General features: G+C 40.7%; 1 protein-coding gene and 1 long non-coding RNA gene across 4 annotated transcripts; one reads left to right on the top strand and one right to left on the bottom strand.

The window, feature by feature from the left end:
* The first annotated feature begins 19,790 nt into the window (after nt 1-19,790).
* LOC104227215 (uncharacterized) lies at nt 19,791-36,098 on the top strand. Of its 3 annotated transcripts, none has more exons than XR_711060.2 (3): nt 19,791-21,887; nt 25,303-25,399; nt 35,835-36,098. It is a non-coding gene; the product is annotated as an uncharacterized lncRNA (long non-coding RNA). The 3 variants fall into 3 exon arrangements; XR_011400268.1 differs by lacking the exon at nt 35,835-36,098 and adding an exon at nt 33,426-33,565; XR_011400269.1 differs by lacking the exon at nt 35,835-36,098 and adding an exon at nt 32,071-32,550.
* Nucleotides 36,099-53,902: 17,804 nt separating this feature from the next.
* On the bottom strand, nt 53,903-54,628 carry LOC138871429 (uncharacterized). Its single transcript, XM_070149308.1, has one exon. It carries the CDS (start codon nt 54,626-54,628, stop codon nt 53,903-53,905), a length of 726 nt encoding a protein of 241 aa, XP_070005409.1.
* Nucleotides 54,629-60,948: the final 6,320 nt, after the last annotated feature.

The following is a 60,948-nucleotide window of genomic DNA, read 5'->3' as shown; positions in this document are numbered from 1 at the left end:
TAGGGTCGCAATAGCTTTTACCCGATTTGTGGGTCGAGATCGATTTCCACAGAGAGCTAGGAATGAAGTCGAGTATCTATTTAGGTTGGAATTGCGTATTTGTTCCAAATATCACTTCTAATCATTTTTGGGTTTTCTTTATATTCTACTATTATCAAACTACAAATTACAATTACTACTAAATTAAGTACGAGTAAATTGCTACAAGTTGTATCTAATAGTTTAAAAGGCACTAGGGTAGTGGCATCCTCCTAGGTGGCCAATTGACGGATAATTGAACCTAAGGCACGATTGACATGATTGGGGAATATGCTATAACCGTTGCACAATTTTACCCACTCTCACACCTCTCGGTAGAGAGAGTAATTTTGCCCAATTGACTTTCTCAAGACCAATAGGGTAGGCAAATTTGCTCATGCAACTGGGGTTCAAGTCGGGTATTACTCTCTCGAGGTTTAACCCTTTAATTGGGACTATAAATTCTCTTGAGTCCATCCCAATTCCTTGTTGGGTCAATTTCGGAGACTTAGGTTCTCTTTCTGAAGAAGAACCCAAGTCAACTTAGCAAAACTAGTATTTGCAACCACTAATTCATAGATTAAACCATGAAATTGACCCAAATAACAAACACCCATAGTTAATCTAACCTTAAATCACAATACCCATCAATTACCCACACTAGGGTTGAGCTACAACCCTAGCTAATGGGTCTAGCTACTCATTCTTGAAGAGAAAAATAGGGAAATAGATGAAGATAAAGACATATTAATTAATTGCTAAGGTAAATACAAAGATTCAATGATAAAAACTTAGTAAAAATGCCCAAAATGGCTAAGAAAAGTCTTCTCACGAGCGCAACTAACGTTTGATAATATTTGATGCCCTAAAAATAGAAAAAGGTTCTATTTATACTAAGACGGAAAAATTGGACAAAGATGCCCCTGCGGGGTCAGTGCGGACCGCACAAAATGGTGTGCGGCCGCACTAGTCTCTTGACTCTGCAAATTCAACTCTCTGAACCTAGGCTCCACGGACCGCACAGAATGGACCGCGGCCTCGGAGGCATCTAGTGCGGTCCGCACAAACATGACCGCGGACCGCACAGGCTTGATCTTTAGAACTTGGCATCTCTCTGAACTTTGGTTCTGCGGACCGCATAGAATGGTAGTGCGGTCAAGGTGCCTTCAGTGCGGGCCGCACACTATCTACTGCGGCCGCATTGCTTTAATGCATGAAAATCCAACTCTCTGAATCTCCGTAGTGCGGACCGCACAAAGTGTAGTGCGGCCGCACTAGGCCTGTTTCTCCTGAGTTTTGTCTTGTCTTGGGTACTTATGCCGGTTTCACTCCTTTTGAGCTAATCTTTGACAACTCGTCACTTTGTTGATCAAACCTGCAATCAACCACAACTTATGAGCCTTTTGGGACTATTTTGTATGAATTTATAATCAAAGCATAAGCAAGAAGGAGCATGAAATGCGTCAAAATCCCTAGTTATCAACTCCCCCAAACTTAAGCTTTTGCTTGTCCTCAAGCAAACAAAATAAGACTCACCCCTTAAGGGAAAATCCAAGAATTTTCAGCTATCCTAAAGTAACCTCAACTAGCATCAATTGGGACTAACAATTGCCCTCAATACAAATGAATCATTAACAACATTTAACTTTTGAAAAACCATAGATCAAGTGTGACACAAGAGCATCAAGAGTTGACTCAACACATCAAAGAACTCTCTCAATTTTTTTGATCATTGTGGAACCAAAACTCACACATCCTCAACTCTTCCTAAGCAAACCTCACCTCTTTGAATATTGGCACACAAACCAAGGTTAATGGAAATTCACTCATCTCTCTCAAGGAAAAGTCACAAGTCCAGCTCTAAGTACCATATGCTTGCCCCTTATTTAAGTATCCACTAATGTAAGCTTCATTCAACTCAAGATCATATAGGGCTTTTGTGGAGTCATTATGAAGGCTTTTGGTTCAGGGTAGGAAATGTTTTGATCTAAGTGGGTTCCATCTTCCTTTAAGCACTTCTTTTGATTCATTTGGCACACATTTTCTTGACTCTTTGAGTCATCTCACTTCTTTCTAAGAGGTTAAAGAGACACGTTGTCACTCTTTCTTATGCAATTCAAATCGTTTCTCCTTTTTCACCTTCCACACCTTTCATTCTTTGCTTTTCTTGAATCCCTTTTTATTCTTTTTCACATTGAGCATTCCTTTTGTCTTTTGCTTTTCTTTCTTTTTCATTGCCTTTCCTTATCTTCATTTTTGTGCCTTTTACCACTTTGTTGTCATCCTCGTTTCTCCCCCCCCCCCCCAAACTTATACTTTTGCCAAGTGCTCTAGGAAAGATTGGGTGCCAAGAGAGGGTATCTTTTAGAACGGGTATAGGCTTGTATCATGGTTCTTGAAAGAAAAAGGTCTAAGGTTCAAAAGGGTTAACTAGGTATCATATCATTGGTAGGCTATGGAATTTGTTCAAACTATCATTTGGATCAAGGAGAGACTATAATCACGTCCCGAGTCAAAATTCACTTAGGATTTTGCCTCAACAAACATTCGGGACAAGTTCTAGACCAATGGCTCGGGACTTGGATTTGCAATTTAATTTCTCACCACACAAGCTAAAGGATTGCTAAAGACATAGAGTTGGGGGCCACAACAACCTTATATATGATTTGAGCACACAATGGTCCTGAAAAATAACTTGATGATTATCGGTCAACACAAGAGTCTCAAGGTCACGACTTTTACCATCCTAAACAACATTTTGTCTTTGACCATGGGATCAAAGGCAAATGTGTTAGGCCCAAGTGAAGCTTTGTTTGAGGTACCCTTAGCTATAAACTACTAAAAACAAAAACAAAAACGGACTCAAACCTTTAAGAAGATTGTCACACCATCCACCATTGGGAAGAGCCACCCGGTTCACACAACACTCCACCTTTGGAAAGAACTGTGGCATTAAGAAAATCAAAGGCTTATTAAAAACGTCCAAAACAAAATAAAAAGCTATGAACATAAATAAGAAGCTAAAAATGAAAAACATTTACGAAAAATAAAATGAATATATATAATAGGGAGGTTGAATATACAACGGGGGATGAATATAGACAATATGATGTAACTTTATATACAGACCCAAGGAAAGATAAAAAAAATACGATAAAAGTAACTAAATATCAAATTATATACAGACCAAATGAAAAATCAAGAAAGCATAAAGATATCAATATATACGGTCATCCATAAATGTGTAGGGCTAACCCCCTCAAATAAGAGCTAGCATTGTCCCCAATACCAACTAGTCTAAATAAGCACCAAAAACAATAGAAAAAGGATATAGAAGGCTCCCTAAGCCGTGTCTTTCTGCATAGGATCATGGGTGGTCCCTGGGTCCTCTGTGTGCTCGGGAACCTTAGACTGGTTGGTCTGCTCTGCTGCTACTGGGACCTGGGCCTGGACCTCGACAGGCTGTGGAACTGGTACATCCTGTGGCTGACTGGAGGAAGCCTCCGGTGGGTCCGCCAACTGGATGATGACATCATCTGCTCTAGGGATCTTCCTCCTCTTCGGAGGCCTCTAGGTCTGCTCCAGCTGTGGATGAGCTGCTGGGACTGGATCATCAAGTAACAGGTCCAAAGGCAGCTAGTTTGCCTTCAGTCTATCTACATCTGCCCGTAGCTCCTTCACGGACTCCTTAGAGGCCCGTGTCTTTCTAAGTTTCTTGTGCTCCCGAGCAAGCTCCTTGAGATCTTTGCTGTGTGAATCAACTGCCTTGGTCAGTGTCGCCTTTTCTTCTAGTTCTCAAGTATCTCTTTCAAAGCATCCTCTATCGACTAGGGCACCTGAGGGGCTGGAGGAGCCGACTGAGCCTCTACCATGGTAGTCAATGTGGACAACTTGGATGAGGCAGTCTGCATCTAGTTGTTTATACTCAGCAGGGCCTGGCTCAGTCGGTGGGCAGTGATGGGATGGGTCCGGGTAGATGGGATCTCCGGGCCTGCTGATGTGGAAGGGCCAGGAGGAATGGCTGAAGATGTGGAGGGTCCGGGAGGCATGTCAGCAGAAATGGAGGTAGGCTCAGTAAGGACCTCTACCACAACTGGCTCTTCAGACTTCCCAGTTGGGGAAGAAGCAGGGGCTTTGTAGTTCTTGTCCTTGGGGTTGTCATTCCCCTTCAAGCTATACCAGGAGAACGGGGTTGTCGCCTTGACCTTGATGTCATATGGCCTCGGCTCCACCTCTAGATCTGTGAAGTACTTAGTGAGGAATCTAGGGAAAGGGTAGTTCCGGTCATGCTCTACTCCCACAATGGTGATAACTTTGGACATCACATTCCCCACATTGATGGGGTACCCCGCCATAATGGAAGCAACTAAAACAGCCCGGTGGAGAGGAAGGGTCTGGTCATGAATGGTCGGGTCCAGCCGGCTGCAAACAAATGTCTCCCAACCCCTCGCCTCAAAGTTTAGGGTCATCCGCAATATTCTGACCCCAACTGTTAACCAATCAGAAATGGTACCTGGGATTTCCAGGTACTGAGCTAACCATGGATGGACCTCCTCGCCCATCTCCATTTTCGCCATATATAGAGTCTCATCTTCCTCATCGAAGCCCAGATATTCATTAATTGACTTCCCATCGAACAAAACTTTCAGATTACGAACTTTGGTCACTTTGGAGCCCTTTTTGATGTGGGCTACATTACAATAAAACTCTTTGACCAAATGCTTGTTGGCGTCCATACAGTTATCTAAGAAGTGCTCCCAACCCACTCTAGTTCTGAACTGTCTCTGCACATTGGGGTTGTGGGGTAGTAGATCTGTGTCAATGAAACTCCGCTACGGTATCAACTTCCTCACCGGCCACCACTCCCTAAACTTATGGTATGCCACCTGGCTCACAAACCTATCCTCTCAAACATCGGGCTTTCTAGTTCAGGAAATGCCTCCAACATGAGGCTCACCACCCTCAGCTACCTCCTCATCCCCCTGTACCTTCTCATCACCTCTGCCTGCACCCTCCCTAGATAATGAAGTTGTGGGCGGAGGTGGAGTATTCACCACTGCCGGCTGCTGAGCCCTCAGACGACTCAGTAGAAACATGCCCTGGTGCTTGGGCAGTGGGTGATGAGGGAGGGGTGTCTCTATGTCTGGCCCTGTCCAAATACGGGATGTATTTTTGGATTGAGTCCGAAGAGATCTCCCGAGAGGGCTCGTACTCACTCTCCGACATGTCAATGTCTCTGTCAGCCGCTTTTATGGCCTTTCTCATGTTCTTGATGTTTTGCCTAGCTTGGGGAGTGAGTTTGACTATTTTTTATTTTCCACCCCGGGAAGATTCACCTCTTCCAGGTTGTTTTGAGCCTTTTCTTCTTTGTTTAGCCATGGTCTGCACACACAATCATATAACATTGTTAGTATCAACAGAAGCAGTGAGAAACTTGGTTCAGAAAGAATTTCAGAACAGACTTCCATTGTTGTAGACAGGTTGCAGAAATTGCCCAGTGCGGACTGCACAAAATGGAGTGCGACCACACAGGGGCCAGTGCGGTCCGCACAAAAACTACTGTTGTCCGCAGTGGGATGGGGTTCAGACTACCTATCCTCTGAATCTGAGTAGTGCATCCCGCATAAAATGGTACCGCGGCTACACTAGGCCAGTGCGGACTGCACAAAGTGTAGTATGACCGCACTGCCTAAGAGTTATCTTTCAGAAGTTCATCAGTGCGGTCCGCACAAAATGGCACTGCGGACCGCACTAGGACTCCGTAGACCGCACAGAAACGTCCATGGTCTGCACTACGTGCCCAGACTTGGCACTGAGTTAGGGTTCATCATATTTTGCTGTTAAGTCCAAATTTGTCCCTAATTTATGCCCTTGCATGTCTACCCAGTCTAGTACATTAACTAAGTAGATAAGAATCAAAAATCTAACTACCCTAACCTAACAAATTAAGACATTACGGGAGAAGGAAGAAATAAAAACTAAGAAAAAATGAAAATTAAATGCAAGTGACAAAATTAAACAAGTAAAGAGGAAGATTAAAGTACCAGATTGTGAGGTGAATTAAATCAAATGAGTTTCAACAAGTAATTACGTGCAAGTGAGAAGATGATCAGTGTATAATTTCTCAGAGGTTTCAAATTTGCAAAAAGGGTAACGGGGGGGTCCTCAGGGTCTACTTATAGAAAATCCCCTGGGGCCTAGCCTCACCTACCAGTGCGGACTGCACAAAATGGACCGCGGTCCGCACTGCCTTGTTTAGCACAAGTTTGAGAAGGCAACCTTCTGCAGTCCGCACAAAATGGACTGCGGCAGCAGAGGTCCACCGCGGACCGCAAAAATGTAGTGCTGCAGCGGTGGCAAACTTTAGAGAAGCTTCATCATACCCACGCCAGTGCGGTCAACATAGAATGTACTACGGCCATACTGGAAACTTGAGAGACCTGCACATTTGTCCATCATGCCTTACACTGCATCAACATAACCCTGCAACATCTCACAACCAATTAGCCGAAAAATCAATCCTATACTACAAAGAAAATCAAAGACAACGACAAGAAGAAAAACACATGGGTTGCCTCCCAAGAAGCGCCTGATTTAACGTCGCGGCACGACGCATGTTACCACCACATCACTTGAGATGAAGGAGCGCCACCACGTGGCTATCATCAAACTTTCCAAGATAATGCTTGACCCGGTGCCCATTAACTCTAAAGACTTCACCATTTTTATTTTTCAAATCAAGAGCACCAAAAGGGGTCACAAACACAACTTCAAACGGTCCACTCCATTTGGATTTGAGCTTCCCGGAAACAGACGTAACCGGGAGTTGAACAAGAGAACCAAATCACCTATGTTGAACTCCTTTCCACGAGCATATTTGTCATGAAGGTACTTCATTTTGTCCTTATACAAGGATGAACTGGAGTAGGCATGAAATCTAAATTCATTGAGTTCATTGAGCTGTTGTACACGAAGATTGACTGCAACATCCCATTCAAGATTCAACTTCCTCAAAGCCCACATGGCCTTGTGCTCTAACTCAACCGGAAGATGGCATGCTTTCCCAAACACCAACCGATACGGAGACATCCCAATCGGAGTTTTGTAAGCCGTCCGATAAGCCTATAGAGCGTCATCCAACTTCTTCGACCAATCGGTCCTATGTGCATTGATCGTCTTTGACAAGATACTCTTGATTTCCCTGTTGGAGACTTTCACTTGACCACTAGCTTGAGGATGATAAGGGGTCAAAACCTTATGATTGACACCGTACTTGGAAAGCAACGTGTCAAAAGCTTTATTGCAAAAGTGAGACCCCCATCACTAATAATTGCACGAGGAGTGCCAAACCTTGTGAAAATGCTCTTTTTAAGAAATGCAACAACACTCCGGGCTTCATTATTAGGCAAAGCCACGACTTCAACCCACTTTGAGACATAATCAACTGCCACAAGAATGTAAGTGTTCCCACAAAAGCTAACAAATGGACCCATGAAATCGATGTCCCAAACATCAAAGATATCCACTTCAAGAATGGTATTGAGGGGCATCTCATCCCTTTTTAAAATTCCACCCGCTCTTTGTCAATCATCACACCTCTTCACAAAATCACCCGCATCTTTGAACAAAGTTGGCCAATAGAATCCACAACTAAGAACTTTCGAGGCGGTTCTCACCCACCGTGATGGCCACCATAGGGTGAAGAATGGCAAGCCTTTAATATACTCAATTGTTCTTCCTCCGGGACACATCTCCGAATCACACCATCCGTGCAAATCTTGAATAGGTATGTATCATCCCAATAGAAATCCAAACTATCCTGCTTGAGCTTCTTCCTTTGGTTAGAAGAGAGCTCACATGGGATTACTCCAGTCACAAGGTAATTGGCAACATCAGCAAACCATGGCATATCATTCATTGACACCGCAAGGAGTTGTTCATCGGAAAATGAATCATTGATCTCAAGGCCATCACAAAGCCTCCCCTCCTCCTCCAAACGGGACAAGTGGTCCGCCACTTGGTTCTCACTACCTTTTCGGTCCATAATTTCTAGATCAAACTCTTGAAGTAGTAACACCCATCGCATCAATCTTGCCTTGGAGTATTTCTTTGTCATCAAGTACCTAAGGGCGGCATGATCGGTGTGCACTATAACCTTGGCCCCCATAAGATATGGTCGAAACTTTTCCATAGCAAACACTATAGCCAACAACTCTTTCTCGGTGACTGTATAGTTCCTTTGAGCCTCATTCATGGTCTTGCTTGCGTAATACACCGGATGAAATATCTTATTAACCCTTTGACCCAAAACAGCCCCAACCGCAATGTCACTTGCGTCACACATGAGCTCGAAAGGCAAGCTCCAATTTGGTGCGGTAATGATAGGGGTAGTGGTCAACTTAAGCTTGAGAAGCTCGAATGCTTGCATACATCCCTCATCGAACACGAACTTTGCATCCTTTTCTAGCAACTTGCACAAGGGGTGTACCACTTTTGAAAAATCTTTTATAAATCTCTGGTAAAAACCTGCGTGCCCAAGAAAACTCCTCACCCCTTTGACGAAAATGGAGGGAGGAAGCCTTGAAATCACCTCTATCTTGGCTTTGTCAACTTCAATTCCATGCTTTGAAATTTTGTGACCTAACACTATACCCTCTTTAACCATGAAATGGCATTTTTCCTAATTGAGTACGAGGTTTGTGTCTTCACATCGGGCCAATACTCTATCCAAATTTCTCAAACATTCTTCAAAGGAATTACCAACCACACTGAAATCATCCATGAAGACCTCCAATATATCTTCCACCATGTCGGTAAAAATAACCATCATGCATCTTTGGAATGTCGCCAGAGCATTACACAACCCGAACGACATCCTAGAGAAAGCAAATGTGCCATACGGACAAATGAATGTGGTCTTTTCCTGATCTTCCGGATCAATCAAGATTTGATTATACCCCGAGTATCCATCCAAAAAGCAATAAAAAACACGCCCCGCAAGACGATCAAGCATTTAGTCAAGGAATGGCAATTGGAAATGGTCCTTTCGGGTCACCTTGTTTAGCTTCTAGTAGTCCATGCAAACCCTCCAACCTGTGACTGTCCGAGTAGGAATAAGTTCAGTGTTTTCATTGGTCACCACAGTCATACCACCCTTCTTCGGTACACATTGCACCAGAGAAGTCCATGATCTATCAGAAATGGGGTACACAACCCCGACATCCAACCATTTGATCACTTCTTTCTTCACCACTTCTTGCATAGCCTCGTTCAATCTTCTTTGATGCTCCAAGGAAGGCTTTGCATCATCCTCCAAGATAATTTTGTGCATACAAAATGCGGGACTTATTCCCCGAATGTCAGCAAGGGTCCATCCAATTGCCCTTTTTCGCTTTTGAAGCACCGCCAAAGTGGCCTCAACCTGCATGTTAGTAAGGCAAGAAGAAAGAATAACTGGTAAAGTAGAGTTTGAGCCCAAGAATTCATACCTGAGGTGTGGAGGAAGTGGTTTCAACTCCAACACTGGTGGCTCCTCAATTGATGGTTTTGTTGGTAGAGTTTTCCGGTTTTCAAGATCCAAAGACAATTTTCTAGGCTCATAAGAGTAAGAGCCCATTCCATGTAAGGCGTTCACGCACTCCACTCTACTTGCATCCTCATTGACATCAAGATTTAATAGCACAGCCTCAAAAGGATCCTCCACATTGATCATAGCACTGGTATCATCCACAATCACGGCTGTAACAAGGTCTACAAATGAGCACACCTCGGTGCTATTGGGTTGCTTCATTGACTTGCAAACATGGAAAAAGACCTTTTCATCTCCCACTCGGTAAGTGAGTTCACCCGCTTCAACATCAACCAATGCCTTCCCCATTGCAAGGAAAAGCCTTCCTAAGATAATAGGAACCTCATAGTCCAACTCACAATCCAGAATCACAAAGTCGGCCGGCAATATGAAATTGTCCACTCAGACAAGCACGACATCAATAATGCCCAAAGGTCGCTTCATCGATTGATCCGCCATTTGAAGTCTCATTGAGGTTGTCCTAGGTTTCCCGATACCCAAAGTTTTGAAAACCGAGTAGGGCATTAAATTGATACTAGCTCCCAAGTCACATAGAGCCTTGGCAAAATCCGCACTCCCAATGGTGCAAGGAATGGTGAAAGCACCGGGATCTTCAAGATTCGGGGCCATTGAACGCACTATAGTACTAACTTGGTGAGTCATCTTTATAGTTTCACAATCCATAGAATGCTTATTTGTAAACAAGTCTTTTATGAATTTTGCATAACCCGGTATTTGTTCAAGTGCCTCCACCAAAGGCATATTAATAGATAAGCTCTTCATCATGTCAATGAACTTTTAAACTAATTATCATTTTTCTACTTCGCGAGCCTTTGAGGATAAGGTGGAGGTGGCCTTGGCAAAGGAGCCTTGGCTTTTGGCACAACCGGCTCCGGCATGTTAATTATGTGTTCCCTAGACGGGTTCACATCATTTTGGGTTTCCACCTCGCCTTCTTGAATATCAATCCTCACTTCATTGTTCACATTTTCATCAACCACATCTTCAACCACCAAAGGGACTTCGTCATCTTGCAACTCAACATCATCATCCACGACTTGCTTTTGCTTAGAGGCATTCACATTACCGCCTCTCCCACTTCTTGTTGTGACCGCCATAACATGATTGTTCCCACCCTTTGGGTTCACTACCATATCACTTGGTAGAGCACCCTTCGGGTGAGTATTCAATGACTGAGAGATTTGGCTTAATTGCACCTCCAAGTTTCGGATAGAGGTGTTGTGAGAAGCTAACTGTGCATTAGAATCCGCATTCCTCTTCATCATCTGCTTGAACATCATTTCAATTCTACTCATATCATTACCATAAGAACTAGGACCTTGAGAAGTGAAAGGGGTGGATTGTTCGGTTGTTGGTAAATTGAGGGCCTTTGAAAGTCTTGCCCCCGGTTGCCTTGGATTCCATTGTTGTTCCACCTACCTTGATTGTTATTGTTGCCCCAATTGTTGTTATTTCCATTCCAATTGCTTTGGTTGTTGTTTTGATTACCCAATTGTTGTTTTGGTTGTTGTTGTTCCAATTACCACCACCTTGTTGTTGATTGCCCCAATTTCCTTGGGGTCGCCATTGTTGGTTTGAAGAGTTACCTCTATTGCCTTGATAGTTGTTGACATATTGTACCTCTTTACTTTGATCATCATAACCATCACATATATCATCATATTGCTCAGAATTCCCTTGATTTTGTTGCCTCCTTTTCCTTCTCTTGTTGACAAGCATACTAACACCCTCTATGGCATTCACTTGGCGAGGATTCTGAACTTGTTGCAACTGCGCCTTAGCTAACTGGTTCATAGTAGTAGTAAGCTCAGCTATCGCTTGCCCGTGATCGAGTAATTCCTTGTGCAAATGGATAAACGTAGGGTCACCTTAAGGCACATTTGCTCTACTCTGCCATGCTGAAGAAGTGTCCGCCATTTCATCAAGTACATCACATGCCTCATCATAAGAAAGCTTCATAAAATTTCTCCCGGCCAATTGGTTAACAATGCATTGATTTGTAGTATTTATGCCCCGGTAGAAGGTTTGTTGGATCATGGCTTCGGTCATATCATTATTTGGGCACTCCTTTACCATCGTTCTATACCGCTCCCAAATCTCATGCAAAGGTTCTGTTGGCTCTTGCTTGAAAGCTAATATTTCATCTCGAAGTGCCGCCATATGACTAGGAGAGAAGAATTTTGCAATGAACTTATCCGCCAACTCATCCCAAGTTGTGATGGAATGGTTGGGGAGTCTCTCGAGCCAGTCTAATGCCTTCCCCCGAAGTGAGAACGGGAAAAGTCTCAATCTCAGCGCATCCTCGGATATATTCGTCTACTTTCTCCCCCAACATATATCTACGAACCCCTTGAGATGTTTGAAGGCATTTTGATTTGAAGCGCCCGTGAAGTACCCACGCTGCTCAAGTAAGGTCAACATTACATTGGTTATCTGAAAGTTGCCCGCCCGGATTCTAGGTGGGACAATAACACTTGCATAACCCTGGTTCGGAAGTACTCTGGGAGCCACTCTTGGAGGTGGCGGAGGAGGGTCTAGAATATTGTCATTTGGATTCCCATTGGCATTGCGGCATCTACGTTATCCTTGAGGTGCAAGAGGCACCTCATCTTGCTCGAGATCATCTACCTCCTCCCCCGCTATCACGTTTCCAAGAGGGTCATTAGCGTTGTTTAAAGCCATGTTGGTACCTGAGTAGTGACACGAACAAGTAAGTAACAAAGAAGGAAAGAAGAACAATACACAAAACAAACTAAATAGATAACCAAAACTGTTATCTCCCCGACAACGACGCCAAAAAGTTGATCGCAGCCTACTCCACACTACTAAAAAGTAGGAAGAGAGGGTCACAATAGCTTTTACCCGATTTGTGGGTCGGGATCGATTTCCACAGAGAGCTAGGAATGGAGCCGAGTATCTATTTAGGTTGGAATTGCATATTTGTTTCAAATATCACTTCTAATCATTTTTCGGTTTTATTTATATTCTACTATTATCAAACTACAAATTACAATTGCTACTAAATTAAGTACGAGTAAATTGCTACAAGTTGTATCTAATAGTTTAAAAGGCACTAGGGTAGTGGCATCCTCCTAGGTGGCCAATTGACGGATAATTGAACCTAAGGCACGATTGACATGATTGGGGAATATGTTATAACCGTTGCACAATTTTACCCACTCTCACACCTCTCGGTAGAGAGAGTGATTTTGCCCAATTGACTTTTTCAAGACCAATAGGGTAGGCAAATTTGCTCATGCAACTAGGGTTCAAGTCGGGTATTACTCTCTCGAGGTTTAACCCTTTAATTGGGACTATCAATTCTCTTGAGTACATCCCAATTCCTTGTTAGGTCAATTTTGGAGACTTAGTCTCTCTTTCTCAAGAAGAACCCAAGTCAACTTAGCACAAACTAGTGTTTGCAACCACTAATTCATAGATTAAACCATGAAATTGACCCAAATAACAAACACCCATAGTCAATCTAACCTTAAATCACAATACCCATCAATTACCCACACTAGGGTTGAGCCACAACCCTAGCTAATGGGTCTAGCTACTCATGCTTGAAGAGAAAAACAGGGAAATAGATGAAGATAAAGACATATTAATTAACTGCTAAGGTAAATACAAAATTCAATGATAAAAACTAAGTAAAAATGCCCAAAATGGCTATGAAAAGTCTTCTCACGAGCGCAACTAACGTCTAATAATATTTGATGCCCTAAAAATGGAAAAAAGTTCTTTTTATACTAAGCTGGAAAAATTGGACAAAAATGCCCCTGCGGGGTCAGTGCGGACCGCACAAAATGGTGTGCGGCCGCACTAGGCTCTTGACTCTGCAAATTCAACTCTCTGAACCCAGGCTCTGCGGACCGCACAGAATGGACTGCGGCCACGGAGGCATCTAGTGCGGTCCGTACAAACATGACCACGGAGCGCACATGCTTGATCTTCAGAACTTGGCATCTCTCTGAACTTTGGTTCTACGGACCGCACAGAATGGTAGTGCGGCCACGGTGCCTTCAGTGTGGGCCACACACTATCTACTGCGGCCGCATTGCTTTAATGCTTGAAAATCCAACTCTCTGAATCTCCCAAGTGCGGACCGCACAAAGTCTAGTGCGGCCGCACTAGGCCTATTTCTCCTGAGTTTTGTCTTGTCTTTGGTACTTGTGCCAGTTTCACTCCTTTTGAGCCGATCTTTGACAACTCGTCACTTTGTTGATCAAACCTGCAATCAAGCACAACTTATGAGCCTTTTGGGACTATTTTGTATGAATTTATAATCAAAGCATAAGCAAGAAGGAGCATGAAATGCATCAAAATCCCTAGTTATCAGTATGCCCACAAAGCTTCACCAATTCTCTCATGCCAGTCTCTCTTGTTCTTTGCAATAACTTTCTTCAAAAGGTTACCAAGCATCTTATTAAAAGCTTCAGCAAGGCCGTTGGCATGTGCATTATACATTGAAAACTTATGTTGTTTGAAACTGAACTTCTCGCATAGACTCTTCACGAGCTTGTTGTCAAATGGCGTTCCATTATTAGTGATTATGTATCTTGGTATGCCGTACCTAAAAATTATATATGACTTGATAAAATCGATAACAGTTTCCTTTTTCACCTCCTTGAGTGGAACAGCTTCCACCCATTTAGAGGAGTAGTCCGTAGCGGCCAATATGTACATCTATCCCTTTGATGACTTTGGAAGTGGTCCAACAACGTCAAGTCCCCATGCATCAAAAAGCCATGGAGATATAGTTAGGTGAAGAGGCTCTGGAGGTTGGTGGATGTAGCTAGCATGAAATTGACACGCTTAACATCTTTTTGCATGATCCATGCAATCCTTCACCATTGTCGCCCAGTAGTAGCCCATCCTCTTGATGCGAAAATGGAGCTTGGGACCAGATTGGTGTGCTCCACATGAGCCAAAATGTGCTTCCTCCATCGCTTGGCGGGCTTCTTCTTTGTCAAGACATCGCAATAATAGTCCTTCAAAAGAGCGGCGAAACAATGTCCCCATATAAAAGATGAATCGTGGTGCTCTTCGTTTGATGTCTATTCTTTGTCGCGGATCTTCAGGTAACTTTCCATGTTCAAGGTACTCTATTAGTGGTTTCTTCTAATCTACTTCTTCAATCACTCAAACAGACGCATGATGGCTTTAGTTTACTTGAAGATCCAGAAGTCTAGGAATAACCCATCGATGACACACATATACCTTTGTTGACTCATTCTCTCCAAGTGTTATCGTTGTGGCCAAGTTAGCCAAAGCATCAGCCTTGCGATTTTCTTCTCTTGGGACGTGGTTTAAGAACACTCGGTTGAATTTTTCAAGTAAACCAGAAGCGTATTCATGGTATGATAATAGATCTTCCTTCTTTACCTCATAACTCCCCAAAAGTTGGTTGATGATCATCTTAGAGTCACCGTAGATCTCCAACTATAGAATCTTCATTTCTAATGCCTTTTCGAGACCGACGATCAAAGCTTGGTACTCTGTAGCATTGTTGGAGCATGTTTCACCTAAAACAAAGGAGAATGGCAAGACTTGTCTTTCTGGATAGATCAACACAACACCTGCCCCCACACCATTATGACGTGCAGATCCATCAAAGAACATTGTCCATGGTGGAAATTCTTCGATGAACAAAACGTCTTCATCTGGAAACTCATCTGAAAGCTCCCATTCTGTTAGGAGAGGGTGATCAGCTAGAAAATTGGCTAGTGCTTGTCCTTTCACAGCTTTTTGAGGTTTGTATGTGATCTCATATTGGTTAAACAATATGGACCATCTTGCTAGGCGTCCAGAAAGAACAGGTCGATTCATCACAAGCTTCATGGGATCTGCTCGAGAGATGAGTTTGATGGTGTATGCTTCAAAATAATGCCTTAGCTTCTTTATTGCTTAGAGTAACGCTAAGCATATTTTCTCAACAGGCTTATAGTTCAACTCAGCTCGTATCAAAGTTTGACTAAGGTAGTACAAGGCTTGTTGCTTTACTTCCTCATTCTCTTGAGCAAGTAGTGTTCCAAGTGAACGTTCCTGTGCCGCGATGTAGAGTATCAATGGCTTCCTAAGTATTGGCGCCCCTAACATAGGTGGATTCAGCAAGTATGTTTTGATGCTTTCAAAAGCATTTTAACATGACTGATCCCAATAAAAAGGGATATCCTTCCTCAATAGATGATTGAAGGGTTGACACCGTCTGGCTAGATTAGAGATGAACCTTCGGATGAATGCTAAGCTTCCTTGGAGACTTAGAAGCTCCCTCAAGTTCTTTGGCTTGGGCATTTTCTGAATGGCATCAATCTTTGTAGGATCAACTTCAATTCCACGATGAAGCACAATGAAGCCAAGAAACTTTCCTGAGGTAACTCCAAATGCACACTTGAATGGATTCATCTTCAGGTCGAATTTTCTTAACCTTTCAAAAATAATTTGAAGGTCTTCAAGGTGGTAACGCCTACTCTTCGTCTTTACCACTAAGTCATCGACGTAGCATTTAACCCTCTTATGAAGCATGTCATCAAATATGTTTTGCATCGCGCGTTGATAGGTTGCACCAGCATTCTTCAGATCGAAGGGCAACACTTTGTAGCAATATATCCCTTTTGGAGTTCGGAAAGCAGTACACTCTTCATCTTTTGGAGACATTCTGATTTGATTGTATCCAGAGGACCCATCCATGAATGACATAGCTTCATGCCCTGTTGTAGCATCAACCATGAGTTCAATAATTGGTAGCGGGAAGTCATCTTTTGGACATGCCTTGTTTAGGTCTCGAAAGTCAGCACAAATGCGTATTTGACCATTCTTTTTCTTGATAGGTACAATATTTGATATCCATGATGGGTACTTCACCTCTCGAATAACCACCTCGATGAGCTTGTTGACTTCGACTTCAATTTGTGATACAAGCTCGGGTCAAAACATGAGTTGTGACTACTTCACAGGGTGCTCCACTTTTGATCCCTAAATGATGAACAACTACCTTAGGGCTAAGACTAGGCATTTCTCTATACGACCAAGCGAAGACATCTTTGTACTCAGTCAACAACTTGGAGTATTCCTCCTCCTCTTGAGGCGTAAGCAGTGCACTAATGAAGGTGAGGCGTGGATCTTTCGAAGTACCTAAATTGAGTTCCTTAAGCTCATCCATAGTTGATTGCCCGCCATCTTTTAGTTGAGGATGAGCCTCATGTACTTCATCATTGACGTTAAGGCATGGGCTATCTTCCACAGTTATGTGATAGGATGTTTTCACAAAGTCTGACTTTTCTCTTTGACTTCCTTGGATAGTCAACATGGCTTCTTTCTCTTTCTTTGCTTCTTTATGAGGCTGGCAAGTGTAAACAATGGTTCTCCTTTGCACCTTCAGCGGACCATCTATGGATATCGACAAAATAGATTTCCTCTTCATACGTGATGGGAAAGCACTACCGATTTCTTTGTCAGCAACAACTTCAAAATAATCCCGCTCCTCATGGACTTGCTCCTTGTATTTTGACAGTATCTTTCTAGATGGAGACTTCCTTGTGGTCCCTAGGCGACAAAAGACAGAGGTCTTTGAGGTAGTGAAAACTTCTTTTAGATGTTTGGAATATACACTGATGGGCTTAGGGTCTTTTAAGCTATGTTTTGATTATCTAACAAAATTTCTGTATGGAACCAGATAAAAGACCAAGAATGATAGTAAAAAGTCAGGGGGGACATATGGGGAAACATGTGTGAGTAAGGGCATAAAGTCAAGGGGAACCTGTGGTCTCCTATTATTCAATCTGGTTCTCTGAACTCTAACACCTTGTTTTCAATGCTAAGTTTGTCATCATCAAAAAGGGGGAAATTGATAGGATTGATAGGTTTTCAATATCTTTGCCTTGTGTTTTGATGATCTAACAAACTTAATGCCAAGAACTTGATAGGGAACCTGACTCACTTGGATTACACTGCATCTAACGGATTCCAGCCAAATGTGAGCTTGCTACAGCTTCAGGAGGTAAATCCAAACAAGGACCTGATACTCTTATGGGTTCCTCACGGCAGTACAAAGTCAATTGGACATAACTGAAAACGAAGATTCTGTTGCACTGCACTATTTTCAGTGCCCACTCATTCTCTAACCAACTAAAGTGCTCACATCACTTCAAGTGATGTGATAAAGGTGTACCTACAATGAGTCTATACAAAACATCATTCAAGTTACTCAACTCAAGACAATCTGGGCGGTGTGCACAAGAACCAGATTAGGAACCTGATCCCGTGGTACTTCTCTGACAAAAGTCCAAGTCAACTATATAGCTGGAACGCCACTGAGTGACCGATTGCAATTGTACAAAGAGAAACACAATAGGGACCTAGTCCCTTAGATTTCTCTGACATAAGTACAAGTCAACTACAACTAGAAAGTAATTGCAGAAAGTGACTGACTGTAATAGTGCAGTAAACAGTGCATCAGTCACTTCCTATTGAGATTGGACATCACTAAGGATGTCTTGTGTAGTATAAACCTTATGCAAGGCACAAGTTCAGGTTCCAATACTTGCAAATATAGAAAACGAAAATTCTCTCAAGTGCTCAAGAACCTCTCTCAAGAACAAAGCTGTTGCAACCTCAAGGACCTGATCCAAGATTGATGATATCTTAAGTCCTTAGGATTGTTGAGTCTTTATTATGTGTTCTTCATTGTAACTCCTATCCGGCTTTTTTAGAAGCGTTGTCTTAGGAATAAACCAAAATTCGTAAACTCCTTGAGTTTATGTTGTGGCTAGGATTAGTCATAAATAAAAATCTTTGTAACCGTAGTGTGACAAAGTGGCTTGTGGTGGAAACATCACAAGTTAGTCAATGTCTTTGTAACCGTAGTGTGACAAAGTAGCTTTTGGTGGAAATACCACAAGTTAGTCAAATTCTTTGTAACTAGGATAGTTATAGAGTGGCTTGTGATGAGAGCATCACAAGTTAGTTGAAGTCTTTGCAATAGGGTTATTGTAAAGTGGCTTGTAATAGGGAGATTGCAAGTTAGTGAAATTAAAAATCTACAGGTGCAGGTCGTGGTTTTTTGATCCCCTTGTGTCGGATTTTTCCACGTAAAAATCCTTGGCCTTATTTACATACAACTTTACTAGCATTCACAGCAGAACCCCACAAAGGACCAGGTACTCTACTATTTGGGACTCACACAAACTTAGCACTGTACCAAACTGATATAGGACAAGATCCCTATACAGTTTGGTTCATCAGTATTTTCAGAGGAAATACATAGAGAACCCAATTCTCTATACAGTTTGGTGGACGCACTGTTTCTAACAAGTGGTATCAGAGCAGGTTCTTCCTATCAAGCTAACAACTAGGAAGGATCATCATGGCCACTCCACCAATATTTGAAAGGAGAGAACCAAAGAAGGAAAAGTACCTGGTACTTAAAGCTACTAACAATGATTCGAGTGAGGAAGACAGTTACATGGCTTATGTTGACATCCAATTTTTTCCCTTCTTTCTTCCAAACTATTTCTTTAAGCTTATAATATCACTAATAATGTAAGAATAGTTATTTTACCATTTTTAGCACAAACTAGACCTAATTATTATTATTATTATTATTATTATTTACTTAATATCACTATTACTAGTATTATCAATGTTATTACTACTACTGTTAATATTATTATTATTATTAGTAATGCTATTGCTATCGTTTTTATCATTTTTACCTTAATCGTATTTGTTGTTACATTTCATGAAAAGTATTTCTTTAATCTCACTAAGCGAGAACATTTTACAATAACTTTTAAATATTACGAAATTATATTTAATAAATCTCGCAGCATCTTACGATTAGTATTTTATTTAAAAGTTAGTAATTATAATTAGGTATAATAAATAAGTTAGTTACTTGATTGTTTTAATATTAATATTATTATTGTATATTATTAGAAGCTCAAAGAACTTGAAAAGAAGAAAGGAAATTCAGCTTATTAGTGCCCAATAATTCTCTACTAACTCTACCAGCCCAAACAGTAGTCCACAAGACAACCCAAGTAATTCCTTAATTCAGCCCAAAATATTAGCCCTAAGTCTTGATTCTTTTCTAGATTCTTCCACTACTACAAAATATCTCTCTTTTGGATTCCAAACTCTTCACATTTAATCATATTGAATTATAACCTCAATTCCAACGCCAAGTTGACTGGGACCCACGGTACCCCATCCCCTCATTCCTAACATACAGACTCTTGGACAAACTTTTCAGGATTTTCTCCATCTCTTTCTTTACTCTGAAAATCTCCCATTGTTATTTTCTTATTTTTGGTTTCCAAGTACAACCAATTTCGCAAACAGCAGCCAAGTTTTGTTATTTTTGGCATTAGGGATTCTGATTTCACATATCTCTTTTCCTTTTCTCCTTCTGATCGAATCCATCCAAAAGGGTGCAACGTTAAAATTCAAACGGATACATTTGACTTATTTTGAAATCTGAATTTCAAATTCCCGCTCAAAGGAACCAAGAACCCTAGAAATCAGCTTATATATACTGACCTCTGAAGAGATTTTCGGGGAGGAGACGGGGTTGCTGCCTTCACCCTTCGAAACCAAATATTTGACCGCTCTTCTCCTCTCTAAGATTCACCCTTTGACTTCAACACCTCTACTGTTTCTATTTGGTATTTACCATAGTAGAAATTTGGTTATCCTCTATTTATTTAGTAGAGTCTGCTTTTGTTCGAGAGGAAGGAGTAAAGTCAAGATCGAAGTTCGATAGCGCATTAAGACCCGCCTCAGTTCGCTGCCCTGCAAAAGATGTAGAAAACATGACTCTGGGATTAGCGAATGTAGTATCATGCCTATAGGACATTGATGGAAAGGAAGTGATATGTGTATATCTAATATGTTAACCTGGCTGTATTGAAATTGCGTCCCCCCATGGTTTATGGTACGAGAACAAAAAGAAGTAGCAATGAATACATATTCTGTTAATGGTATCAATTTTAAAGAATCAATAGTTCACTGCTCTAATTCTTTATCTTTATTTCTTTCTTTACATGTACATTCTGGAGCAAATGAAGTCTTAATTCGAGGCTCTCGCAATGGAGTCTCACAGAGACTCAACGCTACCACCTCCACATGGAGTCGTTGCATACCGTCTTCCTTAGAGCACCGGATAGCGAGAAAAACAAGCTGAACGTTTGGGGACGCCTATGGCGTCTTTCATTCATGCTATTTGACATTCATTTGTGTGATTTAAGTTTATCTCAATTTATGGGATTATATGTTAAATTCGTGTTAGCATAGTATGTTTACTCTTATTGTCCATTCGATACTATCTTAATCATATAAATGTGGCCTTTAGATATAGGAACTTAGAAACTTTTTTCTTAAAATGACCCTCCCAAAAACTTTTGGACAAAACTTTTCCAATGACGATAATAAACATAAGATGTTTTCTAAAGAACACATGTTAAAACTGTCTTTCTATCCTTTAACAATTTCTAACGTAGTAAATGTTTCTTTCAAAATCTTTCTCTTTTAGGAATGTCTTGAATTGTTGGTTTCATCAAACTAAAACTAGTTTCTTAAACCAATTAGATCCTTAAACAGTTTAAACATTTTTCTAAACTTTAATTAGCTAAGAAGTCAACCGATACCGATTACTGCATTATTTTTTACTTAGTTATAATTTGTCACCTAGTTGGCCAATATTTAGTAGAAGACATAAAATTCAGCCTACTTTTATAATTGTGTTTTAATCTAGATAAACTAACCTAAGTTTGACCGGTGAGTCGCATTAATGGATCATGTAGGATGCTTTAACAACCTTCCCTACATGATTAATTAGAATCCTTACTCATAATCTTAAGATTAAGTAGACCATAAAACAAAGTTAACTTTAAGCACTACTTAGTTAAAATTGGTGTCCTAATTCACCGTTAAAATAATTAGGTGGCAACTCTCTTTAATTAATTAAACCTCAGAATTACCAATATGCTATACTCTTATTTGACCCGTGTTAAAATGGGGTATAACAGCTTACTTAACCAAAATGTTTCAGAAGATGGTCAGAAGAAATGGAGAAGTGCTAGAAAGGGACAGCTCTAAAAGATCGAAGAACAATGATCTGTGTTACAAGTGCGGAAAGGCTGGACACTTCATGAAAAATTGTCCTCTCTTGAAGCAAGAATTCTCCAAGAACTTCAAGAGAAAAAGATCAGCTGAATATGACTCAACTTTTGCTTTAATGGCTCAATCAGATGATAATGAAGACGATGACAACAAAGAGGTAAATTTCAGGGATCTTCAGAGAAATCTGAAATCCTAATCTCCAAGAAAACTTATGTCTTTAGCTAATGTATTAATCAATACATTTCATAGTATTGTGGAGGATAGGGATTCCTTGACCTTAGAATTAGCAGAATCTGAACAAACTAGAGACGACTTAGTGGCTGTAGTTACTGACCATAAGAAAACCATTGAAATTCTCAGAAAAGAAAAGAATAATCTTTTGGCAGAAATTACAGAACTAAGGGAAACAATAGTGAAACCCTGGACTATGTTAAAACCTGAAAATTCTAGAAAAGGAAAGGAGATAGCCAATGAGGAACACATTAGTCTTGAAAAGGAGTTGAAAGCTGCTAGAACTAGGATATGTGGTAAACTCGAGAAAAATAGGCAGTTTCAAGCTTAATTAAAGAGAGTAAAATGAGATCTTGAGAAATCTCTCAAGTGGACCTGGTCCTCAGATACTGTCACTGTCATGTACTTTAGCAATAGTGAAAACAGGCAGGGAATCGGGTTCCAAAAGAAGAAAACTCCTTACAACCCTCACAGCAAGTACGTCACAGTTCCTAATAACTGGCTGTGTACCCACTGTGGGAACAATGGGCACTTCAAAGAAAATTGCCAGGCCAGAGCTCAATCTGTTCAGAAAAACAAAGTGTTTGCTGAAAAAGCGACTACTAACAGGGGACCAGGTACCGCTCGCAAGAAACCAATGTTGCCTGCATGGACTAGAAAAGCCCTTATCCATCCCTTTTATCATAACAAAGGACCCAAACTAGTTTGGGTTCCTAAATCTAACCCATAATTTAGATGTGCAGGGAACAGTGGGAGGAAGCAGACTGCAATGGATCATGGATAGTAGATGCTCAAAGCACATGATTGGAAATACCATAGATTTTCTCTCACTGAAAGCCCTGCAAGGAGGGATGTACCCTTTGGAAAATGGAAAGAAGGGGTACATTCTAGGTATGAGGAAGAAAACAAGGTAGAAGTTCGTGTCTAAGTTGGTGATATGAGCTGCTTGAATGCAGTTGATAATGTTTCGAAGACATGTTATAAAGGATTGGGGGGATACAGGTTTCTCACTTCTAGATATATTGATAAAGAAGGACCTGGTCCATGTTCTGTCAAATTCAAAATTCGAAGAACACGGAGCATGCAATTCCTATGGGAATACTGAGCAGGAGTGAAAAGAGGAGCATGATCAGACCTCTCCTAAACAAAACCCCCTATGAGTTGCTGACTGGAAGGAAATCTTAAGTTAACTAATCTGAGAACCTTTGGATGAAAATGTTGAGCTTTTATGTTCTTAACAACGGGAAGGACCAGCTTGGGAAGTTTGATGCAAAAAAGCGATGAAGGAATCCTCTAGGATACTCCCCTCAAAGCAAAGCCCACAAAGTCTACAACAAAATGACACACTGTGTGGAAAGAAGTGTTCATGTGCTATTCAATAAGACATACTCCTTTATAAAGGAGGAAACAGTGATGATTAAGATAATGAACCACATTTGGTCCCTAGGAAATATCTGGATTTTCAAATATGAGGGCTGATTTGCTGATTAAGATGAAGGAGACAGGTGAGAGACAATGCAACATCCTTTTCTACTTCTAAAAGGAACCTGGTACTTCCATTACTACCCCTGGAGCAGAAGAAAGAGTTGGAGATGTAGTGCAAGACACTCCCCAAGTAACTGAACAAGGAGTGCAAGGAAATCCATTTAACTTACCCAGTTTTTCTACCAATCAATCTTCAGTCCCAAATTGGAAACACAAAAGCTCCCATTCACTTGATAATATAATCACCCCCTTAATTCTGGAGTTCAGACAATATCAAAAACCAGAAATTCCCTAGCCTTCTAAGTAATTCTATCCCAAAAAGAACTCAAAATATCAAGGAAGCCTTGTAGGATGCAGACTGGATTACTGAAATGCAAGAGGAACTGCATCAACTTGAAAGAAACAAGGTATGACACCTGATACCTAGACCCTCAGATAGAACCATCATAGGGACCAGGTGGGTATTCAGGAATGAGCTGGATGGACATGGAAATGCTATAAGGAACAAAGCAAGGCTTGTTGTCCAAGGATTCAATCAAGAGGAAGTGATCGATTATGATGTGACTTTTAGGCCAGTAGCTCACATGGAAGCTATTAGGATCTACATTGCCTTTGCTTCACATATGGAATTCACCTTATTCCAAATGGATGTGAAGAGTGCCTTTCTGAATGGTTTTCTCAAGGAAGAAGTCTATATCAAGCTACCTCCAAGTTTTTTAACGTCATGTACATCCTGAACATGTATTCAAATTGGATAAGACACTGTACGTATTGAAGCAGTCCTCTAGAACCTGGTACGAGAGACTATCCAAGTTTCTCTTAGAAAATGGCTTCACAAGAGGAAATATTGACAATACATTTTCTTTGAAGAAACAGGGAAGGAACCTGCTCATTGATCAGTTTTATGTGGATGATATCATATTTGGAGCTACAACTAACTCATTATGTGAAAAATTTGCTAAACTCATGGGAAGTAAGTTTGAAATGAGTACGATGGGGGAACTAAATGTCTTCCTGGGTCTTCAAGAGAAGCAGTCCATAAAGGGAACGTGTATCAGTCAGAAATACATCGAAGAACTCTAAAAAGGTTTGACATGGAAGCATGGGAATCATTGAATCTCTACTCTACCTTACTGCCAGCAGGCCAGACATTGTATTCAGTGTGAGATTACATGCAATGTTCCAACCAAATCCTGAGGAATCTCATCTAAAGGTTGCTAAGAGAATTTTGAGATATTTTAAGGGTACACAGAACCTGGTTATGTACTATGCTTCATGTGACAATTTCAACCTTATTGGTTATGCTGATACTAATTATGCAGGTTATCTGGTGGACAGGAAAAACACATTAGGAATGGCTCATTTCCTTGAATCATGTTTTATCTTATGGGGTACAAGGAAACAAAACTCAGTAGCTCTCTCAACAGCTGAAGAAGAGTATAATGCAGCTGCCTCGTGATGTGCTCATTCACTATGGATCAAGAAAAAATTGGAAGATTTTGGTGTATACGTTGATTGTGTATCGCTTCTATGTGTCAACACCAGTGTTCTCAACATGGCAAAGAACCCGGTTCTACACAAGAAAACCAAGCACATTGATGTCAGACACCATTTTCTCAGGGACAATGTGGAAAAAGGGTCGTATTTGTATAAGATTTTATTGCATAGAAGATCAAATTGCAGATATCTTCACCAAAGCTTTGAGCAGGGAACACTTTGAGAAACAAGATAGCATTGGGATCACTTGAACCTAATTGAGAACCTGGCTCTACTGACATGACTATGATAATCATACTAAGGTAAAATTGGCTAAAGTGTTTTCTGACTAGACCTAACTCACATCTATACCGTTGCAGGTAAACACGCATGATGATCATAGAAGCTAAAGGAACAGTGTTGAACTTTGGAGGAGAGCTGGAAAAAAAGGTCAGGAACCTGGTTCCTGCACCACAGGTTAGTAGTAATGTGTTTTTTGCATGCTTGCTCAAAGAAAAACATAGCAAATTAATTCAACTGCCACATCATCCGACTTTTCAGACCAGTGTCTCCCTTTGCACCTTTTACCATCTCTCTCACCATGGCCAACGAATAATCGACTTTTTCTATTGCCATCAACATCATTCCCACATCTCCTCCTCCCTTAACATCATCACCAGAAACCCACTTCTTCAATATACCTGATACTATTGTACCCATACCGGTTTCCTCCTCTTCTCCAGTCACCTCACATCTATGTGTTGCAAACCCTACTTCTCCTCTGTTCCTGAATCTCAAGGGGAAAAAACTCCATTCTTAGGAGATAAAAGAACTCTGGTGCTTTTTGAGTCTCCGGTTCTTGACACTGTGAAAGAAGAATCTATTGAAGAACCTGATTCTCTTTTAGCTAAAACAAACCAGGTGGTTATAAAAGAAAGAGGCTTTTGAGTCTGCCTTGCAAAAGAGTAGGCAGAGTATTAAAAAAAGGAAGAAGAGGTTGATGAAATAGGGGGAAGCTGTGGCTGATAAAAACATTCCAGTTGTTGAGGTTGATAAAGATGCTGTGGAGGAACCTAGTTCCACAGTGAAAAGATCTACAAATGGGTGTGGCTGAGAAAGATTTGTTTGAGGGTGACATTGTGGTTGTTGCAAGCAGGAATGAGAAGTTTATTGAAATATCTAGAAAACAAAAATAGGAAACTGTGGGAGGACCTGGTTCAATGAAGACCATTCTAAGTGACAGTGGACTTGGGCAGGAGAGTTAACTCAAAAAAAGTCTTGTGGGATCGCACGCTTGCCCGACAATCTAGGAGATGATAGGTATGAGACAAGTTCTGGACTTAGGCAACTAGTGGTGTACCTGCGGGAGAAACTTCTTGACTAACAATTGTCTACAACTACCCGCATAGACCTAGCTCTCAAAACCATTGCTGCCTCCTCTTCCAAGCCTCCCTCTTTTAGTACCCCCTAGGATCCTCTCAGTGGCATGTTATCTTTTGCTCTAATGATTTTGTGGCTGTTGTTTCTCTTTTTGTTTGTCTTTTTGTGATGGCATGTTGGATTTCACCATTGCTGCTCCTATTGAAACAGTCAAATTTCTTATCAATAAAACAACTCTTCTTTTGCTTGTACAATGCTTGTTTTCCCTTTTGCTTCTCTTTTCTATCATGACTGTGTGCATATATGTGGCATGAGTTAGCTTTGTTGGACTTCTTTATGCCTTTTTCGTCTAACTGTATCTTTTTGTTGATGCCAAAATGGGGAAGAATAGAGTCAGAGGGAATATATGTCAAAAAGGGGAAAAAATAGATTCATGGGGAACATATGCAGTTGTTGGTACCTTATCTGGTTAAGTCAAATAGTTATCAATGTTAAAAGTTTATCATCATCAAAAAGGGGGGAAATTGATGGGCTTAAAGTCTTTTAAGTTATGTTTTGATGATCTAACAAACTTTCTGTATGGAACTAGATAAAAGACCAAGAATGATAGTAAAAAGTTAGGGGGAACATATAGGGAAACATGTGTGAGTAAGGGTATAAAGTCAGGGGGAACCTGTGGTCTCCTGCTATTCAATCTGGTTCTCTAAACTCTAACTCCTTGTTTTCAATGCTAAGTTTGTCATCATCAAAAAGGGGGAAATTGATAGGATTGATAGGTTTTCAATATCTTTGCCTTGTGTTTTGATGATCTAACAAACTTAATGTCAAAAACCAGATAGGGTACCTGACTCACTTGGATTACACTACATCCAAATGATTCCAGCCAAATGTGAGCTTGCTACAGCTTCAGGAGGTAGGAACCCAAACAAGGACCTGATACTCTTGTGGGTTCCTCACGGCAGTACAAAGTCAATTGGACACAGCTGGAAATGAAGATTCTACCGTACTGCACTATTTCCAGCGCCCACTCATTCTCTGACCAACTAAAGTGCTCACATCACTTCAAGTGATGTGATCAAGGTGTACCTACAATGAGTCTATACAAAGCATCATTCAAGTTACTCAACTCAAGACAATCTGGGCGGTGTGCACAAGAACCAGATCAGGAACCTGATCCCTTGGTACTTCTCTGACAGAAGTCCAAGTCAACTATAAAGCTAGAATGAAACTAAGTGACTAATCGAAACTATATAAAGAGGAACACAACAGGGACCTGGTCCCTTAGGCTTCTCTGACAGAAGTACAAGTCAACTACAGCTGGAAAGCAATTGCAAAAAGTGACTGCCTGCAACAGTGCAGTAGACAGTGCAGCAGTCACTTCCCATTGAGATTGGACATCACTAATGATTTCTTGTGTAGTATAAACCCTATGCAAGGCACAAGTTTCAGGTTCCAACACTTACAAATACAGAAAACGAATATTCTCTCAAGTGCTCAAGAACCTCTCTCAAGAACAAAGCTGCTGCAACCTCAAGGACCTAATCCAAGATTGATGATATCTTAAGTCCTTAGGATTGTTGAATCTTTGTTATGTGTTCTTCATTGTAACTCCTATCCGACTTTCTTGGAAGCGTTGTCTTAGGAACAAACCAAAATCCGTAAACTCCCTGAGTTTATGTTGTGGCTAGGATTAGTCATAAGCAAAAACCTTCGTAACCGTAGTGTGACAAAGTGACTTGTGGTGGAAACATCATAAGTTAGCCAAAGCCTTTGTAACCATAGTGTAACAAAGTGGTTTGTGGTGGAAATACCACAAGTTAGTCAAATTCTTTGTAACTAGGATAGTTATAGAGTGGCTTGTGATGAGAGCATCACAAGTTAGTTGAAGTCTTTGCAATAGGGTTATTGTAAAGTGGCTTGTAATAGGGAGATTGCAAGTTAGTGAAGTTAAAAGCCTACAGGTGTAGGTCGTGATTTTTTGATCCCCTTGTGTGGGATTTTTCCCCATAAAAATCGATGCCTTATTTACATACAGCTTTACTAGCATTCACAGCAGAAACCCACAAAGGACCAGGTACTCTGCTATTTGGTGGACTCACACAAACTTAGCACTGTACCAAACTGATATAGGACCAGATCCCTATACAGTTTGGTTCATTAGTATTTTCAGAGGAAACACATAGAGAACCCGATTCTCTATACAGTCTGGTGGATGCAGTTTCTAATATACACGTTTACCTTTGTGACTTAGCCTTTCAAACACCGAGACTGGATGGGTTGAGCCTCCAATGCGATCAAATACTGAAGTCCGTTGTTTTATTTTCTTGCCCTTAACTTCCTTCATCTCCTCTACCGAGCAGTATTGTGTTGAAGATATCTCTTTGCTTCTCTTTGATGAAATTCTTAGAGGCTCTGCCAAACTGAACCCCAACCCAAACTTTGGAATGGCGACGTAGTGCCCTTGCTTTCTCAACTTCATTTGGGACTCATTGAGCCCATGTATCTTTTCACCAGTGACTTCGTCATTGAGTTCTCCTAGTTGTGATGGATTGGAGAAGTCATAACCTGACTTTTCAAGCAGTATGAAGGCCATAGGATCATAGTGCCCTTTTATTTTATTAGCTTGAAGATTGCCTTTAGCAGACTCACCCGTCACGGATGGGATTTGTGCAACCAGGTCATATGGTCCTTCAAATGTTGGATATCTTTGTGACTCATTTTCTTCTTGGGGTACATTCCTGTAGCAAAGGTTGCCCTTTCTTTCGATGCTCACGTGGAACATAGCGAAAAACTAGATGCTCCTCGGTCTTTGTCTGTATGTCACCTTCAGATGATGATATCTTAATGGAGACTTCTTCCATTCCCTTCTTAGGCGGCTTGGTGCTAGTCCATTGAGCCTCATTTTCCTCTTCTGACTTAACACCAACATCTGCAAAGTATGACTCCGTCACAGTGAAAGGTTTGATGTTTGCATCAATTTTAACTATCTCACCATCTCTTCTGTACTTTAGACATTGATGCAAAGTAGATGATACCACCCCATTCTCATGAATCCAAGGACGTCCAAGCAACAAGTTGTATGATGTTTTAGCATCTATGACGTGAATCAGGGTGTTTGAATTCATCTCACCAATGGATAATCCTACGCGGATCATACATATGGCTCGTTGTCCTCCTTGGTTGAAACCTTGGATTGTTAGGTTACTTTTGGATAGCTCATAGATAGAGATCCCAAGCTCTTTTAGCACCATCTTTGGCATGATGTTGACAGGCGAACCATCATCAACAAGTATGCAATTGAGATGTTGTTCCAGAATGGACCCCACAACAAACAAAGGTCTGTTATGTGACAGAGACCCTAACAGCAAGTTATCATCTGTGAATGAAATTGTTGCACAACATGTAACAACTTTTCCGTCATCATAATGTTTATATGTTTTCATTGGAGCAAGCTCATCGTTGCTTTCCTTTGTTTCGTCAGTACTAGAAACTACATGAGTTGCACTAACGTGAGCTCCATGAAGGAATTTTTCCTGTAAATAATTCATGCAATATGATGGGCTTTCAGAACTTCGGTGATAAGGCACTGTTAATCTTCTTGCTAGTAGAAGATTTGATATTTCTTAGTGATTGTAGCCTATCTGCATTGCTCATCATCGCTCTTGAATTAGGAATTCGTAGCCTCAAAACTGCCTGATGTTTTCGCTTCTTGTGAGTGACTAGAATCCAACCCTCATCGTCTTTGTATTTGGAGTGATTGTCTAGCTCTAGTGAGCCTTCAAGAGTTTTCCTTGGAAGATCAATTTCAACAGGCTCGAAACTTCCAAATTGTAAGAAGGCAGTGCTTGACACGCTATGCAACTTTGAACACTTCTTTTCCTTGAGCGCGATACTTGCATGATTTGCTTCCGCTGTTTCATCCATGTCTATGATGATTTTTTCTTCACTTACAAGAGCCATAATTTTCTCCTTTAAGACGAAGCATTTCTCTGTATGGTGGATAATGACGCGATGAAACTTGCAGTATTTCGGATCGCCAACTTTGCCAATTTCCTCTGGCCTTTTTGATTCAGGGAGATCGATGACTTTCTTGTCAAGCAATTCATCAAGGACTGTGGGTACGTCTGAATATGGAAATGGATAAACCTTCGCCTCGAATTCCTTCAAGGTGGGACGATGCTTCTCCTCTTTGGGATATTGACTCGGGGTCTAATCCTCCTTCACTTTTTGCTTAGTAGTGACCTTCACAAAAGTTGATTTCACCGCCATTGATTCTTTGGTTTTGTTCTTTGATGCAACATTTTTCTTGAACTCCTTTTGATCAGCAAATGGAGATGCCTTTCCATGACTTGTGATGCTTAACTCCATGTCGTGCGCTCGTGTTGCAAGTTCTTCAAAAGTTCGCGGTTTGATCACTTGTAGGATGTACAAAAAGGCCCCAGTGCATTCCTTGAATACACATCTCCATAACAGATATTTCTGAAAGGCGATCTTTGCAGTCCAAACTTAATGCTCTCCAACGATTAATGTAATCCACCACAGGCTCATCCTTCCTTTGCTTGGTGTCTATAAACTCTATCATGCTTACAGTTCTTCGGGTACTGTAAAAACGATTTAGGAATTCCTTCTCAAGTTGCTCCAACTATCAATGGACTCGGGCTCCAAGTCAATATACCAATCAATGTGTTCCCTTTCAGAGAACGAATAAATTGTTTTACCAAAAGTTCACCATGTGTTCCAGCATTGCTACAAGTCTCGACAAACTGGGCGATATGTTGCCTTGGGTTCCTTTTGCCATTAAATTGATACAGCTTTGGTGGTTGATAATTGGTTGGCATGGTTAAACAATTAATCCTCTTAGTATAAGGCTTAGAGTAGTACAACGAACTTTGGGATGGTCCGCCATATTGAGCTCTGATGGTGTTTGTTATCATGTCTTGCAATTGTTGGACAGATAACGCCGCAACTGAAATAGATTGCTTTTCCTTTTGAATGTTTAAATGGCAAATGATTCCTCAATAGTTGTTTTCTGGGAGGTGAAGACAGGTGAATGAGGAGGGACATGGCTCGACTCTCCTGGTGCATAGGCCTCCAATTTGTTTATGAGTTGAGCGATTTGAAGGTCTTTGTCTTCAACAGATTTCTTCAAGACCTCTATAGTTTGTTCCGTCATGGCAAACTTTTCGTCCACGTTAGTTGCATCAGTCATCAAGGCATTGAATTTCGTTGAAACTTAAGAATCCACCAAATCCTCAAATTCACCAAGGTTTGAAGCTGTTTGAGAAAGTTCGTCAAAACATCGAGAATGGGGTGTTGCCCCCAGAGATTGCGGTTGCAAACGTCATATGAGATCTGTTTTTCTTTTCCATCTCCAAGGAGGCGAAATATTCGAATCCATCCAAGCCACTAGTCTTGAACTTGCTTCGAGTGATTGGGCCAACATGACTGAGCTCAGCAGATGCGGCAACATTAGCATCTTTGCATGAAACATCACACTTGAGAAAGGCCATTGTAGCAGTAGATATGAAGTTTGTAGTTTTCAACTTGCTAGAAGGAGAGATGAAGGGAATAATTGGTCCCACTGGGCAGGCCAAAATTTGTTTGCAACAAATTTTCGTAAGAAGAAAAATAAACTGCAACAAAAATAATATAAAGAAAAAGAGATTTTATTGATAAAATTTGTGAGTACAATTCTATATATCGCTTGATTCTCCTCTCTAAAATTCTCCGTGATTCGAGGGCTTGAGAAGCGTCTTTCTCGAATGTAGGATGATGCGGACCTCCTTGTGATGTATTTAATCGCCAAGAACGTCGAGGAGCACTTTGTTGTTACGGGTTGATCTCCGGAAGGAACTCCGTTAATCACTCCTTTGTCGAAGAACTAAGCACTTGATGATTGATCTCTCTGTTTGTGGATGCCTTCACCAATTGCGGAGTGTTCTTCTCTAACTCTGAATGTCCCCTGAGAGTTATGTAACCCCTCTATTTATAGTTGTAGAGGATGGACAATCCAGCTACATAAGAACTCTCTTGCTTGATTCTGATTGGCCCATGTCATTTTAGCCACTTGGTGACTTGTGGTTGGTTCTTGCTTTTTTACTTGGATTGCCACATCATTTAGCACGTGGCGTCACCTTATTGGCCTAGAGTTTGACTGGATATGCCATGTCACATGACATAAGTCTGAGCCTTAAGATGAAATGGACTTTGGGCCTAAAAATAAAAAAAATGGACTAATTTAACTTGTAAAACCCAAATTAATTATTTAACCCAATTAAATTTAATCCAAATTTTGTATGGATTAAACCCAATAAATTTTATATGTCTACACTATTGAACACCTAAGCTCCTTCAAAAGTGTACCAATTAGACATATTTAGCTGACATGGCAAAATGTGTATTTTCCACTCTCTTTGACCGCGTCCATTACTAAAAAAATTAATTTTTTTTTCCTGTCATTTTCTCTTGTTTTTTTCCTTTTACTCTGGTTTTCTTTGAAGAGGACTACTTTGCTGGAAACTTTCACGGTCGGTGGCAAGCCCACATCTTCTCCACCATAACATCACCACCAAGAAGTTAACTTCCAAAAAATCTCATTTGGTTTCTCCAATCTCCACCCAGTTCTAACAACATCATAATCAACTGCAATTTTCGTTGTATGATAATAGAAATGCTTATTTAAACCGGTAAATCAAAAAATTTTGAGTGATTTAGTGGAAATCAGGACAACTAAGTTGGAAAGCATCACTAGTGGGTGCAATCGAAGGGCCTTAATTGGTAACAAACAATATATGAGCTTCACCAGATTTTGTTTTTCTCCATTAATGGAGTTTCCTTCTAGGTCAGATTTGATTGTACAAAATCTTTTCTATATCAATTATATTCCTCAATTTCTGCTCAAGAATCCCATTTTAACACCAGAGGCAACTGATTTTTAAGGACTTTAAGAAAAATTTACAGAGAAATTAAAAGAAAATACCGGGAGAGAGAAAAAGAGATTTGGTTGTTGGGGGGGGGGGTGAGGAAGACGACTTTATGTTCTTCTTTTTTCTCGTACTTCTTTTTTCCTTATTATTTGGAATAAAAAATTCACACGCCGTTGTCTCATTGGTTGTTTTGCCAGGTCAGCGGCGTTTAAAATGCACACGTTTCATATTTTGGATGTGTCAGCTAAATGTGTCTAATTGGTACACTTTTGAAGGAGTTTAGGTGTTCAATAGGTATTAACCTGAGTTTAAGTGTCTAAATGAAAAATGGTGTCAACTTTAGGTGTCTCCATATGTATTTCGCCTTATTTTTTTAGGGAAATTACATGTTATGTCAGCCCAAAAGTAAGTACCAAAATTAGCCAATTCATAAAATATTACAAATATTAGTCAATGAACTAGTTGTAGCAAAAAAATAATCAAATTTTCGTTTTATTTCGAGTGGGTGTTGTTGAAATAGATTGGATACATCTTAAGGAGTTTAAATCTCAATTTTGGGATGATTTGGTAGAGTTTTGAGGTGGTTTGAATTGAAAATTCGAAGTAGAAGATGAACATGAAAAATATGATGTGTATCACACACTGTCATTTGTGTATCAGATATGTATCATATTTGTATCAAATGTGTATCATATATATAACATGTATACATGTGTGTGAGATACACGTGTCGCGGAAGAATTTTTTAAACTCGATTTTAACTACGAATTTTGATACGAAATCAGTCCAAATCACCTCCAAACTTCCTCAAATTTTGTATGTTAACTCATCTATATGTTTTCAATGAATTTCAACCATACTCATTGAAAAATATCCTTTTTTGCTTAGATTTTTGAAATATATATATATAGATCATCATCATCTTGCTTGCTACCTTATTCATGAAATTTTCTTTCCGTCTTGTATCTAGTGTTGGTGATCACGCTTAAAAATATGGAAGGAGATCTTTGCGTGTGATTCTTGGAGAGAAAGAATTTTTATTTATTTGGGTTTTAAATTTTATATGTGCTTGACTAGTTTTGGCAAATCTATAATTAATGACTAGAAATTGGTAAGTTAGCATTTATTTGGGACATTAATATAAGATTCCCCTTCTTCTTCTTCTCTTTTTTTTTTTTCTTCTTTTTTTTTTTAATAGAAGACGCAAGAAATTGGGCAAGTAATATTAAAATTGAACTACTAAAAGATTTAAGTTCATTAAGTTATCGCATAAAGTTGCAAGAAATCCATTCAGATGAACATGAAAGAAATGCAAATAGCGCAGGCAATTAAAAGAATTATCATGGAGAAATAAAAACCAGGGGCGGCTCGATATATTTTGTGGCCTAAAGCCAAATATGAATATGAGTCCTTTTTTTCTGTAATTTCTATCTTAATTCAATATATTTTTAAAGAAAAAAAGAAGAACTAATCCAAAAAGCCACCCACTTAATCTCTTAAACTAAAAATAGCTAGTAGATTATATGTGTAATTGTATATTGTCAATGTATAATCTATGTATATTAGCTAAAAAAGATAAACATTGAATCTGACTGACTATTTGTGTAACAATCCCCATACATCAAATTCCTGCGGTAAACCCAACGAAATGATAAACCCTAATAAAAACATAGATAACCAACGAAAACCCAATTAAAACTATATATTGATCACATATTAGTTAAATCCTTGTTGAAACATTGCTATATGTTTGCAACATTTATTGCACCTGAACTTCCCGTATTGATACTAATGTGTCACGGTTTTGTTAGTTTTGGGGAATTATTAGTTCTTTGTTTCTTAATTCTTTTCAATTGAGCTTTTTTGTTTCAAGTTCAATCAAATGATAGTAATTGCATTATAACTTGTGTCATAACGTAATTACAAAGGCCAAAGACTAGTCGCACAGCGCGCGAGATGGCCTCTAACAAGGCCATCGCTGTGCTCTTTGTAGCCATTGTAGCTGTATTTGCAGCTTCAAATGTCGTTGTTGTGCTAAAAGGAGAAAGTGAATATTGGAGGTGTTACATGAACGCCCTCAAAATTTGTAGGAATCCTGCAATGGCAAAAGGGGAATGCCGACATACGGGCAAAGAAGATCCATCACCAATACAAATAACACCCCGTTTATCACCACCAAGTACAAAACTACCTATTTTTATACCCATACCGACACAATATACCTTCAAATTCAAGACACACCACGAATTTGTTCTCATAAAACATAGCCAAAAACAAGTCTAGCTCCCTCAAAACTAAGTTCAATCTCTCACGGAAAAACTATTTTTCCAAGATAATATATAAGTTTTTTTTTTTTTTTCGTATTTCCTGCATCCAATTCATTATGTAATACTTCCATCATTTGGTTAATTATCTACATGTTAGTTGACAAGAAAAAGGAGAAAAAAGAAAAGACAAAAAAAAGTTTTTGTGTAGTCAACTATAATAATGGAGAATAATATTTTTCTTAACACTTCTGTTTTAGAATTGTCTATCTTTCTTTTCCACAAATATTTTTAAATGTGTTTTGCATGTATTTAACGGAAGTTTTGATGGTGTGTGTATAGGTCCAAATTTGATCGACCACGACCTACGGTGAGCACGACAGACGACCGAGTACCCACGAGTCGACACCCAGAGGGATACGACCCTGTGGTAAAAGGAGAGACGCTATGACATCGACAGTAGAATCAGCACGTTAGGAGACCTAGGGAATATTCTTTAGATTTTTCTTAATATGTCGTTCCTGCGATTGGAGGAAACTCCTCGGTATATAAGAGGGATGAAAGCCTTGTAAAGAAAGGGAGGACATTTGGTAAAAATTATTAACCCTGAATGAAAATTGACAACTCTCTTCTCTCTATTGTCACACCCTATTTTTTTTAAAACCACACTAACCCTCTTAAATAAATAAATAAAATTTGTAAAGCTCAAAAGGGTTTTCAATTAGAAAGTGACAAAAATTCGTGTTCAAAAGGATTAACTCAGAGTCGCCACCTGACATTTGATTTCGGTGTGTTAGGTCACCATTTTTTCTAAAAATAATTTATTTTCCTTTTAAAACACTTGAGACTCCAAAACTAAATCTGCACCAGAGGTTTGGGTAAGGGGGTTCATTTGACTCGTGGAGAAGGTGTTAGACACTCCCCAAGTCCCGTAACTAGTACGGTTGCGTATCCAATTTAGTTGGCTTTTAAAATATTCAAGCTGAGGTAAAATCCCGGAAAAATAAAATAAACACACATGAGGATCGAGGTTGTCCCCACCTAATGAAAATAAAAATAAAATACTACGAGTTCTATTATCAACCTACAAATACAAATACTTCGGGGCATACCCCGGAATAAATATATATAAATCCTTCAGAGCATTCCCCGGATAAATTTAACTAAGGGAATTATCTCTCGCCTCGAGACCAACAAAAATCCTAAAGCTTGCCTACCCAAATATGGTCGGCCTAAACATGCTCCTAACGAACAATATCATCAATGAAGAAAATAAAAGGAACTAAATAAAATAACTAAGTAAAAGAACAATTCAATTCATGCTCATGTTTTGTTTTTAACTTTTCATTTTTATTAGGTCAAGCCCGATACCTAAAGCATGGAACAAATTAATTGCCAATGGGCTTGGCCTTTCTACCACTCCCCACGGCCATTTGCACTCAAAAAGCAAAGCTATTATGAAGTCTCAGAGCAACCAGGCAAACAAATAAGAAGAACTATGTACGAAAGACAAAATAAAGTAAAGAAATGACGAATTGAAGCACGATGAGGGCCTTCCAAACTCCAGCTAACCCACCCTTATATTCTGTTTCTTGACATCGGAACCTCTAAATTCCATGTGATATGAAAACTTTAAAAACACTTGGATATTAGTTCAGATCTCAAAGACGGTTGGGCAGAGGAGTTAAGACAACTAAACAATTAGACATAGTGTCAACAATGGAGCAAATATTTTAACAATATACACCAAGGAAAATGAAATGACCTTGACACATAAGTTAACATGATACTCAAGGAATCACTTTCGACATCTAACCGCTTTTCAGTTATGCATTTACACACTTTTCAAATTGATGACCACAACCAAAACAGTTCAAATCTTCCCGATGCATTTTCTCAGAAACATAAGCATGATCTATGGGATTCAACAGCGAGAATCACGAAATTCAAACATCTAACACAAATTAACAGCAATTATAACTGAATAAGACGTGGGGTTCTGAACATCAGCTTGCAGCATATGAAAGTCAAATATGAGATCGACACTTCGAGTTATCATAGTCAAGATGAACGATGTAAATATCAGTGTTGCGATAGTTCAACAGAGAGGATTCAAACGAACGAAACGCACGAAAAACTGATAACATATGGCAATACGCTTAAATCCACAAAGAAGGCAGCTAACACCATATTAAAAGTGAATAACCTCTGAACTTACAAATAAATACGTCTCGCTTGAAGACCCTCAACTCATCACGTTTAATTACATACAAGTTGGCATACAGGATCAAAATTGCCCATCGTCATTTACACATTCAATTACATAGGAAGCATAGAAGAGAAAACACTCTGATATAGTTCAAGAAGGAGCAGATTCGACTTGACCATCTTACTTAAACTAAACAGAACTCAAATTCACACCAATCAACTACCCAGACTCTTATCGTACTTCAATCAATCATAAAATGAAAGTAAAAGAATCAGAAACGAACCTAAACTGAAAATTTTCAATAACTTCGACCTTGAATGTTCAGACAAAGAAATCTAGCAATGAAATAGAATCGAGCAAGTACAGTGGCTAGACTGGACCAAGAATCACGACCTTAAACCTCGGACGACACCTCGAATCTCAAACCAGATGCAAACCTCGAACCTAAACTTTAATCGAATTCCACATTTGAAGCAAAATCCAGAAAAAAATGAATTAAGATCTTTTATATGTTTCTGATTTTCTGAGTTAGAAACAAAATTTGAAAGAAACTCAAGCTCTTTTTTTTGAATTTTTGAAAGAAAGAAAATTGAAAAAAAAACTCCCAATGAAAGAAAGAACTCTAATTTTTCTCCATCTCCAATCTTTCTCGAAATTTTTTTTCCGAAATCTCTGCCCAAAACCTCAATATATAACTCTCTCTCGACGCTTCTCCTTCTTCATCAAGAAATCATGTGGGGTCACAAAATCAAATCTGTAAATCCTCTTTTACAAACAAGAATCGGAAAAATGGAAACTTTGGACATAAATCTTCATCCAATGGTTCCCATTCTTCCAAGATTTATTCAAGGGTCTGGATTTGCTTAAAAAAAATAAAAAGAACGAAGAGAGGCGTGAATCGGTTTAAAGAATCATGAGATTTGTACGAGTAGGTGACGTGGAAGAAGGAGAGGAGGGGGGGGGACCATATGAGGCGAGTTTGGGTGAGTGACTCGTCCGATTCCGGCGAGTCTTGATCGGCAGAGGGCTGCGGCTGTTTGGTTTCAAGATAGGTTTAGGGTTTGGTAAATATTTAGGTTTTATATGGTGTGGGATGGAATCTTGGCCGTGGGATTAAAAGGGATGAAAGGCTAGGATTTAGAGGGAAGTGGGGCGAGTTACTAGGTCGATCCGGCGGGTCAAAGGGGAATTGGGCTCAAGGGATCTGGGTTGAGTTGGTGGGCTAAGGTTGGGATCCGAAATTGGGCCTACAAATTGGAGTTTTAACTCTTTTAAACCATAAATAGATAAAACTTGAACCTTTCTTTTAAAATGGTTTAAAATTAATTATGATTAATTAAAGTAAAATATGTCATACAATGAAACTATATATTTTTTTTAAATATCATTTTTATATAAATTATTATATTCAAAAATAAAAGTAAAAATCTATTGAAACAAAAAGATATCGCTATAAAATACTAATGGCCTTAAGTTAAAAATAAGGAAATATATAATGAAACTATTTTTGTATTTTTTCAATTTTTGTGCCTTTAAAAATAGAACTAAAATTAATAATAAAGTGAAATCACATAGAAATAAGCTCAAGTAATATTCTAAAAATACTAGGACTATTAAGGGTAATTCTAATGCACGGGTCAAAAATTACATGTCTACAGCTGCCCCTCTTTGACGGAAAACATGAAGTGTTTTCAGACAAAGAACAACATGTTTTTGACCTGACCCTTATTTAGAGTGACAAAAACTAAAAGAGAAGAGAATGTGACCGAGCTCTGGTATCTGAGCTGCCTACATATCCTTGGTTAGAAAGGAATTAGGCCACGTGTAGTTCACAAGTGAGAAGGATGATGGAGTACCGAGGAAGAGAGTCGAGTGAAGTGCCGTCGAGGTTCCGGTCCGCGGTTCCTGCCATTACATTAAAAATAAAAGGAAAAATTCAACAAAAGTAAAAGAAAATATAAGATCCTATCTACTTCTTGTCTTGAATCTTCCTTGAATCTCTGCTCGATCTTCAAGATGAAACCGAAAAAAATGGATCTTGTTCTTCAGGCGTACTCCTAATGCTTCTTAAATTTGCGAATTGAAGTAACTCTGAAATGAATTCCCTCGTTCTCTTGGTGGGCGCCTGATTACCAAAACTTGAAACTGTATTCCCTCGTTATCCAGGTGGGAGCCTGATTGCTAAAACTTAAAACTGTATTCCCTCGTTATCCAGGTGGGCGCCTGATGGCTAAAAACTTGAAACTGTATTCCCTCGTTATTCAGGTGGGCGCCTGATTGCTAAAACTTGAAACTGTATTCCCTCGTTATCCAGGTGGGAGCCTGATTGCTAAAACTTGAAACTGTATTCCCTCATTATCCAGGTGGGAGCCTGATTGCTAAAACTTGAAACTGTATTCCCTTGTTATCCAGGTGGGAGCCTGATTTCTAAAACTTGAAACTGTATTCCCTCGTTATCTAGGTGGGCACCTGATTGCTAAAACTTGAAACTGTATTCTCTCGTTATCCAGGTGGGCACCTGATACTGCAACAAAACAGACAAAACAAAAGAAATTTTTCTGCCCCAGTTTGGGATCTGGGCATATTTGTGAGTGTTAATCGGATCATGTTACCTATAGAGCTCTAAGAATTTAAAAGCTAAATCCCATTATCCAGGAGGGCCCTGAAAACTTCAAATTAAATCTCATCTTAAGAGTGATAACTTTAAAGCTAAATTATATTTTCTAAAAGGGGAACTTACGCTAAGACTTAAAATTAAATCCCATTATCCAAGAGGGTCCTGAAAATTTAAAAACTAAATCCCATTATCCAGGAGGATCCTAAAATTTTAAATTAAATCTCATTATCCAGGAGGGTCCTGAGAACTTTTAAAATTAAATTTCATTATCCAGGAGAGTCCTGAAAACTTTTAAAATTAAATCTCATTATCCAGGAGGGTCCTGAAAACTTCTAAAATTAAATCCCATTATCCAGGAGGGTCCTGAAAACTTAAAAACTAAATCCCATTATCCAGGAGTGTCCTGAGAACTTTTAAAATTAAATCCCATTATCCAGGAGGGTCCTGCAAATTTTAAATTAAATCTCATTATCCAGGAGGGTCCTGAGAATTGAGAATGAACTTACCTGAGCCATAGCATCTTGGAGGATTCTGAGCAGAATTTCTTGCTGTCACGACCCAATCCCCGAACCCGGTCGTGATGGCACCTCTCGTGAAGACAAGGCCAGCCAGACCAAAACGGAACACCTCTTTTAAATAGTTAATCATCATAAACAGTAATAACATATAATATAATACTCATAAATTGCGGAATTTAACGATAATAACCGCAAGAACCGTCCCCACACAACCCAAACCGGGGTGTCACAAGTCATGAGCTACTACATAATCTGCGGAATCCGATACAACAGTCTGAAGAAAACATAAATGATAGAGGATAAGAGAGACAAGGAGCTGCGGACGTTAACAGCTACCTCGTAACTCCAAATCACTACCTAGCCTGGAAGGAATCAGCGCTCAGGTGCGGACTCTGCTATGCCTGAATCTGCACACACGGTGCAGGGAGTAATGTGAGTACTCCGACTCAGTGAGTAATAACTATAATTAATGGCTGAAAGTATGAAAACACGTAAAGGCACAAAGCAATTCCATATCAAGCAGTAAAATCACTTAAAGCAGTAAATCAGTGAAGAAATCAAATGATATTCCTTTTAAAACAAGTAAAACCGATAATTTAACAGGTAAATAACAAGTAGAAATCCGCCCCTCGGGCATAGTATCAATCGCTCAGCATAGTATCAGCCCCTTGGGCTCACTCTCAGTACAGTATCAGCCCCTCGGACTCAGTATCAATCACTCAGAACAGTATCAGCCGCTCGGGCTCACTCTCAGAATAGTATCAGCCCCTCGGGCTACCTCACAATCACATATATCAGCCCCTCAGGCATATCATCAATCACTCAGAACAATATCAGCCCCTCGGGCTCACTCTCAGAATAGTATCAGCCCCTCGGGCTACCTCACAATCACTCATATCAGCCCTCGGGCATAGCATCAATCACTTAGAACACGCTCACTGTGGGTGTGCAGACTCCGGAGGGGCCCCTAACGGCCCAAGTGCTATATCAAGCCACCTCGTGGCATCATCACTCAGCATATCCTCACATCACTCAAGCCACCACGTGACATATAAAGTATCTCAGGCCCTCGGCCTCATATCACTTGGCCTCACATCACTCAAGCCACCGCGTGGCATAAATAGTAACTCAGGCCCTCGGCCTCATATCACTCAGCATATCCTCACATATGGCCCTCGGCCTCACTCAGTCCGAAAATCATCATAAGCCCCTTGGGCATTAGTAAAACAGTAGTTCTCATCCCAAAACATGATGTAGAAATATCATTTAAGTTACAAATCTGAGTAAAAATAGTTGAGTTTGTAAAACAGTAGATATCAACAGGGCTGAGTTCAAATAATAAGTCAAGTAGTGAGGAAACAGTGATAAAAATCCCCGAAGGGTTCAAATAGTTGGCAATCAGCCCAAATCATGATGATAACAAATGAATTTCAGTCAAATATTCGATAAAATCATCAATCGGGATGGACCAAATCACAATCCCCAGTAGTGAAAGACCCCACGCTCATCATCCAGCATGTATCTTGCCTCAATATAGCACTACGATGTGCAATCCGGGGTTTCAAACCCTCAGGACATCACTTACAACCATTACTCACCTCGAACTGGCTAATTCTCTAGCTCGCGACGCCTTTACCCCTTGAATTGTCCTCCACGCGCGTCGAATCTATCCAAAATCAGAACGAATACATCACAATATGCTAAGGGAACAAAGCTCAAGCGAAAACATTCGAAAAATATCAAAAATTCCGAAATTAGCAAATCCCGAGTCCCGGGCCCATGTCTCGGAATCGGGTAAAATTTACATTTTCAGAATCCTCATACCCTCACGAGTCTAATTATACCAAAATTATCCAATTCGGATACCATTTGGTCCTTCAAATCATCATTTTACATTTTAAAAGGTTTCACAATTTTCTTCCCAAATTCCATCCCAAATCACGAATGAAATGATGAATTCAGTGATAGATTCATGTATTCTAGCCAAATCTGAGTTAAAATCATTTACCCCGATGAATTTCTTGAAAAACCTTCGAAAAATCGCCAAAATCCGAGCTCTCTAGGTCAAAATATTAAATAAAACCCAAAACCTCGTATTTATAGGGTACCCCTCAGGTTTCAGCCTCCGCGGGCCGTACCAAATCGACCGCGGTCCGCGCAAGCCAGTGCAGTCCGCGCAAACACAACCGCGGCCGCACAGGCCTTCCTCTGCAGTGACTGGTTTTAGTATTTTGACCATAACCTTTGCTACAGATGCCCAAATTGCAATATCTTTACCTTTCTGGAAACTAGCACGAAGAGCTACAACTTTTGTTTTTGAATCATCTCAAAATTCCTTGTGGCTCAAAAGATATGAGCTTCCGAAGTTGGACCGACGATCTGCAAATCTTCATGACCGCTACCGCGGTCACTTTTACGCACCCAGCACTAAGCCAGCGCGGCCAACGCTAAAAATTCTGCCCCCATCCATTTTCTATGTTCCGAAATGTCCGTACTCGCTCAAAACTCAACCGAAACACACCCGGAGTCATCAGACCTCAACCCAAACATACCAACACCTCCCATAACATCATTAACACCTAGTTGAGTTTTCGAATCACTCCGAACAACATCAAAACACAAAATCAACTTCGGATTCAAGCTTAAGAACTCCAAGAACTCTTAAATTATGCTTTCGATAAAAAAGTCTATCAAATCTCGTCCGAATGACCTGAAATTTTGCACGCACATCCCAAATGACACAACGAAACTACTTGAACTCTCGAAATTCCATTCCAACCCCTATATCAAAATCTCACCTATCGACCGGAAAGCGCCGAAATCTCAATTTCGCCAATCCAAGCCTAAACCTTCCGCGGACTTCCAAATTGCATTCCGATCACGCTCCTATGTCCCAAATCACCTAATGGAGCTAACCAAATTATAAAAATTCCCATCCGAGATCAAATACACATAAGTCAAATTTTTGTCAAACCGTTCAAATTTTAAGCTTTCAACTGAGACTGTTCTTCCAAATTCATTCTGATTAACCTGAAACCCAACACAAACGATTTACATAAGTCATAATAAACCAGACGGGGCAAGTCATGTCCGAGAACTGGCGGGCGAAATGCAAAAGCTCAAAGCGACCGGTCGGGTCGTTACATCCTCCCCCACTTAAACATACGTTCGTCCTCGAACGTGCCAAGAGTTGTTCCAAAAGCCAACCAATTGCTGAATAACTTCACCATGCACATGCCCGGGGTGATCCCACTTCACCCTATCTCGCATAGGTTCGATAACACAATATAATGGAAATTTCACAATCCATCATAGTCCATGAACTGTAGAACCACATTTCCTCTTCTAAAATCATTGACACGATCAGAATTTCACATTTATACTGTGAATAAGTCCGAACAAGCGGTAACAAACCATATATTCTATCTTCGGTGCAATCACATGATATACCACATAACTCAACACTTGTAGTGATAACTTCTAACCACAGCAGCTGCACACAACATCCACATACCGATAGAAAAACTCTGATCAACTAAAGTCTCATCCCAACACTTTCATATACTGCCAATGATCACTAAGACACGCGGTAAGCCATAACTATTTTCCAGATCAACCATTCATGAAGCCACTTCTTCCTTGGCAAATACCACAACAAATTTCCGAACTGAAGCTCGATACTATCCTTCCAACATGCTGAAATCACATCCGTTCGTATTTATTAATGATCCCCAACGATCTCCTCTAATCCAACACATTACTCTGGTGACATGACACATCCATACAGGCGCATCAATATGCAACAGTCCGAATATACTCAAATCATGAAAATGATTCAAATGAAAGAGTTGTACCTCAAGCTCACCGGTACCACCACAACACAAGGCTGAGAACCCGTCTCGCATCATAGGAAAAAAACACACGAGTCTAACCCATAAGGTCATACCTCCACATAACTTCGCTACGATGTGTGATCCTATCCAATACTGCCCCACATGAACCACCTTCAGTCACTAGCTCAAAATCGACAACCACGCACAATTTGATATCTGGAACCAAAACAATTCATCATACTCACGGTGAAGTAAATAACATACACCATGCAAACCCGAAAGGACATAACCGATACGCCATTCACCGAGCAACACCCAATTGTTCGACTTCCACTACGAGACCCCAATAGAACCGCACCATATGTACCTATTACCAACAAATCATAACATCTCGCAACACAGAAAGGTAACTCATGGATCTCCCCAGATTACTAATAAGCTCAATAACAATCGAATAAATATACCCCTCAACAGTACAATTCAGATCCAACCAAGCTGACTCAAATTAAGACACGCATCCACATTGACCTGCAACGAGCTCCTTATCACAAAAATCCTGGAGTTGCTCTTTAACTCCTTTAACTCTGCCGGTGCCATACGATATAGTGCCCGACATCAAATTAATACTGAAATTAACAACCTTGACCGACGACATGCCCGACCACAAGAAACATATCCGAAAAGTTCCTCACCACCGGAACTAAATCAATGGTAGGAGCCTCTACACTAACATCTGTCACGAAAGCCCAAATGAGGAAGATAATCCTTCCCAGCCGTCCGCTGGGCCTTCGAAATATAAAACCACTCCACTAGGGCATAATCCTACGAACCTCGCCACTCAATCCGTGGCATTTCCGGCATAGCCAACAATGTCGCCTTAGTGCAATAGTCCAGAATGACACAATACGGAGACAACCAGTCTGAACCCAATATCACATCCAAAATCTAACATACCAAGCAATTAAAGATCCATTCGGGTCTCCAAATCCTGATAGTTACTAAACAATACCGATACACACAACTCACAACCTCCATATAGCCTGAATATGAGAACTTCCCGTCTCCAACTCCATATGGCCCATGAATCCACATATCTGGTTCCAATTCTGCCGTCTGAATGCATACCACACCTCGAATACTCAATCATTCCACGAGAGATAATCTAGAATTCTTTTGTGCCACCAAGCAAACACGAGTATCAGCATTCGTTCTAACTAGAAAATGCCGCAATACTACCAAAGTATCACCAACTTAATCACATTGCCCTTTCTGAAACATATGCCCTTGCCCAATCACCCCAAATTAGCAATACCATTTCCTTAATCATCCGAAGACCCTTCCTTTAATTATCTAAAGCTCATTCCTCTAATTATCTGAAACTGCCTGTGCTGCCTAAGAATTATATGACTTTCTGTTCAAAATTGAACCGCAACCTCACGCACACAATTCCCAATCATTTACAACATACTGCATAACCCATACCATTCTAGGATAACCATGAGAACTTCATATCATTTCCAAACCGCAAACCACTATGCATTCCACTAGCCAAGAACTTTCCATTGATCCCATCTAGCAAAGAACCACTATACATCCCATGCTCCTCATGCCCATAGAAAATATACATCTCCAACCAAGGTAGAAACCATCAAGGACTCTCCAAGTTCCCCTTGCACAAACCAGACCTGCCAGGACTAAATCTTCTAACCCGACCAAGCTACGCAAGCCATCAAAACCTAAGAGCATTGCCGCAAAATACCTATAGGAACTCATTACCCCGTACACACCCAAGAAACTAATCATATCCTTGCCATACTGATCCAGCCTACTACCAAGATACCCCATCTATCTAAATTTCCTTCTGATTCATTTTCAACTTGATATTCTCTCTTAAATATTCACAAAAGCACTACATTCGAAATACTTCGCTCTGAAGAACTTCCTGCGGATCTAAATCCGTTACCTCCTAATATTAGTACATAGAATCCCACAATTAATATAGAAAATACCACAAGTCTTGACGTCTTCCAAGGAAAACTCAGTTCCTAACCACACATACAACTTGAAAATATCCAATTGTTACATGTAAAATTTTGAACACAGTAGGACCATTCTCTAGAGGCATCCACTCTACTCAAACCGCAGTTGGATTGATTAAATGAACCGAACAACCTGTGCTTCATTTGCGCTCCGACACTGCAGAACGTGACCTCATTTCGATATAACCAAGCAACTTCCTGCTCTATGCACCGAGCATTCCTTACCAACCACAACTCAAGTCATTCCCCGATTCTCGTACACCCATAAGGCATAACATAACCTTTATTGAAATTTCCTTTACTCGAGCCATAACTGATTCACAAATACGCCACAAACTGGAACCATTAGGGCACATAACTATGCAATCAACTATTCAATAGCGGACCCCCCACTTGTCTCAAAGCCATAGATCAAAACACGTACCATAACTTATAACGTATATACTTTATTGCTTCCAAAATACCATAGTGAGATTAGACTCAGTCCTTCATAAGCTCTTGAAACACCGACCATCGGGTACTTTAACTCTATGTAAATCTCGCATTCACTCTCGTAACAGTTAAGTTCACTCTATCAAGTGACCCAAATTTAAATTTCAACACATATGTTTCACTTGTGAATGAGATCTTCTAATAGACAACATAAGGATCACACAATCTCAGAACACCGCAGGAGATAACCCGTCTGCTTTGCCGCAATATAACATTTATGTATACCTTCCACCGTCATACACATTACACAATCACTTAATTTTTCCTGAGTCTGAACTCATACCGCAACATGAAATTTACTTCATTCCAACTAGGAGACATGAAAAGATTCTTCACGCGCCCATAACTCGGGGCTACACATCCAACCACAATGGAAATCAAACACTTAATAGTTCATCTATCATCCATCAGACCTTCCTCATCACTTCCAAGTCATATAGATACCTCTCACAGTACCAACATACTCATCACATAGTTGTCAGCCATCACTTCTGCTAATAGGGACAATACTGCACACATAAGTTCAAAACACTTGCTCACACAATCAACACCTTGGTGCTCAAGCCATAGGCAAAGATCCGGCCTCAAGTCCTCTAGACCGGTCCAACATCAAACTCACAGAGATCATACATCGCCCCTCGATCAGGGAATCACAAGCCATCAAACCATATCTAATACTGAGCGCTCATGCGCACATACGAATGCGTGGGAGGAATTTCAAGAGTTACTTTTCAAGCTGAATCAAGGACGCACAATAAGAATTCAAGAATGTGAAGTTTTCCTAAAGGTTCTGCAGCCTCTTAAGGATAAATACAAATGTCTCCGTACCGATCCGGGAGACTCTACTAAACCTGCTCATGACTCGTGAGACCTATGTAACCTAGGCTCTATTACCAACTTGTCACAACCCAATCCCCGAACCCGGTCGTGATGGCACCTCTCGTGAAGACAAGGCCAGCCAGACCAAAATGGAACACCTTTATTAAACAGTTAATCATCATAAACAGTAATAACATATAATATAATACTCATAAATTGCGAAATTTAACGATAATAACTGCAAGAACTGTCCCGACACAGCCCGAACTGGGGTGTCGCAAGTCATGAGCTACTACAAAATCTGCTATAGGTTTACAAAGTACAGAATCCGATACAATAGTCTGAAGAAAAATAAATGATAGAGGATAAGAGAGACAAGGGGCTACGGACGTTAAGAGCTACCTCGTAACTCCAAATCACTACCTAGCCTGGAAGGAATCAGCGCTCAAGTGCGGATTCTACTATGCCTGAATCTGCACACACGGTGCAGAGAGTAATGTGAGTACTTCGACTTAGTGAGTAATAACTATAATTAATGGTTGAAAGTATGAAAACACGTAAAGGCACAAAGAAATTCCATATCAAGCAGTAAAATCACTTAAAGCAGTAAATCAATGAAGAAATCAAATGATATTCCTTTTAAAACAAGTGAAACCGATAATTTAACAGGTAAATAACAAGTAGAAATCCGCCCCTCGGGCTCACTCTCAGTACAGTATCAGCCCCTCGGACTCAGTATCAATCACTCAGAACAGTATCAGCCCCTTAGGCTCACTCTCAGAATAGTATCAGCCCCTCGGGCTACCTCACAATCACTCATATCAGCCCCTCAGGCATAGCATCAATCACTCAGAACAATATCAGCCCCTCGGGCTCACTCTCAGAATAGTATCAGCCCCTCGGGCTACCTCACAATCACTCATATTAGCCCCTCGGGCATAGCATCAATAACCTAGAACATGCTCACTGTGGGTGTGCAGACTCCGGAGGGGCCCCTAACGGCCCAAGTGTTATATCAAGCCACCTCGTGGCATCATCACTCAGCATATCCTCACATCACTCAAGCCACCGCGTGGCATATAAAGTATCTCAGGCCCTTGGCCTCATATCACTCGGCCTCACATCACTCAAGCCACCGCGTGGCATAAATAGTAACTCGGGCCCTCGGCCTCATATCACTGAGCATATCCTCACATATGGCCCTCGGCCTCACTCAGTCTGGAAATCATCATAAGCCTCTTGGGCATTAGTAAAACAGTAGTTCTCAGCCCAAAACATGATGTAGAAATATCATTTAAGTTTCAAATCTGAGTAAAAGTGGTTGAGTTTGTAAAATAGTAGATATCAACAGGACTGAGTTCAAATAATAAGTCAAGCAGTGATAAAAAATCCCTGAAGGGTTCAAATAGTTGGCACGAAGCCCAAATATGGCAATCAACCCAAAACATGATGATAACAAATGAATTTCAGTCAAATATTCGGTAAAATCATCAATCGGGATGGACCAAGTCACAATCCCCAGTAGTGAAAGACCCCACGCTATCATCCAGCATGTATCTTGCCTCAATATAGCACTACGATGTGCAATCCGGGGTTTCAAACCCTCAGGACATCATTTATAACCATTACTCACCTCGAACTGGCTAATTCTCTAGCTCGCGACGCCTTTGCCCCTCGAATTGGCCTCCACGCGCATCGAATCTATCCAAAATCAGAACGAATACGTCACAATATGCTAAGGGAACAAAGCCCAAGTGAAAACATTCGAAAAATATCAAAAACCCCGAAATTAGCAAATCCTGAACCTCGGGCCCACGTTTTGGAATCAGGTAAAATTTATATTTTCAGAATCCTCATACCCACACGAGTCTAACCATATAAAAATTATCCAATTCTGATACCATTTGGTCCTTCAAATCCTTTACATTTTTGAAAGGTTTCACAATTTTCTTCCCAAATTCCATCCCAAATCACGAATTAAATGATGAATTCAGTGATAGATTCATGTATTCTAGCCAAATCTGAGTTAAAATCACTTACCCCGATGAATTTCTTGAAAAACCTTCGAAAAATCGCCAAAATCCGAGCTCTCTAGGTCAAAATATTAAATAAAACCCAAAACCTCGTATTTATAGGTACCCCTCAGGTTTTAGCCTCCGCGAGCCGCACCAAATCTACCGCGGTCCGCGCAAGCCAGTGCGGTCTGCGCAAACACAACTACGGCCGCACAGGCCTTCCTCTACAGTGACAGGCTTTAGTATTTTGGCCATAACTTTTGCTACAGATGTCCAAATTGCAATATCTTTACCTTTATGGATACTAGACACGAAGGGCTACAACTTTTATTTTTGAATCATCTCAAAATTTCTTGTGGACCAAAAGATATGAGCTTCTGAAGTTGGACCGATGATCTACAGATCTTCATGACCGCGGCCACGGTCACTTTTACGCGCCCAACGCTAATTCTACTGCGGCCAGCGCTAAAAATTCTGCCCCCATCCATTTTCTAAGTTCCGAAATGTCTATACTCGCTCAAAACTCACCCGAAACACACCCGGAGCCATCAGACCTTAACCCAAACATACCAACACCTCCCATAACATCATTAACACCTAGTTGAGTTTTCGAATCACTCCGAGCAACATTAAAACACAAAATCAACTTCGGATTCAAGCTTAAGAACTCTTAAATTATGCTTTCGATCAAAAAGTCTATCAAATCTCGTCCGAATGACCTGAACTTTTGCATGCACATCCCAAATGACACAGCAAAACTACTGGAACTCTCGGAATTCCATTCCGACCCCTATATCAAAATCTCACCTATCGGCCGGAAAGCGTCGAAATCTCAATTTCGCCAATCCAAGCCTAAACCTTCCACGGACTTCCAAATTGCATTCCGATCACGATCCTAAGTCCCAAATCACCTAACGGAGCTAACCAAATTATAAAAATTCCCATCCGAGATCAAATACACATAAGTCAAATTTTGGTCAAACCGTTCAAATTTTAAGCTTTCAACTGAGAATGTTCTTCCAAATTCATTCTGATTAACCTGAAACCCAACACAAACAATTTACATAAGTCATAATACACCACACAGGGCAAGTCATGCCCGAGAACTGGCGGGCGAAATGCAAAAGCTCAAAGCGACCGGTCGGGTTGTTACACTTGCTCCCTGAACCATGGTTTTCCATGGAAGGTCCCTATGGATTAAAAAATTTTCTTTCCCCTGTTTCAGACAAATAAAATCTTGCTAGTTTGAAAATGTGGTGGTTAGTTTGTGTCATCATTGTTGAGTGTCTACTTCCGCCACTGCCATGCTTCATTCTGATTAGCTGCTTCGGGCTAGCAAGGAGTTGTTTGACCTTTTGATTGGAACTGGACCACAAAACCTCTGCATGACCTAAATCTCTCACACTCACTTGTTGCATTGTGTTTTCATTTGAAAGTTGCTAAATCCTTGCATTTTCTCAAAATTCAAGATTCACTTGATTGCCTGAACCTCAAATATCGCCATACTGCTTATTCTAAACCAAGTCAATTGTGATGTGCTTGGCCGGACTCCGCTTTGTGCAATTTAGAAGCTGGTAGTAGGCTTTGAAATCCTTTCCTTCTTGTTCAACAAGGGATAACTCGAAAGAGACCCATAAAGATAGACTCAAAGAGCAAAGTGAAATGTTTTTTGACAAGAGGAACAAAGGAAAATTTTGAACACAGATGACTATATGAAGAAGAATGAGAAAAAAAGACTTATCTGAGGGAAGCAGCCATCTCCAATGATCATGACATACATTTCGGATTGATCAGCCTAATCCGTCCAACCAATCATATTTTCAGTTCATGTCCTGTCTTCATACTTCAAAATCGGGTTTTCACTGATCTAATTTCTCTGTAAAGTCATGAGCCTCATTCGACTTGTAGTGCCCTGAAGGGTTTTCACCAACAAGCCTCTCTTATTTGTTCATCTCTCAACTCACCATCGCCTTACAGTGCCCGCGAGGGTTTTCACCAATAAGACTCTCTCATTTTAAATTTTCTCTCAGCTCACCATCGCTTTACGGTGCCCGTAAGGGTTTTCACCAATAAGACTCTCTCATTTTAAATTTTCTCTCTTGCGCCCATGAACAAAGTGTTACCCATAATGTAAATCATACCTCTATCTAGTTTGATCTGGCATCCTCAAAGATTGATCAGAAGGTCTTTCTTTGGACCGTAATGTAGGCTTTTGGACAGGGTTAGAAAGAAACGGTGGCATGAAGGCTCAAACTAACTTAAGATAAAGAGGGGTCAAAATTACAACTTTTGGAATCTGATCTTTTCAAAACCAAAACTTCTGCCCTAGTTTCTTTGGGTTTGGGAATTTTAATTTTATTTTGATGGGACCGAACCATAAGGCTGCCTACATATCCTTAAAAGAAATCAGGTCGAACGTAGTTCAAAAGGAAGTTGTTTGTTTTTGTTGTTTTTCTTTTCTTTTCTTTTCTTTTTTCTTTTTTCTTTTTTTTCTTCTTTTTTTTTTCTCTTCTTTCTTTTTTCTTTTTGATTCTTCTTATTTTTCATTCATTCATTCATTTTTTTTCATTCTGTAATTCTGCTACTGATTCCAAAAGAGGGGTATGAAAAAAAATAAAAAAGGCTCAAAAGGGATAACAAGGATAAAAGTGTTTGGGTAGCGGAACAAAATGCCTTCGTCATTTCAACCTTGAACATGCCAAGTACAAAATGCGACTAAAAATAAGCAAAGGACTCATACATAGTACCTCTTGACCGTATCAGAATTGATCGACATATTTACACATTTGCCTTCTATGTTTGTTAAATACAAAACATCATTGGGCAACACTCTTATGACTATGAACGGCCCCTGTCAGTTTGGGGCGAACTTGCCTTTAGCTTCAGCCTGATGTGGAAGGATGTGTTTCAATATCATCTGGACCACTTCAAATTTCCGAGGACGCACCATTTTGTTGTATGCTCTTGCCATTCTTTTCTAATACAATTGACCAAGACATACTGCAGGCAATCTTTTCTCATCAATCAAACTCAACTACTCGAGCTGGGTTTTGACCCACTCATCATCATCAATTTCGGCTTCTGCGATGATCCGAAGGGATGAAATCACAACTTCTGCAGGTATAACTGCCTCAGTTCCATATACCAGCGAATAAGGAGTTGCACCTACTAAAGTGCGGACAGTAGTTTGATAACCCAGTAAGGCAAAAGGCAACTTTTCATGCCATTGCCTAGAACCTTACACCATCTTACGAAGTATCTTCTTTATGTTCTTGTTAGCAGCCTCAACAGCTCCATTTGCCTTGGGGCGATACGGAGTTGGAGTTCCGATGCATGATCTTGAACTATTGACATACCTCTTTCATCAAATGGCTGTTGAGATTAGCAGCATTGTCTGTGATGATCACCTTGGGAATTTCGAACCGACAAATGATATTTGAATGAACAAAATCCACCACTGCCTTCTTGGTCATGGACTTAAAAGTTACAGCTTCGACCCACTTGGTAAAGTAATCAATGGCCACCAGTATAAACCTATGCCTGTTTGACGCTGCCGGCTTAATTGGTCCAATAACATCCATGCCCCAAGCAAAAAGGGCCAAGGTGTAGACATTGTGTGTAACTCAGATGGGGGAGAATGAATCAAATCACCGTGTACCTGGCATTGATGACACTTGCGAACAAAACTGATACAATCCCATTCCATGGTGAGCCAATAATAACCTGCTCGAAGTATCTTCTTTGGCAAGACATACCCATTCATATGCGGCCCGCAAACTCTAGAATGCACTTTGGCCATGATAGTTGAAGCTTCTTTAGCATCTATGCACCTCAGCAGTCGTAAATCCGGAGTCCTTTTGTACAAGATTCATCCACTCAAGAAAAATCCACTAGCCAGATGTCGAATGGTTCTCTTTTGGTCACATGTAGCATGTACTGGATATACCCTCGACCTGATGTATTCCTTGATATCGTGGAACCAAGGTTCGCCATTGATTTCCTCTTCCACCACATTACAATAAGCATGTTGATCATGAACTTGGATATGCACGGGGTCGATATAAGCCTTGTCCGGATGTTGTAAAATTGATGCCAGAGTAGCCAAGGCATCAACAATCTTATTATGAATCCTGGGAATATGTCTAAATTCAACCGACCTAAATCGTTGACAAAGATCATGCAGGCACTGTCGGTATGGTATGAGCTTCAAATCTCGAGTCACCCATTCTCCTTGAATCTGGTGAACCAACAAATCTAAATCTCCCAGAACAAGTATTTCCTGGACTCTCATGTCTATAGCTAACCTCAAACCCAGAATGCATGCTTCGTACTTAGCCATGTTGTTGGTGCAATAAAATCGAAGTTGGGCTGTTACAGGGTAGTGTTGCCCTGTTTCAGAGATAAGTACAGACCCTATTCCGACCCCTTTCATGTTAACAACTCTATCAAAGAAGAGTTTCCAACCTGGCTTTTCATCATGGTCAACCTCGTCAACACACATGACCTCTTCATCAGGAAAATAAGTCTTTAGTGGCTCATATTCATCATCTACCAGATTCTTGGCCAAGTGGTCGGCCAAGGCTTGGGCTTTCATCGTGGTCCGAGTCACGTAGATGATATCAAACTCTGTATGTAAAATTTGCCACTTTGCAAGTCTTCCCGTGGGCATAGGCTTCTGAAAGATATACTTTAGAGGATCCATGCGAGAAATGAGGTAAGTAGTGTAGGACGACAGATAATACTTCAACTTTTGCGCCACCCAAGTCAAGGCGCAACATGTCCTCTCAAGCAAAGTGTACTTAACCTCATAGGGAGTGAACTTCTTACTGAGATAATAGATTGCTTTCTCTTTTTTCCCATGACGTCATATTGACTTAATACATAGCCAAAAGAATTATCCAAGACTGTCAAATAGAGAATTAAAGGTCTTCCAGGCTCTAGTGGGACCAACACAGGTGGATTCGACAGGTACCTCTTGATCTTATCAAATGCTTCTTGACACTCGTTAGTCCACTTAACTGCAACATTCTTCTTCAGCAGCTTAAAGATCGGCTCACAGGTTGTCGTGAGTTGAGCAATAAACCTACTGATGTAACTTAACCTTCCAAGTAGGCTCATCACCTCTGTTTTGTTCTTTGGCGGCGATAACTCTTGAATGGCTTTGATCTTCGACGGATCCAACTCAATACCGCGTCTACTGACCACGAATCCCAGCAGTTTCCCAGAGGGGACACCAAATGCACATTTTGTTGGATTGAGCTTGAGGTTGTACCTGCGGAGCCTTTGGAAAAACTTCTTCAAGTCTTTATGGTCGGACTGCTTCTTTGACTTTATGATCACATCATCTACATAAACCTCAATCTCCTTGTGTATCATGTCGTGAAATATTGTGGTCATCGCCCTCATATATGTTACCTCAGCATTCTTCAGATCGAATGGCATTACCCGGTAGCAATATGTCCCCCATGGCGTGATGAACACTGTCTTTTCTACATCTTCGTCATCCATCAAGATCTGGTGATATCCCGCGTAACAATCTACAAAAGACCCAATCTCATGCTTGGCACAATTATCGATCAGAATGTGAATGTTTGGCAATGGAAAATCATCCTTTGGGCTTACTTTGTTAAGATCACGGTAATCAACACATACCCTGGTCTTACCATCTTTCTTTGGTACTGGCACAACATTGGCTAACCAAGTGAGATATCGAGTGACCCGAATGACCTTTGCAGTAAGCTGCTTTGTGGTTTCTTCTTTGATCTTCACATTCATATCAGTCTTGAACTTTCGCAACATTTGCTAAACAGGAGGGAATGCTGGATCAGTTGGCAATTTATGAACTACCAGATCAGTGCTTAGGCCTAGCATATCGTCATATGACCATGCAAAGACATCTTTGTACTCAAACAATGTTTTGATTATTTCATCCTTAACTTGCGGTTCTAAATGCACACTTATCTTGGTTTCCCTAACATCATCCTGGTCCCCTAAATTGATTGCTTCAGTTTCACTCAAATTAGGCTTTGGTTTTTTTCTCAAATTGTTTTAGCTCTTTACTGATTTCCTCAAATGCTACTTCTTCATCATATTCTATTTCATCATCATATTCTACTTCTTGGATTGTTATTTCAGGATTAGATTGGCTTTTAAGCTTCGGCTGAAAATTCTTCATGCATGTCATGTCACTGCAACCAGCATAAAAGGAACTGTACAAAAGAAAAAGAACAAAATAAAACACTATTAAGAATAACGAAAAACGGGAAATTGCATTTCATTGAAAAATAAAGTGATAGAAGGGTTTGAACATCAAAATAAGCAAAAACTAAAAATTTGGATTACAACCCTGGAATAACCCAGATAACAAAAAGGAAAACAAGGCAAACTACCAAAACTCCTTCCTGGTGGGGAGAGGAGTAGCTTCCCAATTGCTAAGCTTCACGTTTGGGCCAACGAGCTGCACATCTGTTTTACTAGAGCCTTCACCAACTTCTACCATATTGACATCTTCGAACAGACTTTGGAACCTCTTGATCAACTCTTCATCAACATCGACCACAGGTTTTGGGATTGAGGAGGTTGGAGGTTTTTCGGCCCCTGGCTTGACAAAAGACTTAGAGATGTGTGGGACGGGCTTGGGGAGCGACCATACCTTCTATTTCAGATTTTTAACCCTTTTCACGTCCTTCTCTGTGGGCATGAATCCCAAACCAAACATAACAGGATTCCCACTGGGATGCACTAGATGCATAATACCCTGTAGAGATGAGCCCAGACCCTTGCCCGGCACAAAACCATTCTTCAACATTTCATTCGCAACCATGACGGACGCGGAAGATAGCTTAGGACCCAGAATGCATTTTCCTTCAGGAATCTTCTCAACAGACACTGTTTCGAAAGATTGATAGACCCAAGGTCCCTTATCATCTTCAGCTTCGATAAACGGAACAATTGTGTCATTACGAGCTGACAGGTCCTCATCACCGTGCATAACTATTTCCTGCTTGTCCCATTCGAACTTCACCATTTGGTGCAAAGAAGATGGGACTGCCTTAGCAGCATGTATCCAGGGCCTGCCCAACAACAGATTGTATGAGACAGTCACATCTAACACTTGGAATTCCATGGTGAACTCAACTGGCCCTATCGACAATTCGAGCATTATATCTCCAACAGAATCTTTACCTCCCCCATCAAAGCCTCGAACACACACACTGTTCAAGTGGATTCTTTCGGTGCCAATCTTCAGTTTTTTGCAGAGTAGACAGGGGACAAATGTTCGCACTAGAGCCATTGTCAACCAAAACCCTTGAGACGATAGAATCTTCACACTTCACCGTGAGATAAAGAGCTCGATTGTGTTCTGTACCCTCCATAGGAATTTCATCATCTGAGAAAGTGATCTTGTTTACTTCGAAGATCTTGCTAGCTATCTTTTTCAAGTGATTCACTGTGATCTTATTAGGAACATGTGCCTCATTCAAAATTTTCATCAAGACCCTCCGATGTTCATCCGAATGTATCAACAAAGACAAAAGAGAAATCTGAGCTGGTTTTTTCCTTAACTGGTCCATAATGGAATAATCTTGCACTTTCATCTTTTTCAGGAACTCCTCAACCTCTTCCTCGGTGACCGATTTCTTTATTGGCATTTGGCTATCCTTGAATGGCTTGTCTTTCCTTAATTCCTCTGGGGTGAAACATCTCCCAGAATGAGTCAATCCTCCAGTTTCATTAACATCTTCCTCTATTTCTTTTCCTTTGTATGTCACTATCACTTGTTTGTAGTTCCATGGAATAGCCTTGGCATCGATCACTGGCAGCTGGGTCACTGGTTTAATGATGATAGGGGTGATAGGAGCCCCCTTCACAACTATGACAGGCTTACTTGGAATCCCTGGCACTACCACCTTTGAACTTTCTGGACTTGCCCTAATATCTTTTAAAGGCCCTTTTACGACCAACACCGGTGGCTTCAAATTGAGCGAGCTCGACTTTTTTGTCTCCCCTTCAACTGTCAAGGGCTTTGCTTTGGTAGAGTCTGGAGCTTTAACCAAATTACTTTCACTGGACCGAATCATCATGACGGACTTAGAAGACTTCTTGGGCTCCCCATCCTTGTGAACTATTTCAATCATATGTGTCTCTTCATGGGCTGGAAAAGGGTTTTGGTTGATGTTTGGCGCGTCTGGGCTTTGGACTACAATTTGGTTTGTATTAGTGAGCTCCTAGATTGCCCTTTTCAAATGCTAGCACTTCTCTATGTCATGCCCTGGAGCATCAAAACAATAGGTGCACCTCAGGGAATAATCGAGGTTCATTGGAGGAGGATTTGGTATCTTTGACTCAATCGTCCTCAAGACGTCCAACTGCCTTAACCTTTGAAACAGACTAGCATAGGACTCTCCAAGCGGGGTGAAAGTTTGTTTTCGTTGCTACCTCGCTCTTCTATACTCTGGCCTTGATCGAAAATTTGAACCATTGGGGTTTTGATAGGGTTGTGGGGATGGATAGGTATTTTGTAGAGCTGGGTAGATATTTTACGAAGCTGGAGCACGCCATTGCGGGTAAGGAGGGGGTTGAGCATATGATTGTGCATGGTGAACAGGGTATTGGGATTGCCTGGTTGAGTATTGGGGGTTTCACGAGGAAAAGTAATGTTGAGGTGGATTATATGGAGCTTGGGCGTAGGTTTGAGGTCGGGGTCGAGGGTGGGTGTATTGATGAGGTGAACCCCTCTGGCCATGCCATGATCCGGAGACAAACACAGCGACATCTTCCTTCTTCTTCTTGCCTAGCAAACTTCCGGTACCACTCTGGATTGCCTGGGTGGTTGTTTTTATAGCAGAATAGCTCATGATCTTACTCGACTTGAGCCCCTGTTCCACCATTTCTCCCATCTTCACCACATCATTGAAAGACTTACCAATGGCTGAGATTAAGTGGCCATTGTAAGTGGGCTCCAGGGCTTGAAGAAATTATTTAACCATCTCGTCTTCTTCCATCGGAGGATTGACTCGTGCAGTTTGCTCCCTCCATCGGAACCCATATTCTCTAAAGCTTTCACTGGGTTTCTTTTCCACCTTGGTTAGAGATAGGCGGTCTGGAACAATGTCTATATTGTATTGAAAGTGTCGGGCAAAGGCCTGAGCCATATCATCCCAGGTGTACCACCTGATGGCGTCCTGGCGGGTGTACCATTCTAAAGCTGCCCCACTCAGACTTTGGCTGAAGTATGCCATTAGTAATTCGTCTTTTCCCCCGGCGCCTCTCATTTTACTACAAAACCCTTCAGATGAGCTACAGGGTCCCCATGTCGTCATACAAGTCAAACTTGGGCATCTTGAACCCGACATGCAGTTAGACATCGGGGAACAAACACAAATCCTTATAGGCCACACTGACCTGGTTTCCTAACCCTTGCATATTTATTAATGATTGATCTAGACTATGTACCTTCCTAAACATCTTTTCTTGCTCTGCGTTCTTGGGTGGTTTGTCAGTTTCAACATGAGGCTCAAATTGGGGAGTGTAAGAGTAAGGATCTGGGACTTTTAAGGTGGGCTCCGGTGCATAGTATTGGGGAATGCGGGCTCACTAGAGGATCGGTGGAGGGTAGCTTGTGGAGGGGGTACAAAAATAGGAGCAGACGTCGGAGCAGGGTACGAGGTTGTTTTGGCTGGCGGAGCATGAACAGTTTGGGCTGAAGTGCCGGGGTAGTTGTGGTAGGGGGTAAAGCCAGGTGCGTGTTGTGGGGAAAGATCAATGGTATTGGGCATCTGGGATTGAGAGAGTGGTGGAATGGAAGCAGGGTTTTCTGTGTAGTTGGTAGGGAACGAGGGTGGACGGTGTCCCTTAATCCAGGCCTGATACATTTCCGCCATCTGGTGCTTCAACCTCCGGACCTCCTCTTGCAATTCCGATTCCGACTCAACAATCTCCCTTGGTGGGTCTACAACTCCAGTGTCTGTTTTCTTGCTAGCCATGACTATTTGATGCTTTGATCGGGTGTTGTAGGGATGACTTGCCAGGATGCCAACAAACTAACCACCTTCCTAAATTTAAATAAAGGTAACAGAGGACAAAAACACAAAACCACCATGTTAGCGTTATGGCATTTATCATATGATAATATCACATTACGTGCAATGCACCTAGCAACAATTAACGGTTCTAAAATGGCTTTGAGGGTCGCAGGGTCATATGGCATCATCCCAATTTGCTCATTTCGATCCTTCCTCCTCTTTCTTTTCCAACACCTCTTATCACCTTTTTCTCTCTTTTTTTCTTTTTTTTTGATGCAAAAATGATTTGATCGAACCCAATATAGGTTGCCTACGTATCATGTCCCTCATGAATCAGACCAAGCGTAGTTCTGGAAAAGTGATGAAAAATAAAATCTATTTGGGATTTTTCATTTAAAAACTTTTCGATGTTAAAATATAATAGGAAATACTATAAGGAAAGACCTAACATACTCAACTACACTACGACAGACCCTGACACTACCTAAAGGACTCAGTATTTCTGGACAAGACACGAAAGTAAAAGACAACATAAGACAATCTCAAAACACCTAAATAGAATGACTCATCAAGCTGCCCCTGAATGCGATGGTCCTGACTGGGATGGTCCTTGGTTATCCGTCATGCTCAAACTCTACAACATGCCTCGTAAAGAAATGCCGACACCGGGAACAAAGACCCTGGCGTGTGCCCTCGCATCTTGAAGGCCGACCCCAAACAAGGCTATGCTGCTCCACGTTTGCTGCCAATCCCGCTAACTGAGACTTTATCAACTCAAGCTTATCCCAAGGATCTTGGTCCGATTCCTCCTCAAAATTATCTGTTTGAACTGCCCGACCCCTAAGTTGTGCTGGCAATGGGGTGCTAACCCCTGGTGGGACGGACTGTA

The sequence above is a fragment of the Nicotiana sylvestris genome, chromosome 6 (assembly GCF_000393655.2).
Source record: "Nicotiana sylvestris chromosome 6, ASM39365v2, whole genome shotgun sequence".
Lineage (NCBI taxonomy): Eukaryota > Viridiplantae > Streptophyta > Magnoliopsida > Solanales > Solanaceae > Nicotiana > Nicotiana sylvestris.
Note: the sequence above shows the minus strand (reverse complement) of the source record. Positions and strands in the feature narration are given on the sequence as shown.

Bases quoted from the DNA above. Each gene is read 5' to 3' on its own strand.
- LOC138871429 (XM_070149308.1), bottom strand. From the start codon at position 54,628: ATGAAAGCCCAAGCCTTGGCCGACCACTTGGCCAAGAATCTGGTAGAT.